Source organism: Magnolia sinica, chromosome 16 (assembly GCF_029962835.1).
Source record: "Magnolia sinica isolate HGM2019 chromosome 16, MsV1, whole genome shotgun sequence".
Lineage (NCBI taxonomy): Eukaryota > Viridiplantae > Streptophyta > Magnoliopsida > Magnoliales > Magnoliaceae > Magnolia > Magnolia sinica.
In genome coordinates this window covers 58,622,421-58,694,509 of record NC_080588.1, presented here as the reverse complement: position 1 = coordinate 58,694,509, position 72,089 = coordinate 58,622,421, and the positions used below count along the sequence as shown (strand labels likewise).

The 72,089-nt window shown below is 38.6% G+C and overlaps 1 protein-coding gene across 1 annotated transcript; it reads left to right on the top strand.

Annotated features, from left to right (window-relative positions):
* Positions 1–19,225: 19,225 nt before the first annotated feature.
* On the top strand, positions 19,226–55,534 carry LOC131228985 (uncharacterized). The gene is made up of 7 exons (XM_058224835.1): positions 19,226–19,535; positions 33,965–34,108; positions 38,258–38,356; positions 52,150–52,226; positions 52,506–52,614; positions 53,786–54,114; positions 55,178–55,534. The coding sequence occupies exons 1-7, from the start codon at positions 19,250–19,252 to the stop codon at positions 55,268–55,270; spliced, it is 1,137 nt and encodes a 378-aa protein (XP_058080818.1). The 5' UTR covers positions 19,226–19,249; the 3' UTR covers positions 55,271–55,534.
* Positions 55,535–72,089: the final 16,555 nt, after the last annotated feature.

The following is a 72,089-nucleotide window of genomic DNA, read 5'->3' as shown; positions in this document are numbered from 1 at the left end:
CAGGGACGGTCCACTATTTTTGGGCTCTACAAATAAACAAGCTTGGCTAGCGGATTCCTGACCTGGGCCCCTCTTAAATCATCTTCTCCATCTCTCTAAACAAGTCATCTTTTAGCTGATGATTCCTGACGGTCCATTAAGTGTCTTTGCACGACCTCGGACTAATCAAATCCCTTGCTGACTGCGGGCCTACATGCTCAAACGTGTCACTACAACTGTGATGTGCATCTCATGGCCTTTGATTTTTGTACACATCCAATCTTGTAACATCAGAATATACTTTCTAGAATACAAAGATCAGAAAACCCACTGGACCATTTCAAAAAGGTCCACTGAACAATGGACCATAAATAACATTTGGGTCCCAATAAATAATTAGGAGTTTGTGCAACTAGTTGTGTACGGCCCCACATAGCATACGTATCGAATTCAAACCGGCCCAAAAATCAGGCTGATCTGATCCAATCATCAGGTGGGCCACATCATAGAAAATAACTGCCCAGAAACCTGCAATTTTTTCACATGTTGGCTTGAGATTTAAGAGGCGATTTGTAGCACATGTGCCAAATTTGGCATCCTTGTAGTAGATCCTGACCGTTCCTCCCATGGGAACAATCATGAAATTTCCTGGGCCTAAAATTAGGCTGGTGTACTCATACGATGGGCCGCGTGTGTAAGGAGAAAAATGAATTGTGTTAGGAAGAAGATGAAGGATGATTCTTTCTCTGCATAAAAAATGTGGCCCACCTTATCAGTGGACTCGCTGGACCTTTTGAAGGCTGCAGTAGCTCAATTGCTTCTTACTAATTATGACTAGTGATGAGAAAAATATGGCATAGTTGTAAGGACATGCAGACTGTCCAAACTCCACACCCAAAAATTCACTGAGAATATAATATTACTCATCTAATTTTTCCCCAGTTCTTAAATCAAATCACATTGTTTTGTTTTAAGAGGAGATGAGAAAAAATTGGAAAGAAGAAGAGAAGAAAATCATGACAACAGAAGAGAAAAATACCTTTAGATTGCCAGGAAATTAATGACCCTTGAATTGTGCTGAAATGGTAAAAAGAAAAACCCCAATATACGGGAGGAAAATAAGCTAGACTATGGTTATATTACTAACATTTAGAAATTGTGGTGACTATTAAATAAATATATGGCATATATGTATGGAAATATAAATGTTTATGGTGATCTCATATCGGATAGGGAAAAGGGATGTGGAGTGTATATAAAACATTCCGCTCCCTGAAAATGCTTTCATTATATTTTAGCTCATCTAGCGAATATTCATCACTCCTATGTTTGATAGCGACTCATGTACCATGAACCTAAGAGGAATGTTCCCACATGATGTTGGATGAGCTTTGTACACAATCATTCTTTATATGCACAGAAGGAGGGCTGTGCCATAATGATTACTTGAGAAATTTTTGGACCAAGTCATTCACTGTGTGGGCCACAGTTGAACATTTATTCCGATAGTTGGCCATTAGTTTTAATGGTGACTTATAACCCTTGATCATACTATGCTATATTTAAGAAATTATTCCATATGACGTACTTCCTTTTATCTTGGGAATAACAAACAACATGAACTAAGTATCTTATCCATGCTAACAAATTCACTTCAAAGAGTTTTGACAAATGATGACTAAGACACATTTTGTTTCCATTTATGCTGTAGGTGTAACCAACACGCAATTAATGATATAGCAAGAAGAAATAGCATGCCTAATGAGTAGCTTAAGTTGGTCTTCTCTCCATGTGACTTTTTACATGTGGACCATCTTTTGGATGCTTTGGATTTTCTATAAAAGTGAGGAGTTGGTAAGATAAAATAAATGTAAGTTCATGAACTTACATGTACGTTACTTTACTGATAGGACATTGATGCCTGGTAGTGTATGGGCATTAATGTGCCGGCACGTATTGTTGGAATTGTGGGCCACCGGTGGCATTATATAGCTGATTGGATCAGGTGAAGTGGAACAGTCATATTTGTTGTGGGCCCACCACACGGTTTTTATTTTCTTTTTTACACACGCACCGCCCACACACGCCGTAGTGGGATTTCACCACCTATGGGTTTCGAACCCAAGACCTCTTGTTGAAACTCCTCAGAGTCTACCACTGAGGCAAGGATTGAATCTCAGCCCACCATCCGTTGTCAACTACTCCAAACTCCATATATATATATATATATATATATATGAGTGGTGGTATTGTGGACCGTCTCGCAGGAGACTTTCGTACGCACCAAGGCAGGCTTGCTTACACGCTAGCTGGGGTCAGGTCCCATTGTGATGCGTTCATGAAATCCATTCTGATGATTAAGTCTGTAACGAAAATTTAGCCAAAAAGTTGATAAACTATGCAGGTTCATGATTAAAGTGGGCCACACCGAGGAAAAGTGAGAGAGGATGCATATCATTGGATTTTTACAAGACCAACCAGAGAATTGGATCTTACTCAAGTTTGGTCTAATACCCTTAAATGATATGGAAAAATGGATGGACAATCTGGATCATGCATGTATCATGGTGGGCCCACATTAAAGTTTCAACACCATCCAGTATAGGTTGCCACTTGCAAGAATCACATCAACATACATGAGACGGGTGGGAAAACCAAGGTGGGAGGCCCGGAGATGGCCCAATCGTGATGTGTATGTGAAATCAACTCCGATCATATGGTGCATGAGGAAAACATAGCCATAGGGATCAAACATAAGACATTCATAATTTATGCTAGACCACATATGCACAAACAATGCAAGGGATGCCCACCATCCAAACTGTTTAACTTGGTGTAGCTCACATAAATCACTTATGGGCATAAAATTTGGTCCCCATGCATAAATTTTCATAAGGTAGATAATGTTTGGAGTGAATTCCAGATAAACATCACGGTGGACCCTACACAATGTCAACAGTAGTCGTCCCCCCTCTCCCACTGTTTCCCTTCGTGTAGCCCACATGAATCAAGTATCAACTTGATGTTGGAGTCTCACAGCTTAATTTCTCTCATAGACCTAATGGTCGGGGTGGATTTCACAAATATATCACAATGGGCCCACTCCAGTTCACCTGTCTAAGAAAGCTTACATTGGTGCGTACGAAAGTCTCCTGCATGACGGTGCGCAGAAGACCACCACTCATATATATATATATATATATATATATATATATATATATATATATATATATATATATATATAGAGAGAGAGAGAGAGAGAGAGAGAGAGAGAGAGAAAGAGAGATAGAGAGAGAGACCCACTTACGCACTTGTGCACCTTTGCACATGTGTCATGGGCGTCTAATCCGAATGGTCCATGTGATGTAGCATCCTATGAAACCTCAGGGGACCAATTTTCACCCTGATCAAAAACTCTGGTGGGCCATAGCAAAGAGAGATGCAAATCAAGGGAGGAAACTATTTTCTTTTTCCATGGCCCGCCAAGTTTTGAATCAAAGTAAAAGTTGGGCCTTAAGGGTTTCATGGGGTGCTACATCACGTGGACCATTTAGATTTGAGACTCACATCGTGTATGATGAGTTCTCAAACAGTTCGCATGAGTTCCGTGCGAACTAGGGTGCAACTAAGCATTTGGATATATATATATAGAGAGAGAGAGAGTGAGAGTCATGCTCACCTGCGCACGTACACGTGTCATGGGTGTCTAATCTGAACGGTCCATGTGATGCAGAATCCCATGAAACCCCAAGGGACAAATTTTCACCCTAATCTAAAATTCTGGTGGGCCATAGCAAAGAGAAATGCAAATCAAGGGAGGAAACTGTTTTTATTTTCATGGCCCACCAAAGTTTTGGATCAGAGTAAAACTTAGGCCCGGGGGGTTTCATAAGGTGCTGCTTCACATGGATGGTTCAGATTTTGGATCCACTTCACATATGATGGGTTCTCAAAAAAGTTCGCACCAGTTCCGTGTGAACTAGTGCGCAGGTGAGTATTTCCCTGTGTGTGTATATATATTCGCATGCTCACCAACGCACGTGTGCACTTTGTATGTACACGTGTCATGGGAGTCTAATCCGAACGGTCCATGTGATGCGGCATCCCATGAAACCGCAAGGGAGCAATTTTCACCGTGATCTAAAACTTTGGTGGGTCATAACAAAGAGAGATGCAAATCAAGGGAGGAAATTATTTTCTTTTTTCCATGGCCCACCAGGTTTTGGATCAAAGTATAAGTAGAGCCCTAAGGGTTTCATGGAGTGCTGCATCAGATGGACCGTTCAGATTTGGGACTTGCATCATGAACGATGAGTTCTCAAAAAGTTGTGTGTGTGTATACATATACATATACATGTATATGTACACACACACACACACACACACACACACACACACACACACACATACGCACATATGTATATATGTATATATGTGTATGTGTATTAGATCAATCCACTGGGTTATTTGTTTCATATTCAAAAGGCCTCACGTATTATCCACCATTCAGATTTTTTTAGCCTACTACCCAAGCCATCCCAATGAGTTCATTAGTGGTGCCCATTGGAGAGTTTGTGTGGGCCTACCTTTAAGTCTATGGGCCTTCATATGTCCTATCTAGGCCAACTTTGGTACTGTAGAACCCATTTAGATTTAGTTTATGTTCTGTATTTTTCTTTGGTGTGAATTATTCAACCATAGCAATTTGATCATGTTGGAAGCCATTCATGGCTGCTAGTTGTTCCAAACATCATACCATAACTTTAATAGATAGTTTGTTGGTTGTGAGTCATCCATCTATGGTTGATGAGATTATCATGGTTAACAGCGGTTGCCTATATTGTATTGTGAGAGGGGATCTAGTTAAAGTGCTTTTGGAGTTGGTCTGACCATTTTGCTACAGACACAATAGACCTTACAAAACCAACTCTTGTAATCAAGATATTATGATGACATGGTTGCATGCTACATGAGTTGTTAGTTTGGTTGACTACAGGCATCCTATGCTACATTTGAATGAAGTGAAATCAAGATAAATTTCGTAATTGAGGCCAACTTGGAGACACTGACTCACAAAATTAAGAAATCTAGACATATAGATAATACTACATATTTGTTCGCGTCTGTAATTTAGATTGAGATATAGACCTTTATTAACTCGTATATTAATATAAGGTAGTCCATGCTATCATATGTGTTAGGGTAGTTGGCCAGTCCATTCAAGAGCTTGGTAACATTGTAGGGAACATTCAAAAAAAACTTTCCTGAATGTGTAAGATTTACATGAGTAGCTTTTCTGGATGGAGTATGGTATTAGAAAAAGAACTCAGATATGTTCTATAGATGCTCTTTTTTATTATTAGAGTTATGATTATGGGCTGTGTATTCATATTAAGGTTCTGGCAAACTATGTAAGGCAATTTTAGATTGTAAATTGTAATAGGGTTATTTGGTTGATAGATATGATCATTCATGAATTGTTTTAAAACAACTAGAAAACCTTAAAAGGTAGATAAACTAGTACAATTGAAACTCTTTTAAGCTAAAGAGCATGTTTAGTTTTATTGTCTAAATCAAATTAAGGTGTAAGCTATTAGTCATTTAAGCCTAATTTTTTAGCCAATGGACAAAATTATGAGCATCATACGTATCCAGTTTTAAGAGTCCAAAGCCAAATCAAGTGACTAGACAGATTGCAGATAGTGTCTTTCATGGCATGGTTTACCCATCTCTTTATCCATGGAATATTGAGAATATCCATTAAAGATAATAGATTGGGTGGGATTTTAGTTTATAGGAATTAGTGAGGACATTGGCTATATGTTCCATCAAAGTGGTCATGACTAAAGATCACATTAGTACTTATATTTAAAAGCATAACGTATGCATCGTATGTTAAGGATCAATAACATGATGTTTTGTGTCCAAATAAGTGGTGTTTGACCCGATGAAGTTCGTTGGTTGATTGGAGCCAAACAGGATGGAGTGGATGGTGTTAACAGTATAAGATCAAATAGTTCATCTTCTCGCAAATGCATTGGACCATTTGGGCTTGTATTGTAGACATTTAGCCAGCTTCATATTGTGAAGGCCGTTCGGGTGTTGCAATTTCAACCCAAAGTAATGGATCATGATGATGCACTAAGTTTCACACCAAGATTTGATGATTGGCCTGTCATCTTGAATAATCTAGTCAACTGCCTCGTTGATTAGATAACGTTTAGTACAATAAAATTTCTTTAATTTACGCTTAAGGTTTAATGAAGTCTTTCCTCTACTGTGAACTATTACACATTTTGTGTTGCAATCATGAATATTGAATATATTCTCTTCTATTGAAAAGCCTTTCTACCTTTAATGGTTCTAACTTTTCGAAATGGAATGAGGTCTTAGAAATTACCCCTTGGTTGTATAGAATTAGACTTACTATTAAATGAAAACTAGTTTTAAAACCAGTCCTACATGTAATATTGCTAAATGTAATAGGTGGAAATAGGTAAATAAGCTAGGTAAAGATTATGATGTATTCCATTTCTGAATCTTTTTGTAGGGGCATACTTGAGAAAGAGAACATGAAAGAATTCATCAGGAAAAAAAAAAAATTTCACCAAATTGATAAGGCAAATACTATAACAGTTCTTACGACTTACTCAAGCCTAGAATGATGAGTTCATAAAGCCTATATCTACCCAAGAGATTGAGAATTTCATCTAGATTGCAAACTCCAATAAGTCTTTTAGACCGGATGAATTTAATGTCAATTTCTGTAAGGTTTGTTAGCATATTTTTGGGAAAGACATTTACATTGTTATGAATAATTTCTTTGAATCATCTAAACTTCTTAAACAATTTAACAATACGCTAATCGATCTAATCCTCGTATTTAAAAACTATGAACCCCTGAGTGATCTAAGACCAATCTTCCTTACCAACAAGATATATAAAATCATTTTCAGAATCTTAATAAACCAAATGAAGGTAGTCATATTCTTGATTATTGGTCACTCCCAATCTGCCTGCATCCTTGGTCATAATATTTCTAATAATATCTTACTCAATCACGACCTCATTAGGAGAATCCACCTTGAGAGAGGAGCGCCTAGAATATTCGTTAAAGTTGACCTTAAAAAGTCATTTGATTCTATCAATTGGAATTTTCTTATTGGAGTTATGGGTGCCCTAAATATTTCATATTTTTGGAGTAATTGAATTTATGCTTGCATCTCCTCTTCTTCTTTCTTGATCAATATAAATGGGAAGATGTGTGGTTTCTTTAAGAGCAATAGGAGCCCCGGGCATCTATCTCCCTTTCTCTTTGTTATTGTTATGGAAATGTTTTCTACTTTTATTAAAAAAATTGTGTTAATGGGATGATTGGAATTCCTTTCAAAACGAAGACCTTGGTTATCTTTCATCTTTTATTTACGAATGATCACATGATCTTCGTTAGCACAAACCCGTTATCAGCTTATAACCTCATGAACTTATTTATCAATTTCACTAATAATTCAAGTTTGCAAGTTAATCCTTGTAAGTACGTTTTGTTAATTTGTAGGTCCTATAAGTGCGAATATGTTATTATAGACATGCTTAAAATAGGAGAAGGTGACCTTTCCATTAGATATCTTGGTTACCATTTCTTTTCTATTAGGCTTCACATTGTGGATCATCGGCCTTTGGTGGACAGCCTTACTAGGAAGTTTAGTGGGTGGAAAGTCTTTCTTCCTTTATGTTGGGACTCATATATTGCATATTTAATCATTAAATTACATTAGTTTTCCTAGCTTTTAATTGATAATTTTATTTAATTATATATATTTTTGTCATGCAATGTGATTCTTATTATGAATATGCACTTAAAATGATGGATTTATAGCTCAAAAGAAGATAATGAATAATTAAAAATTTGGAAGTCATTAATGAAGAATTTACATGCCAATGATCCAAAAAACTAAGTGAGGAGTGAAGAGAATCGAAGATTTGAAGTGAAGAAAATAAATCCTGAAAATTGACCAGAAAAATCAAATTCTAAAACTCCAAGTGTAAACAAGAAAGTCCTGAAATAATTTCAAAAATAAATTTCGATGGCATCAAAGTTATTTCGTTGGTATCGTCAATTTAGAAATTTCACACTCAACTCGTTGGGCAGTTATGGACAATTTTTTATGATATCAAAGACAATTTGATGCCATCGAAGGTGCAATCGAAGATGGCAAAGTGCGTAAATTTGAGGCGATTTTCAAAGTTGGTCGGACAACACTTATGTATATGGGTTTCTCATAGGGTTCTAGGTACAAATTAAGGTTAGGGGAGTGGAACAAAAGGTGGAGCAGCCTCCTAGGGTTCTTTTCTTCTCTCTAATTATTTTTTATATGTTTTTATTAAGAGTTTTTAGCTTAATCATGTATAGCATGAGCTAAATCTCTTAGCCAAGGCTAAGGAGTGAAACTATAGTTTATTTTAATGCTTCATTTGCTTTGATTCATGTATATAATGAATTCTTATTAATTTATAGTTTGAATAAAATGAATATTTTCAGTTTTTCTATAATTTATTGTGACTCAAATTACAATAAATGTTGCGATAGCTTTGAATATCTTTTTATTCTGTTTTCAGATGTGTGTGATCTATAAAATTCATGATTCATAATAAACTATTGCATGATGGATGGTTGGGTTCCCTGAGATGATCACATGGATGCTTCATGAGAGAATTATGTCATAGAAAATTCATATTTCTAAGTTTTTAATGATATATCATCAAACTGGATAAGATATGACTCTGATTCCAATTGTATTTTGTTAAATCAAGTAAAGTAACATCCTAAAAGCTACATGTGGATCCTTGGCACCCTAGTTGTTCATTATTATTATTATTAAATTCATTCATAATTAATCCATCTTCTCAAAATTATATTTTAATTCATATTCTAGTTCTAGTTCTAATTTATTTTTAAAAATGTACAAGGTAAGTTCCTGTGGATTCGACCTCGATCTCACCGAGATATTAGTACATCGCAACCCTGCACTTAGGGTTGCCATAACACTTTCCTTTGTTAACAGGTTTAAATTAATAAAATATATTCTCTTAAGCCTCTATATTTTTTGGTCCCACACTTTCTTTTTTGCCTAAAGCTTGTTATAACATCATTGAGAGGAAAATTAAAAATTTTTTGCGGAGATTCTTTGGGATTCACTTAATATTTTAGGACTGGATTTGCAAGCCCAAAAATGAAGGAGGGCCTGGTATTATTCCTTTATAGATCTCAGCTAAAGCCTGTCTTCTAAAGCAGCTCTGAAAAATTATCTACGAGGATGATAATCTTTTGGTTAAGTGGATCTGGGCAAAATATATTGAAACAACTTTCATTTTGCACATCCAACTTCTTGCAAATGCATCTTGGGCTTGGAAGAGATTTTTATTGTTCATAACATTGCCGAAAATTATGTCAGATATATTGTGAGAAAAGTTCTCTCTACTCAATAAAAAAATGACCTATGGTTGGATGATTCCAACCGTTATGATCATTTTAATAACTAGTCTATTCAAGATCTCGAGTTTGGTGAAAACTTTACTATTAGTATCCAAATTCAGGATACCAAATGACAAATCCCTTATCCAAACTCCCCAATTGTAGCTATCATTTCCAAGAAATCAGGGTGTGACAAATTATTTATGTTGACGATATTCTTAAAGCGGCTTAAAACCAATAATATGTTACATGAATTCAATATTATTAATGATAGCGAATGTACTTTTTATAGAAATAGTGTAAAATCTATTAACCACATGTTCTTCTCTTGTAAATTCACCTATTGGATTTGGGATAAACTGCACACCAAACTTTCTATTTCATTTATCTCTTACCCTACTATTTTATAGTCTGTAAACTAACTTATAAACAGCTTGTTGGATCCTATATCTAATGCCTAAGTAGGCTTTCCGTTCTTTCCCTTATGTGACGTGTATGGAGAGAGAGAAATAACTATGTTTTTAATGCTAAGATCCTCTCTAAGGAATCCATATTTAGGAACGTAACATCCAACTTCACAAGCCAAAATTATTTTCTTTATTGGGCCGTCTTTAGTGGCTAAGATGCCATGTGCCTTATTAGCGAATTAAGATCTTTATACATTTTTTTTATACCATGTATCCCTTAGTAAATCATATCTTTCATCAGAGTAAAATTAAGCCATGTTGGACCTTGGCTTGTGAGGAGATTATTGATTCTATAGTTGGTCTCCTTTGCATCTCCTACCCTCTGCTCAATTTGAAAGATCGTTTAGGACATGGGTAGGTAAGAGCCTTAAGATAAATGTCTTTAAGAGTCGTTTCAAGGTATTTTCAAGTTTTTTTCTGCCAACCTTACAGGTGCCAGTATCTTGGTGTACAATGGAAAGAGCTTTGCTGCCTTATTGGACCCTTCTACCTCTTTATGGGAGACATATTTTTGCTTGTGCTGCCCACACCTTCATCGCTCACTCTAGTAGCCATGCCAGCATTACTCCCAATCATTTAAGGTAAACTATTTTAAAGTTGGCTGTTGCTTGCTAAACTCTTCCTATCGCCTTATCTTTAGGATTGAGTTTACTCATTTAATGTGACACTTGGCCCGTGTTATAGGCTCTTTTTGGCTATTATTGGGGAGATTGTTTTTTTTCCTTTTCTTTTTCTTTTTCTTTTTCTTGTTTCCCTTCCATTTTCTTTTTTTTTTCTTTTCTCATAGAGCTTAAGGTGTGAGCTATTTTTTTTTTCATTTTGTTAGGATTTTTCCTTTTTCCAAGAAATGAGAAAAAAGTATATTGGCTTATTAAGTCATTGTATGGATTGAAGCAAACACTTAAACAATGGCATGAAAATTTTGATTCAAATATGTTTTTCATTGGTTTTATGCATAATATAGCTGATAAGTGTATTTACTCTAAGGTATATAGTAATTGCATTATTATTATATATTTATATGTGAATGACGTGTTAATTATTAATAATATAATAAATGATGTAACTAAAACACAAAAGTTTTCCTATTTCAATGTCAAAATGAAAGATCTTAAACAAGTGGATACTATACTATGTATCAAAGTTTAAAAAACATAGTGGAGGTTATGCGTTATGTCAATCTCATTACATTGAGAAGATACTGAACAAGTTTAACCACTTAAAAATAAAAAAGATAAATACCTTATTTGATTAAAGTATCAAGCTAAAAAAAAACGATGGAAGAGTAATTGTGTAGCTTAAGTATGCTAGTGCTATAAGCAATCTTATGTATACAATACAATGCACAATACCAGATATAGCATACAATATGAGTAAACTAAGCAAGTTTACTAGTAATTCTAGTGTGAAACACTATAAAGCTACTAATAGGGCTCATGATTACCTCAAAGCAACCAGAGAACTATAACTATTCTAATCAAAGTTTTCGGTCGTGTTGGAAGGATGTACCAATGATAGTTGGATATCAAGTACAAGAGATGATAAGTCCACAACGGGGTGAGTATTCATCTTAGGAGATGCAACTATCTCTTAGGGATCTAAGAAACAAACATGCATAACATACTCAACAATAGAAATCTTAGTTTATAAATTTAGTTGTAATAGACAAAGATGATTAGTGGCTAAGGGATCTTCTTAGAAATCACATTTTGTACGAAGCCTATACCGGTTGTTTCACATTATTGTGATAATGAGGCCATTCTAGCAAGAACCTATAACGACACATATAATGGAAAGTATAAATACATAAGTTGGAGATATGACTATGTAAGGTAATGGATTCGAGATGGAATTATTGCGATTTCATATGTGAAGTGAAGCAATAACTTGATTGATCCTTTCAGTAAACCTCGAACAAGAGAAGTAGTAAGAACATCATTTAGATGTATGAAGTTGAAACTCTTCACTTAAAGTTCCACCAGTGATGGAAACCTAACTTAACATTATAAAAATCTCTAAGTTTGATTTTAATGAGTAAAAACAAGTCACTAATAAGTAAAAAGTTTTAATACTAAAAATAATAAGAAAACCTCAAAAGGCCTCATCCAAGATGAATAGTGCTGGCCATAATAGATAGAAGATTGAGTCTTAGAACTCTTAATGAAATCCAATGTAAAGCACATGTGTTTTAATAGTATTGGGAACACTGGGAGGATTTTACGTATGTGAACGTAAATGTGGTGTCGCCTCTCATGAGAGTTAGAATTTCTTCTATGATCGTTCATGAAACAAGAAAAGCACATTGTCATTAAATGTACTGAGCAAGTAACATAATGTAAATCATATAATGTACATGTGATCATATGTGCAATATCTTTGATTCTATCATTAAGAAATATTTGATTCAAGGTTGCCGCTATTAGGAATTTCGATAAAACTTTGAAATACTTATACTAAGAAAAGATTCAAATTGAAATATATATTTCTTTATGCATAAAAACTATTTATAATCTCTCACAATTTTTTCTACTATTTAATTTAATCAAGTGAGGGATTGTTTAAAATATCTCTCATGGTAGTTAAATTAAATAAATAAATTTGAATTTTGAAAATTAAAATTTCAAATAAAATTATCGTTTTCCTTTTAAATAAAAATGAAAATGGAATTTGTCTTTGTCCCACATCTTTTAGAGATGTGATTTCTTTGTTTTTTATAGACCTTCTCAAGATTATGTTGTTTTGAAGAGAGAGAGAGAGAGAGAGAGAGAGAGAGAGAGAGAGAGAGAGAGAGCGCTTGGGGTTGCATGTTCTGCACTAAAACGTGCTTGCATTGGCATGGGCGATGTCGTAGGCAGTATAGCTGTAGAGGCGCTAGTGGTGCATATTATACTTCGCACGTGCAAATTGTGTCACAAGTGGTCACTCCCTCGCGACCTTAAGCAAACCATCACGAGATGGTGCAAGCATGGTACGAAGTCTGAGAAGACCAACTTATATAAGTTTATATAAACGGTCTGATATGTTTGTTGTAGGGAACGACTAGAAACTTATGATGGTTAAAGCCAACTGTCAAAAAACAACCAGCCATTCAGTGATTCAAATGATCATATTTTTAATCCAACGGTCATATTAAAAATCTAACGGTTTGAAACGTTTTAGCAATGTTCTGATCTTTAATAGCCTCAGGTGCAATAGTCTATTTTCTCAATTTATATAAACTGAACCCCTTCAGGTCCTGAGCATAAAAATCCAATCAATCTCCTCTTCAATAATATGAAAATCTTTTTCTTTTTCTTTTAACAAGTTAGTAAAACACTAAATACTCGAATTCACTTAGTTTTGAGTGTGATTTCTCACTCTGTTTGTTAAAGACAGTAACTACGTTAGCCAAGTTCTTAAAGTAGTTCTTTCATGATTATTGCATGTGGGATGAAACAAGGCTTGTTGTATTCTCAAAGCAATTCGTTATCTATACTTCAATGATTTCTAATATGAAAGGAAAGGGGTGAATTACACTTCAAGGTCATCATATCTAATATGCGCTTCAACCTCATTCAAAATAATTTTTCTAATTTATTTTTTTGGGATTTAAATTCTTTATTTTAGATTTTTTATTTTATTATTATTATTTTTAAACATATGATAGAGCCACATTCCTACAATATACAAGCACCGAAAGTATGATATTGGCCTGGAGTAATACTAGAAAAATATAAAATAAGAGCAGTCAACGGCAGGAAAATATAAAATAAGAGCAGTCAACGGTTGAAATTCACTGAATGGTGGATATAGTCGTCGACAGCCCATGTTTACCACGTGCACAATGAGAAAGAAACTTCATACATCGAATAATCACTCATACTAGCACTTCTCCTGCAGTTTCCCGGTATGGTAGAGCCACCTCCCTGCAGTACAAGAGCACTAGAAAGAGGACGATCCTAACCATCTTGGCCCAAAGTGACTCTAAAAAATAGAAAATAGGAGTAGTTAACGGTTGAAATTCACTGCCTGTAGGTGAAGAAAAGTGATGGATGTAATTGTCTCATGGGTATGATCCTTAAAACACAGCCATCGATTATGAGTCCCACCAGATGAACAGTCCCGATTGATCCATCACCTTGAGATGTGCACTGCAGAGAAATGGCCATGCCACACAACATTCCTGTTCTCCCGGCTCTACGGTGTCATCTCCACGTGCCAACCTCCAGTACAGTGGATCCGTCTTATATGTGTATTTTGCCTTCATCCAGCTCCATGTGACCTTAATGACAAATAAACATGACGGTGGGCCCAATGAAAGTTTCAACAGTGGCTTCTTGTGGTGTAGTTCATTTGAGTGGTAGATCTACCTAATGTTTGGGCTTGCCACCTAAAACGATATAGCAAAAGAGATGGACGGTGTAGAAAAGCTCATACATCACGGTGAGCTCCTCAAAAGTCAAACCCGACCGGTTCCAAGCTCGAGATTAACGAGTGGTGTGCACGCCTCACCCAGTGTCCGTTCGTCAGGCATCCAGGTAACGCCTGCGGGCGTGGATTAGGTACTGACCAGGTAAGTGGCCAAATGGCTACTGAAGTGACGTCACCAAGTTATGTGGACCTCATCATAATGCATGTGTTATATCCATACCGTCCATCCATTTGGAGAGAAGAAAAATAATGAGAAAAAGCTCATGTATTTGATAAGGTCAAGTGGACCGCACCATAGAAAACATTGGGGACAGTGACATCCACCGTTCAAAATTCATAGGGGCAACAGAAGTTTCTAATCAAGCTCATATTTTTGTTTTCACTTCACCTACCTCTACGTTAACTTGTGAATAAATTGGATCTAAAAAATACATCAAGGTTGGCCCTATAAATGTTTCAACGGTAGGCGTAATTGATCGCATGGTTTTATGCGGTGGGTCCACTTCAACTTTAGATAAATCTTATTCTTTTTATCATGCCATGTAACGATCTCTGCAAATGGTTGGACGGAATGAATACAACACACGTATCATAGTGGGTCTACATAGCTAGATGACGTCACTTCAGTAGCAATTTGGCTACTGACCTTGTCAGTATCTAATCCGCGACTGCGTACATGCACCGTAATCGGGACGTCCCAATCAAGTACAGGACGCGGATTACGTAATGCTCCCGTCCCCAGCTCCGAACTGCCTCCGAACGGGCGGTTCTGTGGGCGGGCCACCGTGTACATCCAGGCCGTTTATACCTTTTCTCATATTATTTTAAGGGATAACACAAAAATGAGGCAGATCTAACGCTCAACTAGACCAAACCAAATAATAAGCTTGGTTGCATTAAAATGCGCACAGCATTAAATGTCAGTTGCATGCGATTAGTCATATGTGGTGTGGTCCATTTGATCGTTGGATCTGCCTCATTTTTGTTGGGCTGCCTTAAAATAATATGAGAAAAGACATAGAGGGTTTGGATGTGAACTGCCCGTTCGTGGCTAGGGACGGGCGGGGGTAGTATACAATCCGCGTCCTCAAGTACGCCATCTGGACGCGAGCGGATGGAAACGGATTGGCTACTCCCCCGCCACGAGCTCCGTGGCTGGTGATCGGTGCTCTGTGCCCCACCATGATGTATGTGTTTCATCCATTCCGTTAATCCATTTTTACAGATCATTTTATGGGTTGACCCCAAAAATTAGAGGGAAATAAATCTCAGGTGGTCCACACCACATGAAAACAATAGAGATTGGATATCCACCATTAAAATCCTCCTAAGGCCCACTATAGTGTTTATTTGACATCCAAGCGGTTGATTAGGTCATAAAGGCCCAGATGAAGAGAAAAATCAAAGATAAGCTTGATCCAAAACTTTTATGGCCCCCAAAATGTTTTTAATGGTCGACCCTCATTCAACACTGTTTCCTGTAATGTGGTCCACTTGAGATTTGCATATGCCCCATTTTTAGTCTAATACTGTAAAATGATCTGTAAAAAATAGATGAACAGCTTAGATGAAACACATAGATCATGGTAAGAGCCACATGACACCAACCATCAGCCAATGGCTGGTGTCAGGGGAAGTGGCCAATCCGTCTCCGGAGCGGACTAGGTGTCACCCACGTAACACTGGACGCGGATTCCCTGTTAAAGGCATTTGCAGGAAGTTCATGAGCTAGATGCTGTGTGGGCCTAGAGATACTTATGAGAAATCAAATCTGTCCATCCATTTTGAGTGCTCATTTTAGAAAATGTGAAAACTCAAGTGGGTCACATGAGAGGGAAAATGGGGAAAGAAATTTCTACCGTTGAAACCTTTTAGGGCTCTACCTTGATGTTTATACGCCATCCAAGCCTTTTATAATGTCATTGCCTTGAGATGAAATGAAAATACTAAAACGTTTCTTGACACAAAAATTTTATGCCCTAAGAATGTTTCAATGATTCACACTGAATCCCCACCATTTCCTCTCGTGTGACCCACTCAAGTCTTGGATACACATCATTTCTTGTTGCCTGTCCTAAAATGAGCTCTCAAAGAGGATGAATGGGGTGGATTTCTCACAAACATCTCCGTGACCCCCACCCATCATCTTGCGCAGGAACACGTCAATTGGTGGGGCCACTTTGATGAATCTGTTGTATATCCACATGGTCCATCCGTTTTTCAGCCCATTTTTAAGCCCCCTTTTGATAGTCGAAGTGGCTCATCTGTTCTTCCAGCTTATTATAGGACGTGGTCTAAAAATGAAGCACATCTAAATCTCACCTATACCTTACTTCATGAAATAATGATGATTGAATGCCTACCATTGATACTTTTTATGCTGACCATAATGTTTATTTGTAATCCAGCCTCTTATTAAGGTTAACCATTTGAATGAAGGAAAGAATCTTAAACTTTTATAGCCTATAAAAAGTTTTTAATAATCGTTAACCACATATTTCCAGTGTTACGGTACACTAGAGATTTGGATCTGATTAAGTTCTGGTATAACGTTCTAAAAGGAGGGAAAAATAGATGGACGGCGTGGATATACAACACATTCATCAAGGTGGGCCCCACAGGGTAAGGATAACACCCACGCCGAGTAACACCTAATCCGCTCCCATCTTGGACGGGGCATAACCTCAAAATCACTTCAATCAGGTGATCATGACCATGAGCCAGGCGGTTAAAGATGACAAAGTCCAATGGTTTAAATTCACCCACCAAATCCGACGGTTAAGATCGTCCATCGGATTATTTTCCGTACTATCCCACTAGGGACCACGGTCCGTACAGCAGGACAAACCATCGTGTGTGCCACCTGTATTGTCAGACACGCTGTCAGTCAAACCTCCACCTTAAAAGGATGCGCCAGATATCTGATACTCCAGCAGAGGACGAGAGCCACGTGTCTGCACTAATCAACTGCACGTGTCATACGTGTAACTCAAATCAAGCGGGGCTAGAAAATAGGACCCACTGCAGGTGGATAATGAAACCTGAATGATCATAACCGTCGGCTACTACCATTTCTTTGTCTGAGTTCCACTGCCTACTTTCAATTAGATGTCCATCAATCGGCCAAGTGTGATATCGGTTCCCTCTAATTTTCTTTTCGACCATCCATCTAAAGTGGTCCCTACTACTTGAACGGTTAGAGTTGAAAGTTAATCCATTTTATCGTATCGCAGTGCACGCATATGAACCAAACTACTCCTCCAGAGTATCAAATATTTTACATTCTTCGAGTTTTGTACAACACTTGTTGTACAGGGACCGTGCAATAGAAAGCTCTGTGGGGCCCACTATGATGTCTGTCTGTCATCCACTCTGTCCATCAGTTGATCCAGATCATGTCAGTTTGTAAGGGCAAAAATCAGCCAGAGCTAAAACTCCATTAGGCCCTACCACAGGAAAAAGCGAGGATGGTACACTCACCGTTAAACCCTTCGCTTGCAATGAGGTTTTATCCCATCCAAACTGTTCATAGGATTAATTTCACCAGGATTAAGGAAAAAGACAAATATCATCCTGATCCAAAGGTTCCATGAGTCCCACTTAAGTTTCAATGTTGAGCGTCCCCATCTACACTGTTTCCTGTGGTATGACCCACTTGAGTTTTGGATCCTCCTTATTTTTTCTCTTGTATCTTAATTTAATCTGTAACAACTGATGGACGGAGTGGATTTCACAAAAAAACATCATTGTGGGCCCAAGCAGAGCTTTTTGTTACACGGGCCTTCTACCACAAATGTTACAGGGAACTCTCGTCCAAGCAGGGCGCGGCTTCGGTGGATCCCCGGATCCACCGAAGTGGGTGGATCCCTGACGGTGGAGCCCACATTAATGAATTTTATTTAAATCCACGCCGTCCATCCGTTTTGAAATATTATTTTAGGGAAACTGATTGGCTACTCTCCCTGCCACCAGCCCAGTGGCTAGTGGTCGGTGATCTGTGGGCCCACCATGATGTACAGGTCATCATGGTACATATCATTTTATTGCTTTATCCAAAAATCAGAGGGATATAAATCTCAGGTGGACCACACCACAGGAAAACAACAGTGATTGGATATCTACCATTAAAATCCCCCTAACGCACACTGTACTGTTTATTTGACATCCAATCTGTTTATTAGGTTATTCAAAACTATATGAAGGAAAAAAACAAAGATCAGTTTGATCTAAAACTTTTATACCTCAAAAAGTTTTTAATGGTCGATACTCATTCAGCACTGTTTCCTGTAATGTGATCTACTTGAGACTGAGATATATCTCATTTTGGTTTTATACTTTGAAATGTTCTAGAAAAATAAATGGACAGCATGAATGAAACACATACATCATGGTGGGGCATAGAGTACCGAACACCAGCCATTGGCTGGTGGCAAGGGGAGTAGTCAATCCGTTTCCTTATTTTAGGTAATTAACAGAAACAAACTAGAACCAATCTCGTCTTAACCACAACACAGGAAACATTGTTGATTGATCATTAAACACTTATTGTGGGCCACAATACTTTTCGATAAAGCTTATATGTGTGTAGTACCTTCATCGAGGTCTTTTTGACCTTATCAACAGGTTGGAAGGAAAGTAAACATTTTTATAGGCACTAAAAAGCTTTAATGGTGGATATTCAATTAACACTGTTTCCTATGCTATGGTACACATAAGATTTGGATCTGCTTCATTTTTAGCATCATGCCATAAAATAATAATTTAAAACGTATGGACGGCTTGGATGTAAGTAAAATACATAACGGAGTGCTCCACAGCCATGGATGCACCCACATCGGTGTATACGGGGATCCACTGAAGACTCACCGGCATGTTGTTCAATTTTGAGATATTCAAGGAAAGGTTATTATAATTTCCAAAGATGGAAGCCTTTTCCTCGCGCGCGATTCTCCTCCTTTTCTCGAGCGCGTTCGCGTCGGCCCAAAGCGGGAAACTTCGAAGCGTCTCTAATACCCCGTTTGGCCGCCATCGTGTTGCATTTGGAAACGTCGGCTCAGCTCAATCCCCACTTAAAAGGCATCCAAACGCCACCACAACAAAAGCAATAGTGAAAGGAGTCTGGCGTGCGCATTGCGCCATGGAAGAGGTTAAGTCCACGTCAGCTTGGGTCGCAGCTCGTTCTTCTCATGTCTTCGTCGAATCCTCAGGTACTCCTCTCCTTCTTCCTCTCAATGCTCGGCCCTAATAGCTGGCATTTTCTTTTTGTTTGGGTCCGCACGCCATATCCATTGAGAAATCCCAGCCGTCTGATTTTCAGGATTTTCTTGCCATTGTTTTTGTTTTTGTTTTTGTTTTTTTTTTTTCGTGTGTTTTAACCGTCGATTTTGTAGGTCACCTATTTATTGGATGACTGGGATTGTCTGATGAGGGAGATTCTTGCGGAGTGATCCATCCATCGTGGGTTCCGTTAGATGAACGGTCTGGATTGGCTTAGCGAGATGTCGCGTGGAATGCTAACCCGCTTGAAATGTGAGCTGTTTGGGCTGCGTGATGTGTATGCCCTCTCAAGCAAAGAGGAATCGATCCAGACCGTTCATTTCGTGAACTGCACGGTGGATGATAGGCAATGCTGCAAGAAACACCCCTTTTGGACAATCATAGCGGTCTGATGGTCGGCTGCAAACTGATGGGTGAAACTGAAAATCTGTGGACAGTGCGTATGTAATGGGAATGATTAAGTGGATTGGATGGCTGAGATTGTTTGATGGAGTTTTTGGGTCCATCAACCATCCATGGTGGGACCCACCTGCACGGGATGTTTGATTTCTGTCCAGAACTGGACAGAAATCGTCACTCATTGGTTTCAAGTATTGTATAATTACTCTTTTCTTTTACCTCTTTCAGTTAACAGATGAGATTCAAGTTCAAGAAGTTTCTTATGGTTTTTGGTCATTAATTTGGATCATTCGTTGTTCTAACATTAGAGAAAAACAAGGAAAAAAAGGGAAAAAAAAATTGTTTTAGTGGTTTTAGATAGTTTAAGAAATGAGAAAAAGAAGTTATTTAGAGCCCATTTGGTAGACGCTTGAAAATGGGTTCATCTCATTTTAGTTAAACATAAATCTCTAATACATAATTTCAGTTAACTAAAATCGAATTATTTATTGGAGATCATGATCTCTAATACATGATTATGATTAATAAAATGAGATGAACTCATTTTCAGGTGTCTACCAAAAAGGCAGTAAATAACTCCTTTTTCTCATTATGTATTGGAGATCATGATTTCTAATACATGATTATGATTAATAAAATGAGATGAACCCATTTTTCAGGCATCTACCAGAAAGGTACTAAATGACTTCTTTTTCTCATTATGTATTGGAGATCATGATTTCTAATACATAATTATGGTTAACTTTAATGAGATGAACCCATTTTTAGGTGTCTACCAAACAGGTCCATAGTATGTCTGGAAACAATGGAAATTGATTTGATATGTATACCGCTTGCTAATCACCTTCAGTAAAGGCTTGTATGATATGCAAGTGAGAGATACAATGGAAAATATTTTCATTGCAAAATTTCAATGTGATATATTTTATTGGAGACTTGGAGTTACTATCTACACTCCACCTTTTCTTGATATGCACAACCATTCTGTTTTGGGAAATGAAATAGTACACTTATGTTATGTGCCCTTTTAAAATGGAAAATAGGTGTATGCAAATCAATCAGGGTGGGTTTAAGATGTGGATTCCCATTTTAAATTGAGTTTGTGATATCATGCGTCGGGTATTTTAGTAACATAAAGATGTTAATACTCAAGTTGTCATTTCATTTCACAGAGGGACAGTGAAGTGGTAGAAAGTTAGAATTTGATTCTATTGGTAGCTGAGGGCATTTAATGTGGTTAGAATTTTGTAATATAGGACAAGGTAATTTTAGGAAAAAATGGGGCTATTAGAGGGAAGAAAAATGAGTTCAACTTGGTCTATGTATCCGTATTCCAAATCTGCACATTAAGGACTGAGTTTTGATATTATAATGGCAATGTTTTATTAGGTAAAGTACAACGCAATAATCTGTCTTAAGACTTACTGCAGAGATTGGTGTTGATGTCCATCTATTGATTAATTTTACTAGATTTCTCATATCTCTTCTAGTTTGGCATTTCATGAATTGTATTGATATTGATCGTCTCTTTGTGAGACATAAATCTTTCTATCATATGTGGAGCCCGAAGACTAGTTAGTTGAAATTAAGGACATCCTAACCAAGCTGGGAATGTTTGACATCTTTGTAGCTTGGGCCTTGGGGTAATTATTAGTATCTATTCGTACTCCCATTATGAATCGTACCATGTTAGTACCACATGAGTGGATATATAGGAATCCAAATTTGCTGAATCACTCGTGTTATGAACTTATACACCCTAGGTCTCCTCATCTTGTCATCTGGCTTATGTTTTTCATGTAGCATTCACGCTGAATGACTTTGTGAAATTATGTCGATACTTCCACATATTATAGGTAAGGTAGGAGACATCTCTATTTTTTTCCCAGGGGATTATTAGAACTACAACTGCTTAACTTTCAATTCGCCTCTTACACATTGATCAATCGAAAAGAGATTCAGCAGCTAAAAGAAAGATTGGTCCGTTGGGGTCCCTCCTTTCTTCAAACGGAACGAATAGAGATAGAATAAGATTGATTACCGCAATGCCTTTTTGCATATTCCTCAATGTCCCGGCTATGTGTGTGTGTGTGAATTAGGCAAAACAGAGATAGAATCAGATTGATTAGCTCCAGCCAAAATCATTTTGGACAATTATTCCCATTGACCAAATTTTCCTTGGACTGGTCAACAGGTGAATTAGGCAAGTCATGTTTTTTCTAATTAAGTTATTATTATTATTATTATAAAAAATCTCTTAGTATTTAAACAATACCAAATTACTAATATAATTTATGATTCATGTTTAGAATTTACATGTGAGCTGATTTGAGCTTTAGAAGAATAACTGATGCATGTGCCGAGTGCTGATGCATGCAGATCTGGGATGGTTATGAAGCACACCCCTCTCAAAAGTGTCCTACCTTAAAACTAATTTAGTCCATGATCGTTCTTTGTTCCTCGGCCAATTGTTGAGAAACCCGTAACAAATTGCTAGTGCGACGTTGATGTTGTATCCTCACCGAGTCAATTCACCCCTAACAAATGGTTGAGTCTATGGTTGTTCATCATTTTTGATTGCCCAAGCTAGAATTATTAGCATCTACAGAGTTGTGGACCCCTGTTGAAAAAGAAAGATGATGTTAGAAATGAAAATGAGAGGAACTTTACTAAAATAAGCATTTTAATCATCTTATAATAATATACCATAACATTTTATTGTAATAGTTTAACGTAATACTAATATTATGCATGTTAGGTAATTTTCATGTGTCCTTTCTAACAGACAACACAATGCAACATGATTCAGTCAATTCACCAAGTCATGAAGAAACCTGTAACAAATTGCTAGTGCGATGTTGATGTTGTATCTTCCCCGAGTCTATGCCTTTTCTTTTCTTTTCTTCCTCTTCTTCATCTTCTTTTTGTGACTTGGTTAAGCATCAAAACTGGGTTGTCACAGCCAAACCTGCTTTCACTGTGAGAGAGTTTCCACCAACGAGTGGCTTGATTTGAATAAATATTGCCTAGTCATACACTGCTATATTTTGTACCAATGAGATATTTTTTGGAGCTTATACATAGCTTTGGACACAATGCCCTGGTAGTGTTACCTTTCGAAAAAAGTTTTGGACACAACGGTTCATGAATGATGTATGAACTGGTGAAGACATGAAAGAAACAGGTGAATGACAGTTGGTGTATGAATGATATATAAACTGGTGAAGACAGGAACGAAACTGGTGAAAGACAGTGAAGAAATGGAAAATTAATGAAAAAATGACATATAAAGAATGCACATATACTTAGGAAATGAGCCAAGCATCTTTGTAGAAATGTTTCTGGAGCATTCATTTTTCATCTTCCTAAAAAAGTATCCCTTCCTTAAAGTGCCATTCCCTCTCCTGTTTTGGGACTTGCCACTGCTCTTACTTCTAGGTGTTCACGCCTCTTGACAACTTGAGAATGGTAATTCAGCATTCCCACACCCAAATCTGATCCTGCTCCCCTCCCACTCCCACTCATGGTCACAAGTGTTAAATTTCTTGCCTAGGATGTTATATTAGTTCTAAGTTTGTTTCTAGGTAAACTCCATTTGAATTGAATCAAGTATTGAAATTGGCGTATTGGGTGGAGATCATAAGGTGTGGGTGGCCCGTGCCTAAGAATGCTGAAAGGTGGAGGCCACCCGCAACTGATCATTACAGGCTAAACTTCAGCGGTTGTTTGTTGGGAAATTCGGGGCTGGAGGTGGTGCAACCCGGTTATCGAGTCAATGAGATCTTGACACCTGAATAACAAAGAAATGAACACATATACACTCATAAGTAATATTTGAGTAGGGAGGGAGAAATAACTTTATTGATATTCAAACTTCTTCTCTACAATGTGGAATATCTCCCTCCTAACCCCCCTGCCTAAAGACCATCCTTATGAATCCTTAGGGGCCATGTGGATGGGAGTAAATGGAGGTAAATGGGGGGAATTGGGAGTAGAGTTAAATGGCATTTAAGATGTGTTTGGATGGGAGTAAATGCATGGAAATGGGAGTAAATGAGCCTGTAAATGAAATCCTCTCTTTGAGAGATGATTTGGAAGTAAATGGGGTGAAATGCCTTTTTGAGCTCAGTGTTTGAATTGTCGACGAGAAATCGATAATATCGGCGATATTATCGGTGTCGCTGAACCGGCGATACCGAAACCCCAAGTTTTCGTTTCTCTTCCAAATATCGACGAAATATCGGCGATATTTTCGATTTTATCAAAAAAATAGCTATCGTTCTCCTTATTATTGAAAAAAAATTGAAATAAATACAAAAAATATATACAAAAAAGATCTCTTACCTTCTTTTTCTCCCGATCTACCCGCGGAAGTGGATTTCGGCTAGATTTAGTGGCAAATCGCTGTTGATAGCTCTGAATTATCCGAGATAAGAAAACCCTTTTAAAAAACCCTTTTCTTTTCTTCAAAGAAAGAGATTTGAAAGCGAACTTGATTTCACCGAGATTTACGGAGATTTCGGTTCGGATTTGAAAAAGAAAAAGATGTGGATTCCCATTTTAAATTGAGTTTGTGATATCATGCGTCGGGTATTTTAGTAACATAAAGATGTTAATACTCAAGTTGTCATTTCATTTCACAGAGGGAGAGTGAAGTGGTAGAAAGTTAGAATTTGATTCTATTGGTGGCTGAGGGCATTTAATATGGTTAGAATTTTGTAATATAGAACAAGGTAATTTTAGGAAAAAATGGGGCTATTAGAGGGAAGAAAAATGAGTTCAACTTGGTCTATGTATCCATATTCCAAATCTGCACATTAAGGACTGAGTTTTGATATTATAATGGCAATGTTTTATGAGGTAAAGTACAACTCAATAATCTGTCTTAAGACTTACTGCAGAGATTGGTGTTGATGTCCATATATTGATTAATTTTACTAGATTTCTCATATCTCTTCTAGTTTGGCATTTCATGAATTGTATTGATATTGATCGTCTCTTTGTGAGACATAAATCTTTCTATCATATGTATGTGGAGCCCGAAGACTAGTTAGTTGAAATTAAGGACATCCTAACCAAGCTGGGAATGTTTGACATCTTTGTAGCTTGGGCCTTGGGGTAATTATTAGTATCTATTCGTACTCCCATTATGAATCGTACCATGTTAGTACCACATGAGTGGATATATAGGAATCCAAATTTGCTGAATCACTCGTGTTATGATCTTATACACCCTAGGTCTCCTCATCTTGTCATCTGGCTTATGTTTTTCATGTAGCATTCACGCTGAATGACTTTGTGAAATAATGTCGATACTTCCACATATTATAGGTAAGGTAGGAGACATCTCTATTTTTTTCCCAGGGGAGTATTAGAACTACAACTGCTTAACTTTCAATTCGCCTCTTACACATTGATCAATCGAAAAGAGATTCAGCAGCTAAAAGAAAGATCGGTCCTTTGGGGTCCCTCCTTTCTTCAAACGGAACGAATAGAGATAGAATAAGATTGATTACCGCAATGCCTTTTTGCATATTCCTCAATGTCCTGGCTATGTGTGTGTGTGTGAATTAGGCAAAACAGAGATAGAATCAGATTGATTAGCTCCAGCCAAAATCATTTTGGACAATTATTCCCATTGACCAAATTTTCCTTGGACTGGTCAACAGGTGAATTAGGCAAGTCATGTTTTTTCTAATAAAGTTATTATTATTATTATTATAAAAAATCTCTTAGTATTTAAACAATACCAAATTACTAATATAATTTATGATTCATGTTTAGAATTTACATGTGAGCTGATTTGAGCTTTAGAAGAATAACTGATGCATGTGCCGAGTGCTGATGCATGCAAGATCTGGGATGGTTACGAAGCACACCCCTCTCAAAAGTGTCCTACCTAAAAACTAATTTAGTCCATGATCGTTCTTTGTTCCTCGGCCAATTGTTGAGAAACCCGTAACAAATTGCTAGTGCGACGTTGATGTTGTATCCTCACCGAGTCAATTCACCCGTAACAATTTGTTGAGTCTATGGTTGTTCATCATTTTTGATTGCCCAAGCCAGAATTATTAGCATCTACAGAGTTGTGGACCCCTGTTGAAAAAGAAAGATGATGTTAGAAATGAAAATGAGAGGAACTTTACTAAAATAAGCATTTTAATCATCTTATAATAATATACCATAACATTTTATTGTAATAGTTTAACATAATACTAACATTATGCATGTTAGGTAATTTTCATGTGTCCTTTCTAACAGACAACACAATGCAACATGATTCAGTCAATTCACCAAGTCATGAAGAAACCTGTAACAAATTGCTAGTGCGACATTGATGTTGTATCCTCACAGAGTCTATGCCTTTTCTTTTCTTTTCTTCTCTTCTTCATCTTCTTTTTGTGACTTGGTTAAGCATCAAAACTGGGTTGACACAGCCAACCCTGCTTTCACTGTGAGAGAGTTTCCACCAACGAGTGGCTTGATTTGAATAAATATTGCCTAGTCATACACTGCTATATTTTGTACCAATGAGATATTTTTTGGAGCTTATACATAGCTTTGGACACAATTCCCTGGTAGTGTTACCTTTCAAAAAAAGTTTTGGACACAACGGTTCATGAATGATGTATGAACTGGTGAAGACATGAAAGAAACAGGTGAATGACAGTTGGTGTATGAATGATATATAAACTGGTGAAGACACGAACGAAACTGGTGAAAGACAGTCAAGAAATGGAAAATTGATGAAAAAATGACATATAAAGAACGCACATATACTTAGGAAATGAGCCAAGCATCTTCGTAGAAATGTTTCTGGAGCATTCATTTTTCATCTTCCTAAAAAAGTATCCCTTCCTTAAAGTGCCATTCCCTCTCCTGTTTTGGGACTTGCCACTGCTCTTACTTCTAGGTGTTCATGCCTCTTGACAACTTGAGAATGGTAATTCACCATTCCCACACCCAAATCTGATCCTGCTCCCCTCCCACTCCCACTCGTGGTCACAAGTGTTAAATTTCTTGCCTAGGATGTTATATTAGTTCTAAGTTTGTTTCTAGGTAAACTCCATTTGAATTGAATCAAGTATTGAAATTGGCGTATTGGGTGGAGATCATAAGGTGTGGGTGGCCCGTGCCTAAGAATGCTGAAAGGTGGAGGCCACCCGCAACTGATCATTACAGGCTAAACATCAGCAGTTGTTTGTTGGGAAATTCGGGGCTGGAGGTGGTGCAACCCGGTTATCGAGTCAATGAGATCTTGACACCTGAATAACAAAGAAATGAACACATATACACTCATAAGTAATATTTGAGTAGGGAGGGAGAAATAACTTTATTGATATTCATACTTCTTCTCTACAATGTGGAATATCTCCCTCCTAACCCCCCTGCCTAAAGACCATCCTTATGAATCCTTAGGGGCCATGTGGATGGGAGTAAATGGAGGTAAATGGGGGGAATTGGGAGTAGAGGTAAATGGCATTTAAGATGTGTTTGGATGGGAGTAAATGCATTGAAATGGGAGTAAATGAGCCTGTAAATGAAATCCTCTCTTTGAGAGATGATTTGGAAGTAAATGGGGTGAAATGCCTTTTTGAGCTCAGTGTTTGAATTGTCGACGAGAAATCGATAATATCGGCGATATTATCGGTGTCGCTGAACCGGCGATACCGAAACCCCAAGTTTTCGTTTCTCTTCCAAATATCGACGAAATATCGGCGATATTTTCGATTTTATCGAAAAAATAGCTATCGTTCTCCTTATTATTGAAAAAAAATTGAAATAAATACAAAAAATATATACAAAAAAGATCTCTTACCTTCTTTTTCTCCCGATCTACCCGCAGAAGTGGATTTCGGCTAGATTTAGTGGCAAATCGCTGTTGATAGCTCTGAATTATCCGAGATAAGAAAACCCTTTTAAAAAACCCTTTTGTTTTCTTCAAAGAAAGAGATTTGAAAGCGAACTTGATTTCACCGAGATTTACGGAGATTTCGGTTCGGATTTGAAAAAGAAAAAGATAAATTTCTGGAAAGTTTTTTACGGAAGATGAAATTGATTGCGATTTTCCGGAGAAGAGGAGAGAATTTCGTAAAAAGGAAATTTCTCTCGCGTTCGGGAGGGGATTAGCTACTGACGGGTTGAGTATACTCACAGGTGACGTCGGCAAGTTCCGTGGGCCCCACCGTGATGTATGTTTTGCATCCACACCTTCCATCCATTTGGAGAGATCATTTTAGGGCATTATCCAAAGAACGAGTTAAATCCAAAGATCCAGTGGACCCCAGCACAGAAAACAGTGGGACAGTGACACCCACCGTTAAAAACTTCTAAAGGCCACAAAAGTTTTAGATCAAGCTGATATTTGTGTTTTCCCTTATTTAATGTCTTTTTTAACTTTTAAACAGGTTGGATTTCAAATAAACATTATGATGGGCCTTAGGATAGTTTCAACGGTGGGAATCACTCTCCCCGTTGTTTTCTTTGGTGGGGTCCACAACAGATTTTTATTTGATTCATTCTTTGGTTCATACCCTAAAATGATATCTAAAAATGGATGGACGGTGTGGATATAACATATACATCATAGTGGGGCCACATAACTTGGTGACGTCACGTCAGTAGCCAACTGGCTACTCAACTTGATAGTACCCATCTAATCCGCGTCCTCTCACACCCGCTGTATAGCTGTTGTATACGTAGGTTTGATCACAGGGTATTTGTTATATCAAAACCGTCCATCAAGTTGGCGAGCTCTCTTAAGGCTTGAGACGAAAAATAAAACAGATCTAACTATCAAGTGGACCACACTGCAAAAAGCGGTGGGAGATTGAACGTCTACCATTGAAACCCTTTTTGGGGTCACAAAAGTTTTAGATCAATATGAAATTTGTTTTTATTCTTCATTCAGGTCTTTGTGCCCTTATGAACAGATTGGATGGAAAATAAACGTTATGGTGGGCCCTACGTATTTTTTAACGGTGAAAATCATTACCTCTGCTACTATTTGTGGTGTGGTCCAAATGATCTTTGGACATGATTCATTTTTTGGATAATGCTCTTAAATGATCTCTAAAAATAGATGAACGATGTAGATATAATAAATACATCACTGTGGGGCCCATGTAACTTTGATCTCCTTTGAACCGTTCGTACAACTTGGAGCTCGAGCAGCGTCAGTGCACGTCTTCGCACTACACGAACCTGCAGCAGCTATATAGCTGGTGTGTGGTACACCAGCCAATCTGCTTCCAATTTTAAGGGAATGGAATGTGCTTCCAATTTAATGGTGGGATTTAATAGCGGTTGTTCCCTTTGATGTGGTCCACTTGAGATTTGGAACTACCTCATTTTTTGGACCATGTACTAAAATGATATGCTGAAATAGATTAATGGAGTTGATTTCTCGCATATATCATGGTGGGCCCGCGGAACACTCTCCAATAGCCACCTCGTTATTCACAGCATCATAAAACACATGGGATACGGTGGGTACCACAAAGTCCTTACACCACCTAGAGGACTTGATTTGGCTAGTGACGTTGCCACTGTCAAGATGGCTAATGGTTGGTGCTATGTGGGCCTAATCATGATGTATTTATTTGATCCATGCTGTCCATCTATTTTTTCAGATCATTTTAGATCTTGATCCAAAACATCAGGCATGTATAACTCTCAAGTGGACCACACCACAAGAAATAGTAGCAATTGAATGTCCACCATTAAAAACCTCCCAGGGTTCAATGTAATGTTTATTTGACATCCAACTTGTTAATTAGGTTATACAAACTAGTTTGATACAAAATTTGTGGCCCTTGAGAAGTTTTTAATGGTGTGCATTCAATCAACACTGTCCTGTGATGTGGTTCACTTAAGATTTGGATCTATCTATTTTTTGGGCTTATACCATAAAATGATCTGGAAAATTGAATGGATGCGTCAATATGTCAAACAAGTGCCATATCCAAGCCATCAATCACCAAGTACACCAATATATAGATTCCATGTCCCAAAAAAGGTGTACTTTTTTAGTTCATTAACTTTTACATGTCCTAATTATTATATGTTAACTGCATTTGTATTATATGAACTCATTTTGATTACAATTGGAGCGATTTCTTATGGCAGCATATGCTTTTTGGGTCCCATTAAATGAAAACTTATTATTTAATGTATTTTTTTTGTAATTTTTTTATTCCTAAATATGCAAATATGTGTATTTAGGCATGCCCTGAAGTTTTACTAAAAAATTCCATCATTTTCCCCATTATTCGTTATTTTTTTTTTCGCATTTCCGGTTATCGGCGATAACGATAATATATCTTTATCTCTACTTAGCGAAACTTGTAGCGATACCGACAACTCGAACACTGTTTGAGCTCCCTTGGAGAGTTGCTTGAGTAAACAAAAAGGTGCTGCTATGCACATGTCTACCATACACGTGTCACATTGATGATACTCCGAAACAATCCAATTATCGGCCACGTCACTAAAATCACACTAATAGAATTATCCAAACTGCCCAAAGGTTGGCCATTTAAATGGATGTTTAAAAATTATTGACAAGCTGCTTGTTTGTCATCCTTACGTCTGTGGCCCACCCGAGGCTCAAAATTTCCTCATTTTTTGTGTTAGTATATATTTTAAGGGGCTTATTACAGTCATTCTATTAAATATCACATATGTACACTTATTTGGGATATTAAAGCTTATTTGGGACATCACATATGTTCTTGTGAATATATTGAAAAATTCTAATGCATTCTAATTCCTCCCATTTACTTCCATCCAAACAAAATATTTGGATTTCAAATGCATTTCATTTACTCCCATCCAAACACAATTGAAAAAGCCATTTTCTCATAATTCATTTGCCTCTAATTCCATTTCCCATTTACCTCCATTTACAAGCTCCCAAACGAGCCCTTAATAAAAAGCCTACAATTATAAGATTGATTTCAAATCAATCTATACTTTATTTAAGATAATGCAATCTATAATTTATTTAAGATAATGAAAATCCCAACAACAAAGATTTAGCCTAAAATAGCAAAAACAAATATACTAAATACTCGCAAAATCTCCTAGCATCCAAAAAAAAATAAAAAATAAAAAATAAAAAATCTTTTGCAAATGTAATCTCTAAAGTATAAGTGGTGCAGAAGATATTTTTGTTGTAACTATTGCCCCTCATCAATCAACCAAGGCATTGATAACGTAGTTCGTTGGATAACTAATAACTCACCCTTATCATGATACACATCTGCTACATCTTTGCCAACATGCGCTCCAATGTCATATGCATGTTCCTCATATTCTGTGTCATCTTCGACTTTCATTTGCATGCAGTCAGGAATGTCTTCAATATATTCTCCTTTCTCGGCTAAATTCATTTTAGTTGGGTGTTGATGTTCAGGACAATGAAAAGAACAATGTCTGGGTTGCCCACGCTTAAAGCATGTGAAAGGAATACTGTTTTGCCTGTGTTGGGTACACTAGCCCCTCATCCATAACGACCTTCCCCTGGGTTGGTGTTTGGCTTCATTATTGGATGTCGGTGCATCATTTCCCCAACCTATTAGAGGCCCTGTAATCTCTTTCATGAGAAGTTAGTATGCCACCCCATTGTTGATGATGGTCCTGTGGGGCATCAAATCGTCTACCTAGTACCCAATAATTATCTCCTTGGCTTTTAATGCAAGTGTGTATGCATCGAACATCATAATTACCTCTTTGAAAGCCTATTCATTTCTTATGTCCGGGTTAAGACCATTAGGATATCTTGAAATCTTTTGGTGTTCATACTCATGAAACCTTACCCGCAATGTCAATGTATGAAACTCAGTCTATTTATTTACCAATTTGTTCCCTTGATGTATATTGTGACATCTTTGATAGAGGTCACGGGTATAAGTTGTGTATATGTATTTTCTTTTTTAAACTTTTTTTTTTTTTCCATCATTTCCAAAAAAATTATTCTCCTTACCTTGATGGATTTGTTAGGTGTGTAGATTGTTGTACCATGCTAATACGTGAGTGGAAAACTTCATTGTTACTAACTTAACTTTCCAATTGTCCGTGATTTCCTTATATTTGAACACCTTTCTACCTTGTTTAGCCAATCTATGAAGTCGTTAACATGGAAATGACCATAGCATTTCAGATTTCTACCTTAATTACAGACTCTTTGTTCGTTAAAAAAAATTTATGGGCCCTTTGTCACGTTCTAAAAATCAAGGTCTTCACAAGCTGCGGTCCCTCATTGTTAGTAAAGTCCTTGGTGGGTACCTTCCTGTATGTGTCCACGTGCTCCAACTTCAATATCTAGATTCCCTCCACACGGGAGCTCTTTTACTTGATTGTGAGTGTGTGGATTAGTTAGGTTACTTGCACGAATTCGTCCTGTGTGACCCCCTTTGTCACGTTCTAAAAATCAAGGTCTTCACAAGCTGCGGTCCCTCATTGTTAGTTAAGTCCTTGGTGGGTACCTTCCTGTATGTGTCCACGTGCTCCAACTTCAATATCTAGATTCCCTCCACACGGGAGCTCTTTTACTTGATTGTGAGTGTGTGGATTAGTTAGGTTACTTGCATGAATTCGTCCCATGTGACCCCCTTACAAACCATTAGGAGATGATGTAGAGTCGAAACCCCCCCCACAAAAAAAAAAAAAAAAAACCTATGATATATCCCTAAGTCTTGAAGTATCCACTCATATCTTCCACAAATGACAAATGCAATCTTTGACATTTATGCCTCAAAAATTGCAACAAACAGCCCAAAATCAATACATGCTGGACCCTACGTGGGGCCGTGGGCATAGTTCAACGAGTAGGCGGTTGTATGAAAAAACAAAAGAGGGGAGTTTTCATCATTGAGTTCTAAGGGCTGACGGGTTTCGGGGATTCCTCTTTTGTAGAGGCCACGACTCTTCTTCATGGGCTGAGAATCGTGTTTAGGCACAATCTAAGGTTGCTATTCATATAAGGTGATCAAGAAATGTTATTGTGTAGATCAAGGAGGGTCACTTCCCGTGGAGACTTGCCTACATCCTTAAAGAGGCTCCGGGATTTTAGTTTCAAGTCGGGGGACTCTTTTGCGCATATCCACCATTCTGCCAATGACAGAGCAGACAATTTAGTGAAAGAGGGGGTTGACCACAGGTCTTTTTGGATTTCAAATGGAGACCAGTCTCTGGGGGTGTTTCTTTTTCTTTTTCCTTCTCGTTTCCAGTGTCTGGAGGAGGCCCGATCTCCTTTGTTGTATTTTGCTATAGTTTTTCTTTCCTTCTCTTTTCATAAAATTCTCTAATCATAAAAAAGGTGTATTGGGTATACTATCGTCTATGATCAACAACTGATAAGTATAGGACAATACACCCAATTTTCAGTAAAAAAATTTCCTAGACAACCCCATGGAATGCGTTAAAATATGTCACTAAGCATTTCTAAATTTGCCTCTCCATCAAATCTGGGCTTATATTCTGTAGGGTATTGGTTTGTACTCGGCAACGAAACCAATATGAATTGGGCGATACGCATCGTTTTCAGGTGATACTTAAAATATTGGTTTGAATAGAGAACTTCAGCTTCCAATAACCCTTTTTGTGTAATTTCTAAAACATGCTGAATTTCGTTCATTTGGTGCACTTTATTTTCTGGATATATACTTATATTTGTGATGTTCATTCTTTGTTCTAATGGAATCTTTGGATACCATTTGACTGATAATTATTACTACCATCATAGTTCAAGAATCAGTTGATTCATTGTGACGCTGCCGAGTCAACTGGCGGTCATATCTGACCTGCATGACTTTTCTGATCTTATGCATTGTTGGAGTGGACCAATACACACACATAATGGCTAAGTCACTAGTGCATCCTATAAGTACACCAATACCTATAAATAACTTCTTTTCTCCCATCAAGTTGCTTATCTACCATTGTACACATTTTGCAGGACTTGAGAAAGTAGTGGATGAAATTCAAGCTTCAATACCAAAAGTGGAATGGGATTTTGAAGGAATTCACTTTTTTGATAATGGGCCACTCACGGTTCAGTACCTGTTTGTTTTGGATGCATTAAACTTCTGCTTTTGGCCAGGTATGCTTTGTCTAACCTGGCTTCTTCTGCAATTATGTGCTCTCCATATCTACATAGGAAGGTAAAATCGGTATTTTTTATATTGCTTCTGTTTAGGGTATTTTTGCTTTCTAGCATCCTAGTACTGGTTTAATTTAATCAATATTTTCTGCAAAGCAATTTTTTAAAATATGTTGTAATTGTATTTGACCCATTCTAAACTTGCATATTTGTTAAAACAGTCTTTAGTTGTCCATGGGTATTTGTTTTGGATTCTACTTTGTAAGCTATATTAATGTCTCTCTTCATTTGAAAGAAATAGTTAGTTCGTTCAATATGATATTACAGGCTACGCAACTGATGGGCTCTATTATTGATCCTTGACTAATATTTATAAATTTATGATAAGGAGAAACATTTCCTTGCTGTTGTTAACCAAATAAGTACTGTCATATTTCTTTTTCACTTTTTATTGATTACAAGAATCTAATTCAACAATTCAAAAAAAAAAAAAAGAAAAAAAAGGAAAAGAAGGGAATTTTATCCTAAAGAAAAGAAAATGCAGAGTTGTAAAAGGTGAAGGAAAATGTTTGTATGCCCTTCTTATTATCTATTGCTAATGGGTTATGTCATATGCGTAATATCACAAGGCATAATATCTGATTTGATTTGGATTAGCAAACCCTCGTATGATTTAACTGAGGATATGGTCCTTGATAGAGTGGAATGGTGGAACAACATTTGTGTAGCCGACCCCAATTGGTTGGGATTAGGCTTATATGATTATGATTTGGATTAGCAAACCAAATTTGTTTAACCACCATGAAAGGCTCAAATGGAAACTATTTAGCAGTTTCTTAGTTGCATGGAAGGTGTCCAAGGGAAGGTGAGGATTGTAGCTCTTGTGAATCCAATCACCTCCAGCAGAAATACTGTAGAGTAGAGGAATAGTAGTCGCTATTAATTGATTTCAGCAGGATTTGCTCAAAGCCAGTTAGAACCCAGAAATTTACACATTTAACTCTTAGAAAGGGTCTACGAACTACAGATTCCAAGAAAGTGCTCAGTTACATGAAGGAAGGTGTTAAGCAAGGTATTTGAAAATGTTTATGTAACGGCCATAACGGTGGTAACTGTTATAGAAAAATTGACCTGTAATGGGGCTGAACTAGTTTAAAAAAAAACTGTAACGATCGTTGTGACCTGTATTGTTATGGAATTCCTTGGTGTTAAGGGGTGGCAATGGGCTGGGCAGCCCAGCCCTGTAGGGCTGAGGCTTATGCCCCTAAATTTGGCTTTAGGGTTGGGCCCGGTCTTGAAGTCTAGGCCTGGTGTCTGCGCCAGGTAGGCTCAGGCGAATGACTGGGCTTGGCCTGTTGGCCCGATCTAATCATCAAATGGGCCACCATTGTACAAAAAGGATGGACAGTTTAAGGTACTTGTAAGCAGTTTCCATTCTTTGTACATGTGTATTTTAAGGCACTCTTAGATCTGAGGTCATGTTTTAACAATCAAAACCATCTATGTGGTGGGAGTTGTCATGGATGGAGGGGATAATGCCAAAAAATTGTAAGATTGGAATTTTTTGAACCCTTGACCATTTCACTCTTTTCCTTATAGGGCCCAGCCCAGCCCAGCCCTGTAGGGCTAGGAACTGGGCCTAGGCCTTTGTAGTGCCTGATTAGGGCCAGCCAGGGCCAGGGTGGAGGGTGCCCATTGCCACCCCTAGTTGAGTGCTTTTCCCTACCTGCAAAAGCAGTCTGTATTCTGTCAAAGGAAGTGAAATTCTGTAAGACAGAATTTCTGGACACTTTGTCAAATATCTAGAAAAGAAAAAAGTGCAATTAAAATGAAAAGGATGGAAGGCTTATGTAGGGATTCGTCCTTGAGCTCCATCAATCTCAAGTATGAGGAAGGGCACTGTTTGTGTCTCCTCGAGCTTGAGTTTGCAAGAGGAAAAGAAAATATTTTGTGACAAAGGAGGTTTGCTTACTAAGGTTACTGGAGCTTTGTCTCAAACTTCAAAGGTGGCTGAGGCGTACTCCTTAGCTCAAGTCCAAAACCTCCTGTTTATCCTTCATTCCTCTCTGGTTTGTTGCTGAATTGTCTTTGTTGCATGAAATTTTGTTGCTGCTGCTGGGTGAATCTAAGGGGTTTGCTAAAGGGCAGTGAATCCATGGATGTTTGACAAGTGGCATGAAGAGGAGCTGTTGATCGGTACGTTACTTGGTAATTTGAAGAGAATTGGAGGGGATAGAGATGGAGGGAAAGGGCCTAGGAGCTTCTAAAAAAACTTTGAATTTGAATGAAGGGGATTGTGTCACTTGTTTAGATATCATAGAATGAGGTTTTTGGATGCTAGTTTCCTAGGCATAGTTAGTCAGAGGGGTGAACTTGGAGAATTGGAGGGAAATGGTGTTAAAAGGTTTGAATGCTCATGGGCAATCTCATGAAATCTGTTTGCTGGAAATTCATGCAAACCCTCTTCATGACTGTTTTAATCATAAATTCATGCTCACACCTCGGATCAAGACAATCTAGGGCTTGTTGGAAAGCTCATCTGATAGGCTTAAAAAATGGTCCTTAGGATCATGAGAATCAGGTACAGGAGGTTAGAGTAATGGAAGCCCAAAAATGGCATTTTGCGGTAAATGCTGCCTGGGTGGGGAAATAGTAATTTCTGCCAAACAACGAGCAACATTTTTTTTAATAGTTCCGTCTCCAGCAGAAATAAAAGTCAATTTTGCCCCTCAAAGAGCTCTTTAAAAAATCGATTATCTTTTATGCGGAAATGAGATTCCTGCCATCTAGAGATGACCACAAAAAAAAATACATGTGTGGGACCAAGGTAGGCTGGGGCGCACACACATATTTAACTTAACAAAGAATAGTCTGATACACCATCGAATATGTGTCAAAAATATAAAAAATGATAGATTTTGGTGTTTTAAAATTTTCCTATTTTCCCAATAAAATTTCAAGTTCTTTTGTTCCAAAAATGAAATCGATTGATAGTCTGATACACTTCGTATGGTATCATTTTTGTGTCCAACTAATATGCACATCGATGGCATTATTCAAAACCTTGGATAACCAGGATATTTTTCTCGCTCTAGTCTTGAAGTTGAGAATTGGCGTATGATGGGCTCAGTTACTGTAGTCGATGGCTTGGAGAGGTTAATAAAAGAACTAGAGTATGGACAAAATGCTTAGACGAACACATTGAGGCAACGTGCTTCATGAAAGACCTGAACATGTTGAGGTGTACTTTCAATTCCTTTGAGAGGAAATGGAGGAAAGTCAAAGCCTCTTTGATGGGAGGGTGAACAAGCAACCCATGAAACTTTTCTTATCATGAATTCTCTCATATCTTGTTCCCTTCAATAGGGAAATATGGTATAACCTGAAACAACAAAACCACAGAGTTATGTGGTAGAATGCTCTAATTGAATTTACAATACTGTAAATCGCCTTTTTATGTGCTTTTCTCTATTTATCTTATTTCGTTTGCTGACTCTGTTTATGAGTTAGATGGTGATGAAACTTTTAGTAATCAAGGTTGCTCCTAAGAACCCGCCATCCTTTGTTTTCTGTTTCTCTCTTTTGTTGTCCTGATGTACCTGATTGTTTCCATCCGTATCTTCCATACATCGCTTATCTTTTGTTGTGTTTGTTCCAAATGTTAATGTGATAGTTTTCACTTGGCTTTTTGTTTACCTTTAGTTTGATGCTGTTATGAGTTTTCTTTGCTAAACTTGAGCCGCCTTTGGATGTGGCAATATTCGACTTTAATCAAAGAGAAATGGCAAATTTTGTTGATGTTTCCTAGCATTTATAATGAGGAAGTAGCCCTCAAATAGCAATTGCATTCCTTTAAACTCTCAGAAAATAACGTAATTGCTATTTTGGAGCCCATACCATTAATATGATTGTTGAAGAAGGAAATTACAATTTCGTTATTTCCACTCTACTATAATAATTACATTCAAATCTACGGTGCATCCATAGCTGCTTATGCTTTCTATTGATGCAGGGGAAAAAACTTTTCCTTGATAATGATGAACCTTTAAACTTGGATTGAATTTTATGCTTAGATATCAATCATAGGATCCGTCTTATTTTATGTTATTTTATAACTATTTCTGATTCTCTATTGTCTACGATACACAGACAAGGACCTCAAGTACGACAATTTAGCTTCAGGGCTGAAGGCGGCTTTGGAAAATGACAAATCTGCCTTTGATGCCGATCGTCTACAAAGCTACACTGGTATTTGGTTTCCATACCCAACCTTGCATTTGTACTCACACATTACTCTTACATATTTTTAGGGTTCATAGGGTGGTTAATTGTACATTTAGCAGTTTTTATATTCTACAGCAATTTTGTCAGAGTAATTATCGTATTGCATATTATAATAGTGTTTGAATTGTATCAAATCACAAATCATAGGATTTTTCTGTTTTTCTTTTTTTTTTTTTTTAAAAAAAAGAAGAAAGAAGAAAAACTATAAATAAATCAGAAAAAAAATTAAAATTCATCAACCATCCATGTCCATCAATATGCACAAAAAAATTAATACATATCACAATAGCGTTAAGGATTCTTGTCTTTCCATTATTTTCTAATTTGTCAAGAAATTTACCTTAAGGGCTTGTTTCGTTAGGGGTAAATACCCGTAAATGGTGGTAAAAGCATAATGATGAAACCTAACGGGTGTTTGGAAGAGAGGCGGCTTACTGAATCAATTCACCTCGAAAACTAGGATCACATGCCAGTGAATTCCCTCTATTTCGGAAGTGGATTGCGTACTGACCCTGCTGATGCTCTATGGGCCCTGCCATGATGTATGTGTTTTATCCATGTCATACATCCATCTTGCCAGATTGTTTTAGGGCATGAGCCAAAAAATGAGGTAGATTCAAATCTCAGGTAGACCACACCACAGGAAATAGTGGTGATTGAATGCCCAACATTAAAAACTTCCTAGGCCCCACTATAATGCTTATTTGCCATCCAACCCGCTGATTAGGTCATAGAGACCAAGGTGAAGGGAAAACACAAATATCAGCTTGATCCAAAACTTGTGGCCCCCAAGAAGTTTTTAACGGTGGGTGTTCAATCACCACTGTTTCCTGTGGTGTGGTCCACCTGAGATTTAGATCTACATTTTTTGGCTCATGCCCTAAAATGAGCTGGAAAAATGGATGGATAACATGGATAAAACACATACATCATGGTGGGGCTCACAGAGCTTTTACAACATCATTTTTTCCCCTCCTTGGTATAAGAGCCGGGACCCTTTCAAACACCATAGCTGTCAACATCTTACTTGTGGCGGCTGGCAGGAATTACCCAAGTAATCATTACCTCATTACATCTAGTAATTTCAACAAATCAAATAGGCCATTTTCATAAATTGAGGAAATGCTATTTTCATAAAAATAGCATCTCCATTGTTTGTTTTTGTAAATTTCTTGGAAACATCGTTTCCATTTTCTTGGAAAATTAAGAAACATAACTTCCATGAAATTGAGGAAAACGAGACAACCGCTCTCTACGAAGTGTCCCACATGGTTGCCACATGTGCCACTGGCTATCATCAAATGCCCCAAATGTGCAACCACACATCTCACATTTGCTGATGTGCCACACTTGCCACATGTTCTACCATCCATCATTAGATGCCCAACATATGCAACTGACTATTATCAAATGCCTCACATGTGCAACCATCCATCTCACATGTGCCAATTGCCACACTTGCCACATGTTGCAATGTGCAACATGTGCTACCATCATCTTCAAGTGACCCACATGTGTCTATGTGCCAAACATGTTTTTTTTTTTTTTGCCAATGTGCCAATGTAAGCGCTCCATGTGTACCAAATGCGCTCATTTTTGACATCAATCATCTTAAGCACCCAATATGCACAAATGTGCTACAAGTGCCACTATTACTGTAACGCGCCCCACATGTGCCAACTTCCTTCTTCAAGCACCCACATGTGACACGTGCCAATGTGACACATGTAAAATGTGCCATCGTCCATCTTCAAGCAATCCACATGTCCAATGCATGGATTCAAATATCGGTATTGTATGAATTTGTACTGGCATGAGACGATACGCGATATGGGTCTGTATCAGCCTGATACGAAAAATTGAACTTGTATTGGCGCTGATACGACCCATGTTGGTCAAATTGATATGGTTCAAAACCCCACAATCTGCCCTCCTTTTTGAAATTTCCCCATTTATCTCTACTCACCTTCTCTCTCTCTCTCTCTCTCTCTCTCTCTCTCCTTTTTTTTTTTTTTAACCTTAGAGATTGTTTGAAGCCCATTTTTGATCAGATCTACACTACATTTGAAGATCAAAACATCAATTTTGGAATTAAATCTAAGGATTGAAGCACTTGTATCTGATTTGGGGAAAATAAAAATGGTAAAATACTTTTTTATTTTTTATTTAGTTTATTAGTGCTGAAATTGAGTAAAAAATATAATCAACCCAATCGATCAAAACATGGTTGATTTCTTCCGATTTGGAGATTTTTTGAATGTTTGTTATTTTTTACTATTTACATTGAAAATTTCAGTTCTTTTTTATTATTTTTATTTCTTTTAACCAAATTTGTAATGATGCGTGAATAGACTTTTAATACTATAGATCTACACATTTCTTGATTTGAGGATTTTTATTATTTATGCTTTTTCCTATTTACATTGGAATTTTTTGATTTTTTAAAAAAAACTTTCTTTTTTCAATCGAATGCTTAATGATGCATGAATAGCATTTTAATACTATAGATTTACACATTTCTTCTTGATTTGGGGATTCTTTGAATTTTTTTTCCTATTTACGTTTGAATTTTATGGAAATTTCAGATTTTTAAAAGCTTTTTTCAATCAGATGCTATGATGATGCATAAATAGCCTTTTAATACTATAGATGTACGCATTTCTTCTCAATTTAGGGAAATTTTGAATATTTTTACTTTTTTCTATTTACGCTTGCATTTTATGAAATTTTTAGTTTTTTCATTACTTTTTTCAATCAAATGCTATAATAATGCATGAATAGCCTTTTAATACCATATATCTACACATTTCATACATGCATTAATTAAATACAAATTTCAATTTATTTTTGTATATTTGGGCATTTTCTGAAAAAAAAAATGTTCAAACATAATTTTTTGGAAAATGAATCTATTGATCGATCTAGGTAAATGCTTTTTGTTTTGAACATAGATCTATCATTTACTGCTGGATTTAAATTATTTTCTAATTTCGGGCCATTTTTGGCCATTTTTAAAACAATTTTCATTTTTATTCTCTTTATTTTGGTGTTTTAGCATTATATTATATCAATTTATGACAAATATCAACAATTTATACTCCAAAAAACCAACATTACAACTTATTAGTCAACCCAACATATAGCATTCTTACCAAAGAATGATCTAAAACACCATTGAATACATGGTCAAAGCACAAAAAAGTGATAAATTCTTGGATGTTTCATTTCTTAAAATTTATTATTATAATTTTTAAAATTTTCTATTTTTCTAATTTTTTGCTAAAAGAAAATTCTGTGTGACATGGGCTCGATATGCGACGCCGTAACGTATCATTTTTTGGCTAGGTGGATATGCCTATTGATACCGATATTCAGAGCTATGGTCCATTGTGCCACCTGTGGCAATGCAACACGTACAAATGCAACATGTGGCAATGAGTCACATGTGATACTGTAGAATGTGTCACAATTTATCTTCAATGCCACACGTGTTAAGCAAAATTTTCATAAAAAATTTCCTTTTCCCAAACAACATATTTGGAAGTGGAAGAAAATTTTCAAGAATATCTTGTTGAAAATGCTAATAAAATGCAATACACAATGGAGGAAACAAGAAATTTTAAGAAGAAATGACTGATTTGTGGGTTCAAGTCTTGACTTAAATAGTTAATATATGAAGGCTTATTTGCTGCCCTTTTCTGAATATTCTAACAAGTGCAATCCTAACTCTCTGTGTGTGCGTGTGTGTGCGAGAGAGAGAGAGAGAGAGAGAGGGAGGGAGAGAGAGAGATCCTTGTGGAAATCATTCGTTGAGGGAGAGGAGAACTGGGGGGGGAATGAGTTTTCCCAAAGGAGAGACGTTGGTCCACCTTGGCAAATAAGGAATCCCCTGCCGAGATCTTGAGGAAGAGAAGCTATTCTATCTCACAACCAAGAGGAAGATCGGGAGCGGTGATTTCAGTGCTGTAGGATTAAGGAAAAGGGTGACTCAAGGAGGAGTCTAGAGAAGGGGCCACTTCAAAAAAATGGCCTTTTGGTGCACGAGGTGAGAGCTTTTCTTGTCGAAGATCCCATGTGGAGAGCTTCTCCAAAAGGTTGTGGTCCCTTTAGTCGATGCAGAAGCCCTTGCTATGGCTGGCATTTTAGTGCGCGAAGTGAGAGCTTTTCCCGTTTGAGATCACATACAGAGAGCTTCTTCGAAAGGCCGTGGTCTCTCCAGTTGATGCAGAAGCCTTGGCTACGACTCCCACACCTCGGCCCCTGGGAAGTTACCCTGGAGTCATCGGTCGGGCCCTGGCAGTCGATCCTACTCTGAAGTCTAGAGTCAGTGATGGATGGACAATGTCTCTAGGCGGCGACCCTTGACTAATGAGAAGAAAGACTTGTTGTCCTAGTTTCTGGACTATCCCACCTTCGTTTGTAACTTCGTGGAGGACTGGAATGATTATCAATTCTCTAGAGTCTTTGGGAAGATAGGGGTGGTAAAGGAGGTGGTTATCTCGAAGAAGAAAGGTTCTCCATACAGTCACGGCTTTGCCTTTGTTTGTATGGAGATTGCAGAGGAGGCCACTCAAACCATTACAATCCTCCATCAGTCTGGCTTCGACAGTAGGAAGCTTTTCGTCCAAATGGCTCGGTACGGCTTGGACTTCGTCTTCAAAGGTCCGAGTGTGAAGGTCACGGTGATCAAGGGCTCTAGACCTTCACTTCGCATGGCGGTAGCCCCCCCAAGATATCGGGTGGGGGCATGGCGATCTCGGGCCACTCGTTCAGAGATGTAGTGGTAGGGACCTTTATTGGCTTCCCTACTGCCATGGATTTTAGTACTCAAGATGAGCCCAAGGAGTTGGATGATCTTCGGATCCGAAAAGTCTACTCCGCTTCTGGCCTTGAGATCAAAGTTGACCACTCGACGATGGATGAAACGGTTACTATATTCTAATGGAGTCTAGTTGTTAAGTCTTGAAAAAGGAACCTCTCTTGCCGACATTAAGGTTTGGTTGGAAGCTCGCTGTAATCTAAGGGATGGTGATTTCAACCTCTAATCACTGGGAGAGGAGTTGCTCCTCAACCTCAGGCCGGAAGAGAACAATGGTTGCATCTTATTGGCGGAAGCCTTGTTCAATGATGGCCCGATGACTACGAGTGCACACGGGTTGGTTCGGTCCGGTTTTGGGGTGAAACCGGAACTGAACCGTTCCTAATGGTTCTACAAATATTGGAACTGGAACCGGACCGTTAGCACCCTAGAACCGAACCGGAACCGGACCGTGAAGAACGGTTCAGTCCCGGATCGGATCCACGGTCTGGGCTTTTAAAAATCCAGCTCAGTTAGTTGATTTTTTATTTTTTATTTTTAAAACAAAAAAGAATATGAAATAGAAGAAAAAGAATAATTTTTTGGGCCACATTAGTACTCTAAGTCATACGATCGGTTGTCTAATAATATTTACTTTGTATCCTCTTCTATAAGTATGCGCTGATTTTCATATAAAATGATCAACATGGCGTTGCCAAGATTTTTTACGGATATGATTTTTTATGTATATGAAATGTTGGCACAAAAACATGAATGCATCATAACTCATGATACACAATTGCTGTATAGCCTGTATCTGATCATTTCTCGCATCGCAGATTCCGGCCAACAGGATCATTCATAAAACACCCTTCTACTTCAGACAGATACTCTGTGGATTATAACCATCTAAGTACGGACACACTGCTTCCATGGATGCTGCCCATAATTCCACAAATCTAGCTGTTCAAATACGGGGCCCACGTATATTGGTCATAACCCTAAAATCACCGTAGCTATCAACAAGATGACCGAGAAAAACCCTATAAAGAAAAAAGGAAAGAATCAAAACCTAGAAAGAAAATAGTGTACTGAAAGAGAGAGAGAGTGTCCCGATGATTGGGACGGCGAGAGAGAGGGATTTCCGGTGATTGGGAGTTGGGACGGGCGGACGGCGAGAGAGAGAGAGAGAGAGAGCTCAGACGCGCCGCACGACCTTCGGGCTAGGGGGGTGCCGGTGTCTGGGACTAGGACGGAGAGAGAGAGAGAGAGAGAGAGAGAGAGAGAGAGAGAGAGAGTGCTGCGAGAGAGGGGCAGAGGGCAGGGAGTGCGGCGCGAGAGAGGGCAGGGCGTGGACTTAGGCAACTTAGGGTTTTTTTTTTTTTTTTTTTGGTTTTAAATACATCGGATCGACGGTTCAGATCCACGGTTCCTGTATTGGATCGGTTCTACGGTTCGGATCAACGGTTCGGTACAGTTCTACAGGACCCTAAACTGGAACCGATCCGTAATCAACGGTTTTCAAAATTTGGGAACCGGAACCGGACCGTTAGCACCCTGGAACCGGACCAAACCGGACCGATCCAATGGTTCCGGTCTAGTTACACGGTTCCAACGGTTAAATGTGTACCCCTACCGATGACCTCCTTGTGCAAATGGGTGTAGATATCCATTTTCGATTCAATGGATTCTTGGTTTCAGTTCAAGGTCATTCCCTTGGGGTGTGTTTGGAAGGTGGAATTTGGAAGTAATGTATTGCATTAATGCAATCATTACATTACCCAGCTGTTTGGGAGAGCTTTAATCATTCCATATATTTGAGCTTCAAGTCCCACAGAGTCGGATTTGGTTGTATAGAATATAGCATGAAAGTCTGTACAGTGTTGATGTGGCAAAGTTTTTTGGGCTCCACCACGATGTATGTGTTATATGCACACCGTCCATCAGTTTTGGCCAATCCAAAGCTCAAGTGGACCACACCACAAAAAGCAGTGGGGACAATGATGCCCACCATCAAAACCTTCCTAGGGTTCACTGTAATGTTTATTTGCCATCCAACCTGTATATAAGGTTACAAAGACATGGATGAAGAGAAAATACAAATATCAGCTTGATCCAAAACTTTTGTGGCCTCTAAGAAGTTTTCAATGGTGGGCATTCAATCCCCATTGTTTTATGTTGTGTGACCCACTTGCGCTTTGGGTCTGCCTCAATTTTGGGCTTACGCCCTAAAATGACTTGGAAAAACCAATGGACAGTGTGGATATAACACATACCTCATTCCACTACAATACACATTTCTACCCTTGAATTGCATTTGACGTAATACCGTGCTTAATGCAAAGGAAGTTTTTCGATTCCAAATGCTATATTTAGTGCTCAATATTCCAAGGTATTACTAGCCAACATGCATTGCAGGAGGTAATCATTATGATAATGCGATGCAATGCACTACATCGTTCCAAACATGCCCTGAGCTTTGGAGCTAGGAGTTTTTGCTGGTTCTTAGCTCATGCATAAGAGAGGTTTTGTCTTTCAACTCTACGATGGAAAGCGAGTGAGAGCTCTGAGTTGCTCACCTCCTCATCAGGAAGAAGGGGCTTTTCTCTACCCCTTTTAGGATTTCGGTCTCGGTGGGGATGAATTGTCTCGAGATTGAGGTGTGCGTGGACCTCCATTAGTCGACTCGTGATCCATATGCATACACCATTGTTCTTGCTTTGATCCGAGTCGCTTTCAATTCACCACCTGGCCTATCCTCTAACCCCTCGACGGAAAGTGTGGATGGCCAACAGACACATGGCGCGATCTTAGGCCATTTTCGTACTAATGAGGCTTGTCCCTGTCATCTGGTGATGTGTGGTCTAGGCACGCTCCCTCTCGAGCCTGCTACAGTTGGCTCCTATGAGTTTTCTAGGCTTATGACGTTATCCATTTTGCTTTAGACAGCTAGAGCTGCCCCTTTGAGATACGTGGTTGGCAGCAACAGGCCCTTGAGATTGATGGTGGTGGTTCTTTGGCGATGCATGGCCCTCTGATGTCATTTTCTGAGCATGTTGATGTAGGCCTCCTTAATTGTGATGAAAAAGGTGTCAACTAGGTTAAATCCGAGGTGATGCGTGGTCTGACCCTATCGTCGCTCGAACCTTTTGAAGCCCCTTTTGTCGAACCTTTTGAAGCCCCTTTCATCGATGACTGACTTTGACAATGATGATAGTGGTGGCTCGAGCTACGTCAGTGGAGGGTTCTGTGTTAACTTGTGGCTTGTCTCCACCACCCAAGGAGACAGTCAGCACCTTCTACCATCATTTCGTACCCTCTGCCTTTGATAGTGCTGTCAGTGATGGTTCTATCAGTGACCTGACTCCACCCCACCTCAAACCAGCTGACGCTGTTAGCTTTAATTTCTTTGACTACTCGGGCTCCCTCATTATGACACTTGGCTTGCTTAATAATATTTGAGGCGGGGGACAAACAAAACACTTCTCTTTACTCGCGGCCCCCTTGAATCAATCTCTACAGCTTTTACCTCTCTCCACCGATCTCTAATTCGGTTACCCCCTTCAAGTCCCCTTTCTTCCAAGAATTCGATCTCCCTTGCCTTGCCTTACTCTGCTCTCCTCCACCTCTTGTGATCTCCACCCTTTGACTTCGGGCCAGAACCTCTCCCTCAATGCTCCATCTCTAACTTTGAGCAATGAACACCCCCCCCCACCCCCCCTCAATGTGGCCTCTTCCATTTTAGACTGCTCCACCTCTCCTCCTCAGATTGCTAGATTCCCTTCCTAGGCTTGCAATATTCTCATTTTCTCACAATGCAAGGACCCTCAAGGATTACACAAGCTTTTATCTAGTTCTGAAAGTTGGTTGGTGTATCCTTTGGTGAACAAGATGATGATTACATAACCTTTTCCAGTTTGTCGAGGCAAGAGGTGCTATGATTGCTTATGAGCCCAAAAAATCTCAGAAATCCCCCGAAGGTTGGAGAGAGTTTGTCAACGTCGAATTCCTGATCAACTATGATGCAGGTTCCAGCTCCAGTAGTGTGAAGAAGGCAAATAGGTTGTGAAGGTTTCCTAATGAAGCCTATTTCCTAGAATATCTGTGGCCTTGGTTGAGGGCAAAAGAGAGCCCATGTTAAGGATATTTTGTTAGTTCAAGGCGCAACTTATTACTCTTTAGGAAACTAAGCTCCAATATGTTTATTGGTCTCTGATAGACTCTATCTAGGGTGTCCCCTCCGAGGACTGGGTGACGCTCGATGGGGAGGGGTTTGCCAGTGGTATTTTGGTGGCCTGGGACACCAGGGCTAAAGTCAAAGTGGACATTTGGAATGGGGCTTTCTTTGTTTCTGTGGTTCTGAAAAGCCTTTCCTCTAGTTTCAATGTGTCTTCTCGGCAGCCTATGGCTCTGGTAAAACGTCTTTGAGGCACCTCCTCTGGGAAAACCTCGATGCTATTAGAGTCAAATGGTCACTTCCATGGTGCCCAACAGAAACAAACTTGTGGACCTTCCTCTCCTAAATGTGAAATATATGTGGTCAAATGGTCAAGATCCCCCTATCCTCTCCCGCTTCGACGTATTCCCTATCTCCCCTTGCTAGCTAGGATCCTTTCTCAACAGTCTCGCAACAAGTCTTGCCCCGACCTATCTTCGATCATTGCCCGATTTTGTTAGACTTTGTTAAGGAGGGCTAATGTCCTAAGCCATTCAGATTTGAGCTATTGTGGCTCGAAATAGATGTTTTTTCCTCTATGGTCAATAATTGGTGCTCCTCCGTTACAGGTCTCTTAGGGTTTGTCCTTAGCCATAGGCTTAAGCTACTAAAAAATAAACTGGTGTTTTGGAGAAAGGAGACTTTTGGGAGTATCAACACAAAGTCAATGAAATCCACTCAGCTATCCAATCCTTGGATGCTCAGGAAGGAGGAGGCTTGCTTTCTGAAGAAGATAAAGTCTCGAGATCCGTTCTAAATGTTGACTACTCAAGTAAGGTCAAGCAAGAAGAGAAAGTGGAGGCAACGATCTCATGCTCTTTGGCTCAAGGAAGGTGACAAGAACACTTCTTGCCTGATGCGCCTGATGCAACAAGATAAGTAGCGTCTCCATAAACGTTAATAGAGTGGAGGACATGCATCAGGTCTGTGATCATATTGTTTCCTTTTATAGCAATTTATTATCCTCATTCCTCTGAAGGCTGGGCTCGACCTAAGTTAGATAACTTAGCCTTCTCTCAGATCTCTACTGAGGAAGCTGAGGCCCTTGAATCCCCTTTCTCTAATGAGGAAATCAAGGTTTCAATGTTTTTCGTTGGCAGAGAAAAAGCCCCTGGCCTTGATGGGTTTCCTCTAGCCTTCTTCCAAGTTTTCTGGAATGTGATCAAATTGGATTTAATTGGTTTCTTCTCAAAATTCTTCTCTAAAGGCTAGTTACCTTGGAAACGAGCGCCTCCTTCATTGCTATCATTCCTAAAATCAATAGTGCAGTCCATCTCAAGGATTTCTGACCCATTAGCCTATTGGGGGGCCCCTATAAAATTCTAGATAAGGTCCTTGCCTCCAAGCTTCGTCTTGTTCTTTCGGGTGTTGTTTTTTAAGCTTAGGGAGCTTTAATGGCTAATTAACAAATACTTGACTCTGCCCTCATTGCCCATGAATGTATCAACTCCCGCCACTGGGAAGGTAGGAGTGGAGAAGTCTATAAGCTTAACATTGAGAAAACCATTGATCATGTCAATTGGGACTACCTGGACTATATGCTGGGTTGGCTTGTCTTTGGGTCGAAATGGCGTAGATGGATATGGGTTTGCATTTATGTTACTAAATTCTTTGTTTTAGTTAATGAATCTCCCAAAGGTTTCTTGCAATCTTCCATAGGTTTGTGGCAGGGTGAATCTCTTTTCCCCGTCCTTTTTGTTATTGTTGCTGAAGGCCTCAACAGAATGTTGGGTAAAGGTGTGTTTGCTGGCCCCTTTAGTGGATTCAAGGTGGTGAATTCTGGTTCCTTTGTTACTCACATTTAGTTCATCGATGATACTCTCCTCTTTTGTGATGATGAAGAGGTGTTTGTTGAAAACCTTTAGAAAATTATTTGCTGTTTTGAGGCTATCTCTGGTCTTAAGGTAAATCTTTCCAAAAGTGAGATGCTCGGTATTAATCTCTCGTCCCCTGCTCTTTCTTGTTTGGTGACTGTTTTCGGTTGTAGGCCACCAAGCATCTGTGGGATGTGGTTATTGAACAAGTTGCACGGAAGCCATCTTGCTGAAAATGTTGTTCCTTGTCCCTAGGGGGACTCTTGACTCTTACTAAAGCCGCCCTCTCCAACCTTCCCGCTCTCTCTCTATCATTTGTTGTCCAAGGTCTGTATTGGTCAAGCTTGGCATGCTCAAAAGAAACCTTTTTGTGGAATGGGAATTCTGATGGCTGTATATTTCACCTTCTCAGCTGGTCTGAGGTATGCAAGCCTATCTTGGATGTGGTGCAGTATTCGGGATCTGGTCATGATGAACTTTACCCTTTTTTGTAAATGGATAGGGTGATTTGGCTTGGAGGTTGGCAGCTGGTGGAGAGAGATCATTTCCAACGAGTATGGGGCATGTGATGGAGGGTGGCTTTCCAAATCCTCCTCTCTTTATAGAGCCTCTGGAGGGCCCCAAATGTAAGAAAGCTTTTCCTTCTCTCTGATGATGGGTCCCTCATCTGTTTATAGATGGATCACTGGGCCTGGCCTGTTTCACCTTAGATAGGTCTATTTCTATAGCTAATTGTTACACTAACATTGGGTTTGGGATCTAGGATCTAGGCTCCTCCTTGTGGGAGAAACCTATCAGATTCTGAGACAGATGACTTTCTCAGAATTCTAGAGCTTTTGACTGTCGTTCGCCCCTCCCGGAGAGTTGAAGACTCACTCTTGTGGCCCCTGAATAACTCAGGCATGTTCTTGGTTAGATTGCTATTCATTTTTCTCAGTGGACACCCCTCTGGCAATCGATGTTGTTTTCATTCCTTCGCTTGGTCCTATGGAGCTCCCTCCCAAAAGTTACTGTGTTTGTTTGACTTCTTGTTGGGGGGAGAACCATCATTGTTGACAACCTGCAGAAAAGAGGGTTCCTCCTCAACATCTGCCTGCTCTGTATGGAAAATGTGGAATTGATAAACCACCTATCCATTCATCGTCCCTTTGCCTATGGGGTGTGGTCATGCATTTTGGCTCCTTTCCACACCTCCTAGGTCATGCCTTTCGCCATTGAGGATCTTCTCTTTGCCTAGCATGGGAGAGGTGTTGAAAAGGACTACAAAGCTATTTTGACGTCTGGTCATCATGGCTATCCTTTGGTCCATTTGGAAAGAGAGGAACAATCACTGCTTTCAGAACTCCTCGTCTATCTCTCGAGTGGCCGTCTTCATTAAAAGGGAGGTTGCAGAGTGGTTTTCTGTCACTCGATTTCTAACCCTTGTATTCTATCATCCCTCTTCGGGTTGTAGTAGGCCTGGTGTATTTCTTTTATCGTTGGCTTGTATTTTGTTTTTGTTTTCTTTGGTTGCAGCAGACCTTGTTTGTTCTCTTTTCACCTTTGGTGTTCTTTTAATAAGTTTTGTTAATTGTTAAATTTTTTTGTTAATCTTTTTTAAAAAAGTGTCAAAGAAGGGAGATGGCAAACTGTCTTCATGATACAATAAACTTATGGATCTGAAATTCAACACGAAGATTTGCCACTCTTACGTTTTGAACAGATCTCCTAGTGTTGTCACTGATATGCCTCAATGAAATAGGGTAGAGATGAGAGTACTGGGCCATGGTTGGCTTGATCTGTGAATGTTGTTTTTGTATAGATCTTGTAGGGACATGGTGTCTTTCCTGAAGAGACTCATGTGCCTATTAAGGACATCCATACACCCGTTCACATACAATAGCTATTTTGTCGTGAATGGAGATGACCTTTCTTTTGGCATTTATTTGTTTCTTTTGGACAGAGAGTTACATAATGGTTAAAAAAAAAAAAAGAATTGCCACATGTGCGACATATGTTATGGATGCCATGTTTACAACTATGTGGCTTGCACACCCAACCAAAACTATGGCTAGAACCTTAGATACCAGTGGGTCAAGCCCTTTGCTAGACCATAGTTCACTTCCTAATTGCACCATGGCTTAGATGGGTCCCAACCAAATGTAAAAAAAATTAGGCTCCTTGGGTTCCTTGCAACGATGCGCAGATGTGAAGTGTAAAGTGCGCTAATAAAGCGCCAAAAAGTGCCCAATCAACCTTACAGCCCATGCTGTGCGCGCATGTGTTGAACGCAAGTCTTACCATTAATCCATGTGAGTATTTTTTAGAAAGCTTCCATATATAATATATTTACTTTCTAAAAATAAAATAATTTATTTTTCTTGGAAAACACAACAGAAATACAATAAAGGAAAGCGGCCTTTCCTTTCTCACAATTTTTAGAAATGTTGTTTCTCAAGAAATGCCCTTTCCTCTGTTTTTCCACAAACCCAAACGGTCCTTGTTGACCCACAACAAAGATATTTTGATTTCTTTATTTTGGGGTTTTGAATATCAAAATCCTTAAATCCTCTCTCCCTCCCTCCCTCCCCAAAAATGAGGTTTTTTAATAGGGAGGGGCTTTAACATGTTTTAAAAGGAAAAGAGTATTAAATTTTTTTTTTTTTTAAAAAAAAAAAGAAGAAAAAGAGAAAAATGTATTAAAAAAAATGAAAAGAAGGTTTTTTTTTAAAAAAAAAATTTTTTAAAAATTTTAAAATGTTATTTTGAGCCCTGTTTACAAAGTCTGCAATTATCCTACTATTTGATATATTCATATGATTATTGCAGATTTGCTATTTGGGACTCTTATGTCATATGATTCGAATTGTAAATTGTAGGATTTTGGCAACAATGTTCCATAGAGCTTTCATAAAAGATGGAGATATAATTGTTTTTAAGTTATTGTCAGGTCCTCAACTGCGCAAGATGTTGAACTGGTCTCGCCCGCTTCCCTTGGAGGATGAACGCATCCGCCTTCTGCATGAGGTACACTTTCTCTAGTGACTAGGTGGATGTCCAAAACCTTGGAAACTCTACTCTATACTGCTTGAGTTTTTGTTCCATTTTTAATGCATCGTTGCAGTTTGATTGCCTGCTGTCCTCCATACCCTGTTCATTCTCTCACCCTGCTTTGTTTGCTGTTATTTGGTTTTCCTGAGATATTAGCCAGATCAGTCTTTTCTACATGCTTACTTCTTTGTAAATGTTTTGAATGCCATTTCACTATTCATTGTGGTACCATGCCCTTTACTTCAATGAAGTCAGGTTGGATTGGAACTTGAGAGAAACTTTGAGGGAAAAGCAACGAATCTTGTGGAGGCTTGTGGAAAATCTGCTGTTTCTCTTGTTGCCCTGATTACGCGTCATTTCCCTGGTATGTCATTTCTCCAGATCCTGTGATGCCTTAAATAAGTTAAAAGTTTGGAACCGGAATCACATAGTCACTTGGATTGGTGATAACATGTTACATGAATCATCATTCATTATCATTCATGATCATACCCTTGTCCTGGCTATTCCCTTCGTAAGTGAACAATCTTCTCTCCTGTGCCATCTCTGGTTTTTGTAGCACACGGCCACAGACCACCTTAATTGATTCTCCAATTTATCCCGTTTGGGTCCGGTCTAGGCTGCTTGGGATGACCTTATTCTTAATTCTGTTCTTTCTAGTTGCCACACATCCTTCTCAACATTCTCGTCTCTGCAACGCTCATCCTCTCCTTATATTGCCTCCCCACTGCCCAAAATGCTGCCCATATTGCATATCTGACTGAGTCGTTTTCTTATATAATTTTCCCTTTACGCTTGTCTGTTACTACTAGAATGTACGTTTGGTTAGATAAACAAAATTTAAGTAATATTCAGATACAAATATGTTACAACCATACAAACAATATACCAGGATATGAGAAGAATGATAATTCTTTCCCCAATATCCATGGTGGGTGGTGCGGGCACGTGCACATGCGTGCGTGTGTGGGTGGGTGCGTGTGCATGTGTGTGTGGATCTGAGCAGTCCATCAGGATGTGGTACATGTGTGCAAGATCTGAGGAGTCTGTCAGGATGCTTATGCACTAAATAGAAGGCTTTAAATCTAAGTCTGCATCCTTGAGTCCTCAGTTTGTACAAGTGGAGCACACTGTTCTGCAGTCCAGGCCACTGATATAACAGATCACAGTGTTGTTTGACCATGCTCCAAAATTTTCCTAGAAATCCTTTGTTTGGCTCTTTTCCCATTGAATGTGGACATCGCTGCACCTTTTATCTTAACCATCTACTGTGTATTTTCAGGCCCCCAAGGGTTAGGATTGGCCCACGAGTGAGGATTTCGAAGCATGGTTCATGACATTGGGGTCCATTAGATCAATGGGTTGGATCACCAAACCACCAGCCTCACTTGTATAAATTGAGGATATGAGGATACTATGGATTATTATTCGTAATGCTTTGAGAAATGCAGTCACAGAACAAGCATCTCTTTAACACATCTTCCTTTCAACATTGAAATTCAGTTATCTAACTTCAAATACTTTCAATGTTGCAGGCTTTCGAGATCACACACTGTACAAAGGTCACCAAGTTTTCCTATACAAAAGGGCGCAGATATTTGCAGCTGATGTATGGGGCGCCTTCAAGGGACAAGGATATGGCAGTTTCAATGACATCAGTTCGATTACTATTTTTGCGGACTACATTGTCCCTGCAGTCCTTCGGCAGCTTGGTGTGTTGAGATACAGTTCAGCCTTAGCTAGCGTTATTGATGCTAATGATGAAATATGTTCAGGTAGTGAGGAGGAAGTTGAGATACGAGCTTGCACTATTTATGCTGTGGAGAAAATGAAGGATTTGATCAAGAAAAAGTCCGGAAAGCAGGTACTTCTATCTTTACCAATTCCATCCCTCCCCCCCCAAAGCAGCAGCTTACCAATTTCTAGTTCAAAGCTGGCTTCCATGTTCCCTGGGGGTAGGGCACTGATATGTTTATTATAAATGTGAAGGCAACTTGTGTGAGTGGGATTTTGAATCCCCCCAGCTCACATGTGAGAGAGATTAGGCTGTTCATTCGGTGGGCTCCACTGTGCATGTGTCGTGGCCTGAGAATCAAGCCAGTCCGATTGTTTGTTGGCCCCACGTGTCCGTAGAAATGGACAGTTAAAAGGAATTGACTAATTGTCCACAGTGGACATGCGTGTATGACCCACCTGAATGCTGGAATAGCCTTACTTTCGGACAATCAGCACATACATGCTGGGCCACCTAGCGAATGGCCTGCATCTCGCGGGTACATGCCATGCGGATATGAGACTCAAGATCCTACTCATGTAAGTAGAGCGTTGGCAGGGCTCCAGATTATACATCTATGTAGATAGTCTACTCAGTAAGTCTCTCTGAGTCCAGGGCGAGTCTCACCCAGTACAGAGTTTCCCAGAGACTAAGGTTGAAATCTCACCGAGTCGAGTTGACGCAGCCGAGTTTCAAGCTGAGTCAGCGAATTATAGAGCTATGGTTTCAACCACAGTCAAGCTCAACAGTATCAGTACCTAGGCATGATACATTTATATTTGGCTTGCACCATCACCATAAGTCTTTTGATGGTTCTCTTAGTTTCATTTCACAAGTAGGGTTTTGCTAAGCCCACAGGCACATGTCTGCACACCCCTCCCCCTGTGGCCATGATGCCAGCCTGCATTTGTGGGAGACCTGACTCAATACACCAGGTGGGGCCCGTCATATAGATGACCTTGCCCAAAAGTCCGTGTGAGTCTTCTAATAAGGAGGGTCAAACGTGTATGCAATCAGATGTGTGGCCCTTACCTGTTACAAAGTGGGGATGACTGACAAATTGTTGCATGTAGACGGGTGTGCAATCAGATCAAAGCTCCTAAAATGTTGAGTACTTACAGGCTACAGCTAATGCTGAAGTTTTCCTGTTCAGGTGCTGAGTGTAGAGTTGGATCTCTGGCTCTGGTCTGTTGGTGTTCAATGCCCATCTTTGCCGCACCATCGGACACTCTCTACATACTATTGAAAAGATCCGATGCTCTTTTGACCTGGTCATGACTTCTTTGGTCTAAGAGAGGAAATCCATTACATGGAATCGCAATGTAAGACTCTTCCTACAACAGTAATTAGAAGTTCGAGATGCCGCCTGTCGTCTTTTGAGCCGTTGTAGAAAGGTTTGTGTTTCCATCCCTCAAATTTTGGTAGAAGGGGTATTTATTTACTAATTTTGATATTGAATATTTATTCGATAACTTAGAAATTAAAGGAATATCATGCAACTTGCACATGACGAGACATGCATTAGGCAAAGCAGGCAATACTCGGTATGTGCATTTGAGCAATGACTTCAATGCATTATGTGCACATATTTCCCACCATTTAAAAACGGTTGGGGTAATCTGGTGAGAATTTCAAAATCTGAGTTTTCTAGAGCTGATTTTCAAAGGGGAGTTACATGATTTACTCAGGCAGTTGGTTGATACGCATGCAGTCAGTAATTGTACAAATGGGATGTGTTAACTCAAATTAAACTGATTGAATTGTACAACCCACTGTCGCTAAGTCAATGTCCCAAAAATTAGATTGGTTGAACAACCATAAACTCGGATTTGCGAACGTTCGTTAAAAGAGGACTGGATATTTTTTATTTGTTAATATAAACCAATCTGATAACTGGATAATCAAATAACCACAATTTTTTGTTAAATAGGCTAGGCTGGCCTGCTTCTGGCTGGACTTCAACTGGAATACTAGGTCTGAGGGTTGGACCTCAGCCTAAAACTTTAACCCATTTGATAACCGGTCCAGGTTTAGTCTGTATTGAGGAGCTTGTCAGCCCACCCTGTTTAGGATTTTGAGAGCATTTTTGTCTAAATACCATGGAAAATAGGCACACTTACGGAACAGGCCAGATGTTGGACAAACGTGGGTGGTTGGGATTGGGCTTTGGCTTTGGTCTGTTTGTTTTGGCCCGTTAGGTGTGTATATGAGGAAAATGGATGATTTGATGATGGATGGATTGCGCTTCTCCAATTAGATCATGAATCAAATCAATCTGGAAATTAGAGTAGCAACTAGCACGATTTCTTATGCTTATGTTTGTTGAGTAAGAATTGCACGAATTTTAGAAAATGGCTCCAAACTAGCTTACAAGGAGAGGTGTTAGGCACCTGTTCTTGCCCGCGAATTCACGGTCTCTCTATTCGGTGATTAGAAGAATTCGGTTCTTAACAATCAATTCGTTTGTTCATTCAAAAAAATCATGTACAATTGATCAAATAAAAGCAAATACAAATCAAGAGAAATGCTCATCAAAGTGCTAAAAATCAGGGATTCATCTCCTTCTATCCTTGATCTTTAGCTATGCATGATTGCTTTGGTATAGTTATTGGAGCCAATTTTCAAGCCTCTCTATTCTGAGCAAGGACTTTCAAGCCTACCTTAAGGAGTTAAACAAAGAGATAGAAAACAAGGACACCAATGCAATTAGGAGGATTTATAAATGCAATGCATGGCATAAGTATAATTTGAACCGATTCCATGGATTTTAAAAAGGATACATGAAAATATGTGGATTAATATGGATTATTAAATGAAAGGATAGGATTGTCATTTGTATGAAAAAAGTGAGGAAGATTTCCATGCCAAATTACAAATTTTGTGGGGATAAAACTGTAATTGCACTTGCCTAATTTAATTACAATGCCAATATAATTAAAACATGGTTAAGGCCCAATTAGCATATCAAATTATCTGAATTTTGGAGGGAATTGAATTTCTGATGAATTTGCTAAATTAGAGGCATTTTCAAAAAATTTCAGCAAATTCTGCAGGAAACACATTTAGGCTTCCATTTTGTGTGGACCAACATTAATCCACCACACATTAAATTGGAATGATTTTAATACCATATCATTGGAAAGCTCATCCAACATACTACCATGTGCATCATATATCAAATAACTTAATTATCAGAAAGGAAAGAAAATGCACCTAAAAATCAGTTTTCATCACAAACTCATCAACAAAACAATCTTCATTTGTGGGCCCTATATTTCAGGGAAAAACCATCAATTTTCATTGATTTGATATAAAGTCTTCCCACAATACTATACATTAGAGGAAAATTTTACCAAAATCAATCCTCCTTTGATTTTAGAAAAATTACACAAAATCACAAGCACAAAAGAATCATCTAATTTTGAGTGGTTAAACTTCTACCACTAAACAAAATCTTTGTGGGCCTTAGCCTTAGGTAAGGCTTACATCTCATACGCACCGTTCATCGCAATATTTAATGATCCAAGCATGACTCAAACCATAACCTTGCCATCAGTAATTATTGTGAATTTATTCAACACTTGAAATCTCCAATTAAATCTGAACAGTTGATCATGGAACTCAATCTATCTCTATATTTGATGAGTGGGCCATCACCCTTTTTCGGTAAGACAGGTTCACATGCTCCCCACCAATGGGTAGCCACATATGTGCGCATATGAGCATGCGCCGACAGATCTTTTTGTTTCAAATCACCCATCTTGTTTGAAGTACAGTGATTTCTGAATGAAGAAAAATACAAAAGAGGCACAACTTCTGTCAATCCAATAGCTCAGCATCAAGTCGACTGTCCATCTGCTCTAGATTTGATTCTTACAGTTAGTGCTGTCCTAACAAGCTAAACTCTGATTAGGGCCCCACAAAAACTCATGCCTGGCCCACTTTTAGCCTTTCTAACTATGGAATATCTTAGTAGATATAAAGAAACTGCGATCTTTTTTATCTAAATAAGCTTCACATGATGCGGATTGAGTGGTGAGTAGCACCTTAGCGGTGAAATGATGGGGGTGAGATTTGAATGGTGGGGTCGTAAGCTCTCAGCGATGGGACAAGTACTTTTAAAAAGGCCCGGGCCCATATCTGACAACATACAACACACCAATCAAATTTTGCCATGTCCTCATTTCACATTCATCTTCATCTAACCCTTATACTAACTAATAATAATTAATTATACAAATTCAAGTATGCCATGTTGGGAGGAGATCGCTCCTCGGCCACACACATAGCAATATCAATCAAAAGAAAAAGAAAAAAAAATAATGCAATTCAGAGCATAGAAATTTATATAGTTCCATTTCTGTATGTCCATACAAGTTCACACTGCTATGATCAATGATAAAAAATGAAGAAACAATTCTTAATACAATGATGGTTTGCTCTCTCTCACGACAGAATATATATTACCCCTAATCAACTAGAGTTTATATAAAAACTCCATGCGAAATTACAAAATTACCCTCTGGGTTGAAGGCTACCCTCCTGAAACCCAAACAAGGGGGCACCACCCCTTTCAATCCCTAGCGAGCTCAGTAGAGTTGGGCATAATCTAATCAATCCGATAGATCTGACCCTATCTGACCCGATTCGATCCGAATTGAAGGCCAGGATCGGGTCGGATCGAGTAGGCCCACTCAGATCCGATCGTACATCGGATCGAGTTCGGATGAGTAGCCAAACCGGACCAATCCAATCTGGACCTATTAGATCAGATCTGTCCATGTCTTTTAACAGATAATTTTAGGGCTTTATCCCAAAAATAGAGTGTATCCAATCCTCTAGTGGAGCACACCACCGAAACGGTGTGAATTGAACATCAATTGTTGAAAATTTATTGGGGCCAAAGAAGTTTTAGATTATGCTGATACTTGTTTTTTTCCTTTCATTCATGTCTTTATGATCTTATGAACATGACGTTGGATGACAAATAAACATCAATGAGGCCTTACAAAGTTTTCAACGTTGGAAATGAATACTTTTATTTTTCCTGTGGTATGGTCCACTTGAGCTTCGGATATGCATCAATTTTGAGTTCAACCCCTAAACTGATCTAAAAAAACGAATGGACAGTGTGGATGAACCACGTGCATTCACGATGGGCCCAAACAGAGTTTGGTCCATACGATAAAAAGTTCGTTAAGGTAATCTGATTCCGTGTGCTACAAGCTTACACGCCAGGCGCCAGCTATATACAGCTGGTGTAGTTACGTGTCGTGGGCAGATGCGCCTCGAGCTGCGAGTTGTACTAAGGGCTCATATGAGATCAAAGTTACATGGGCCCCACCATAACGTTATTTTCCATCTCAACCGTTAATGAGGTTAAAAATACATGGATGAACAGGAAAAACAAATTCCATATTGATATGAAACTTCTTTAATACTGGCCAGCTCGATCGACTGGACTCGAAAAAGCTCGATTTGACGTGATTCGAAATTGAGTTCGACCCAAGTCAAGCTGATTTTTTGAGCTCCAAAATGAGTTCGAGCTGGCCCCAGCTCAACTTGACTTGGATCGAACCCAGCTCGAATCGAACTCGGATCGAACCGGTGAATCAGTTACTTTGATATTGATGTTACTCACCAAGTGTTTGATGAAATGACTCAAAGAAGTGTGGCCGGTGGCAAGGAAGGTATGTATATGCAACAACACCTTTTTTTTTCTTGATTTTTATGTTGCTTAGAAGGTGTTTGATAAAATACTTGTAAAACCATTGCTGCTATCTTAAATACTGTGAGATTTTAAAGGTGCAGTCAAGGTATTTGTGAAAATGCTACAATGGTGAACTCGGCTCGATCTTGGCTTGAATTGGCCCGAGCTGCTAAACCGAGCTGAGTTGGCTAGTCAGGCTCGAGGACCGAGCCGAGTCGAGCCGAGTCGAGCTAAGGCCAACTTGACTCAGTTCGACTCGATGTACACCCCTATATCCATGTGTGTCGATGGTGTTGATGGGCACAAGTGGCTCATCTAGTTTCAAGTGCCGATGCGTCAAATGTGATAATGCATATCTTATGCTACATGTGGCACTTATAATTTCAAGAACATTACATTTACCATGTGTGTCATAATTCAGCTTCAGGCATCCACTCACACGTGTGCCACATGTGATATGGTCCATCTCCAAGCATCTTATATATGCCACATATACTAATTTAGCATATTAATTTTAATTTTGCCAAACAAAAATTTTAAAAACATATCATTTTTAATTAAAAAAAATCTTATTGAAAAACAAGCACAAAAACGTTCTCCCCTTCACACAATTTCTTATAAATAAGATTTATTAAGGACCCGTTTTGATACCACCCTGTAAATTACATTTTTTTTTTTACATTATTATTATTATTATTATTTTGGGTTAGCTTGTTAGCACACACCCACACTCCATGTTAACCACGCCCACTACAATAGATAAGTAAAAATGATAAGTAACTAATTTGAGATAAGTAAGTTTGGTTTAAGATCGATTATAAGTAATTTTTTTACTTAAAATTATTTAATCACCTCAGTGTAACAAGTATAAACCAAGATAAGCTACTTAATGCATGAGTAACTTAAGTAACTTAAACATCCACACATCCTAAAAGAGACCTGCTTATATTTAAAACATGTCATCCATGCTATTTATGATCGGATAGACGTCTTGTCCAAGCACAGATTGCGTATGTTTTGTCTATGCCTTTTGCCAGCTCATTTAGTGGCATGATCCAAAATATGTGGCAAATACAAATTTCAGTAGACCACACCACACGAAACAGTGGTGATTGAATATTCACCATTAAAAGCTTTTTGGGGCCAAGTAAGTTTTAGATTAAATTGATATGTAAGCCAATCAATACGTTGCATGGCAAATAAAAACTATAGTGGCCCCTAGTAAGGTTTTTGGGTGATCAATCACCAATGTTTTCCTATGGTGTGGTGCACCTGAGATTTAGATATGCCTCAGTTTTTTAATTTTTTAATTTTTGTCTCATGACCCTGAATAATCCAAAATGTATGAACAGCACATTACATCATGGTGGGGCTAACAGAGTATTGTGTGAACTAACCCTAATAATAATAATAATATTAATAATAAAAACTGACAGTACATCTCAATGCGTTCTGGTGGAGTCCGTTTTGGCAGTGAACCCAGCATAAGCAACCTAGCTGATGTCAAAGCTCCGTGGACCCCACCATGATGTATGTGTTTTATCTTCTCAGTCCATTCATTTCCCAGCTCATTTTAGGAAATCAACTTAAAAATGAGGCAGATCCAAATCTCAGGTGGACCCATGTCCACCGTTAAAAACTTCCTAGGTCCCACTGAAATGGTTATTTTCCATCTAACCTGTTGGTAAGGTCTTCCAAACGTGGACGAAGGGAAAATACAAATATCATCTTGATACAAAACTTCCCTGGCCTCAAAAACATTCAACGGTGAGCTTTCAATCCCCACTGTTTCCTGTGGTATGGTCCACCTTATATTTGGATCTGCCTCATTGAGATCGTAAAATGAATGGATTTTCCTGGATAAAACACATACATCATGATTGGGCCCACATAGCATTGACACCAGCTAGCGGGCTGGTGTTGGTGTACACTAGCCAAACCCAGTCCCGCGTTCCACTGGTTGAATGATGCCGCCCTCTCTCTATCTCGTATCGGCGTACGATAGCGATATGTTCCCTGCGCCAGGGACGAAGCAGTACAACCGGTACAACCAAAATGTGATAGACACATCCTCTAAATTACACGTGGCAGTTTTATGAATCAATCAGGACCGTATATCTGGTGGGATCCATCGTTGATGGTTCAATTTCTTAGAATTAAAAGTATCTAAGACACTTACCAATCACTTTTACTCGCTTTCTCCCCCTGATTTTGGGTCGTTAAATTTCATTTCATTTCCATCGTGGACTGTAAAGTCAATGATCAGATGGATCGGACCGTCTAATATCTGTGAATTTTCATTTATTTTCCATCCACAAAGGGACAACTAAATGTACGGTCCAACATCATAGTTATCCCTGCCACGTGTACATGAGTCACCATATTCCTGTATCTACTTTATCGTGTCCGTATTTGCAACTTGCAAAAAGATCACCGATTAGTACGTTCGGGCGGATAACTATGCCACGTAAGACAGCGACAACCACTCGGCGACTCTCCCCCTGCTCGAGGAATGCTACTCGCAAAAGCCATCAGACCCGTGCCGATTCTCACACGTGTGAAATTTTCCTACCGTTCATCAAATATTTCCGGAGAAACTGTTCCCTGGTCCAAAGATCAACCAACATGTGGGACGTGTGTGAATGGATGTGGACCGTAGATTATCCTTTCCTAACCCTAAATTTATAAGTCTGGCGCCTGATTGACTGATGGCCCTGATATTCGGAAGAGGGCAGATTCCATGTGGTGTCCAAATGATTGACGGGATGGATCTCATCCACGTGTGTGAAGTTGGACGCGTGTGGATGTTCGGTGGTAGGGAGTAGCATTTCTCTCCCGAAAACTCCAGGCACACTACCAATTTTTCCTCCAGCTGGGAATGAAATAGACGCGGGAATTATTCTTCTTTTTTACGAGAAAAAAGTAGATACTCTGACGGAGAATGATCATCAATACACGGGCGTTCTTTCCTTTAATATATGAACATGTGTAGGAAAATCGAAACCTTTCAAATCGTGAGATTCACATTAGATTGGATGCATCCCAAAAATAAGATTAATTACACGATCTTAAGATTCAATTAGTGGACATTATTTAGTAGTTGAGTCGAGACTATTGGTGGATCCAAAGGACAGAAGCAGTCAGCTAAAAGCATCCATTCAGCGGGGGAGCTGATAAGGTACGGCCCTGAATGCAGGGCCCACCTTAACGTATCTATTGTATATCCACGCCGTCCATCCGTTTTTTTAGATCATTTTAGGGTATGGGCCTGAAAACGAAGTAGATCCAAATATCATGTGGACCACAACACAAGAAACAGTGGTGATTGAACATTAAAAACAATTTTTAGGACACAAAAGTTTTGGATAAAGAGGATATTTGTTTTTTCCATTAATGCAGGTCTGTTTGACCTTATCGACAGGTTGGATGGCAAACAAACGTTACGGTGGGTCCCAGGAAGTTTTTAATGGTGTGAGTTCAATCCCCACTGTTTACTATGATATGGTCCACCTAAGATCTGGATCTACTTCATTTTTTGGGTTCTTGCCTTAAAATGAGCTGATAAAACGTATGGACGGCGTGGAAATACAATACATACATCAAGGTGGGCCCCACAGTCAGGACTGTACCGTGTTGGGTGAGGCCGGGGCTGCACCTAATTGGCTCCCTTTTGTGGGACTTTTGGTTCACGGCCAAACGGTCAGGATTAAAAGTAACCGCATGCTGCGTTGCATGGATTGTCATCTGCTGAAGTTGCCAGAGACTCATTTCACGCCTGATTTGTGATTATCTGTAGGATCCCGATTAGTAGTTTGTGGGACCCACCTGATGTATGGCTCCTGTGAGACATTAATCTGATGGCTTCACAGCAGGACCGTATACCAAAATCTCCTAATCTTACAAACCTAACCCTTCTCAGTGTACGTATCGAATGGATCAATCCAAATTATTTGATTCATTGTTTTAATGTATTTGTTTTATTTTTTCAACAAAAATAGGTGGTACCATCCAACTCACCCTCTAAAGAAAAACCATTGAGGCCAAACATTGGACGGCTAAGATTGCCGCTTTTGGAGATTTAAGGGTCCACGAAGCTAAATTTCACAAGATGGTTAGTCCAATTTGAGTTGTATTATCATAATTTTGTCTCCTTTGGAGCTGGGTTTTTTTTTTTTTTAAATTTTTTACACACGCACACACACACCCCACACGCTCACCATAGTGGAATTTCACCACCTATGGGTACTCAAACCCTTGACCAGGAGTTGAAACTCCTGAGAGTCTACCACCCGAGCAAGAGTAAGGACCCACCTTTGGAGCTGTTTGAATACACCAATAACTGATCAAGTTAAAAAATAAATAAATAATTTTTTTAACCATATATAATTAAACAATGACTTGTGTGTGTGGGAAACAGTATCATGAGGTTGACCTCACAGGAAGTTCCCATGAAGTTGAGCTATGTGGCCCCACCATGATATCTGGCAAACATCTGCCCCATCACTTAGATGCACCATTCCATGGTGGGCCGTGGGCTTAAAAATCAAGTCAATCTATGACTTGGGTGATGTAACAGTTGAGAGGGATTATCCTCCCATTAAAATATTCATGATCATTTATTCGAACCACTAAGATTTGGTTCACAAACCCAGACCATTCATTATGTGTCTCACTTGGATGAGTTTTAGGCATGTCTTCACATGGTTTTAGATGGTATTGCCCACCTAAGTTTCATATACGGCTGATTTTTTAAAGATATCCCATAACCTAAAGGTGACCCATCAAATGCATAATGTTGATGTTCCGCACGCATCACGTTGGAGTCCACACAGTTCCCATGAGGTCAACCTAATGCCATCCCACACACACAGGCATGCTCACCTGCACCTACGCACGTGTGCACCTTTGCACACGTGTCATGGGTGTCTAATCCGAACAGTCCATGTGATGCGGAATCCCATGAAACCCCAAGGGACAAATTTTCACTCTGATCTAAAATTCTGGTGGGCCATAGCAAAGAGAAATGCAAATCAAGGGTAGAAACTATTTTCATTTTTCATGACCCACCAAAGTTTTGGATCAAAGTAAAAATTGGTCTCGGGGGGTTTCATGAGGTGTTGCTTCATGTGAACCGTTCAGATTTTGGAGTCACATCACACATGATGAATTTTAAAAAAAGTTCACACGAGTTCAGTGCGAACTGGTGTGTAATTGAGCATTCGGATATATATATATATATATATATATATATATATATATATATATATATATATATATATATATATATATATATAGAGAGAGAGAGAGAGAGAAATCTAGCTAACTTGACGTATGAGACACGTGGCAAAAAACCATCAAAACAAACTACTTAAACTATCGAAGCGCTTATAACAAGGGAACTTGAGTTGAGTAAGAAAACTCAATGACCGATCCGAATCAGTCAATGAAACAGTGGAGTGTGTACTACCAATGGGGTGTTTACTAACAAGCTAACTCAAAACAAAGGGTTCATTGACAAACCTTGACCTCAGATGCTGATCTCGACCGCGGATGCCGACCTCAAATACCGACCTTGAGCTCGGGATGAAAACATCTAGAGAGAATCTCGCGCTATATACAAGTAGGACTACCCAGCGAGATCTTATCCGAAGATCACACCAATCGAGAAATAATCAGACAAATACCTGAGAATAGATTCTAACCCCAATATGGGCCCCCTCCAGCATACCTTACAGATCTCATCAGATATGCAAGTTGCCTAGCAAACTTATAAATGCATCACCCTGCTTAAAGAAGAGGTACACACAACAATCCCGACTTTAACCACACCTACTCTTGGTTTATCTACTAACTTACGCATCGGAGGGTTCCTGGCCACAATCGGTATTCATAATCCCAAGTATAGGGTCGCGATGTAGTAATAACTCGGTAAGACCAAGGTCGAATATATAGGAACTAAGCTTGTACGTATTCTGAAAATAACTAGAACTAGAAAAAGATTTAAATTGAAATTTGAATAATCGAGAGTAATGGTAAATAATGTCAATAAAAACTTATGAATTTAAAGCTGGAAACTAGGGTGCCAAGGATCCATTTGTAGCTATCAAGATGCTACCTTATTTGATTTAAGGTATACAATTAGAATTGGAGTCCTATCTTATCCAATTGGAAGATAAAGCAATTTAAATCAAATCTGAACTTTTCATTGACTTAATTCTCAATAGAGGAGAATTGTGATGATTGGAAAGGATTCCATCACACTACCATGCCTAGGAGATGATGGTGAACAAGGGGATTTACCAATCTCACCATCTCAAAACAAGAAAAGAAAATATCACAACATTTATTGAAATTTGAGTCACAATAAATTATAAAAAACTGAAAATAGTCTATTAATATCAAACTAGAAATCAATGAAGTTCGATAAGAATAACAATCAAATCAAAATAAACATCCAAACATGCTACAAGCTTCACCTCTTAGCCCTAGCTAAGAGATTTAGACAACCATAGACATGACTAAAACCAAATCTCTTAAACAAAACATGAAAAATAAACTAGGGAAAAAGAAAAACTCTTTGGCTGTTACTCCATCCTTGTGTATGTTCCTTGAGACCTTTCCAAACCCTAAAAGATGCTTTGGAGCATCCTAGAGAGTCCTATTTATAGTTATGGAACTCCAACTTTCGCATCGAGTTGGAAAAATCTAGAAACCGCCTCAAATTTACGCACTCTGCGTAGTTTTCCAAAACAGACTCAGAGTTTAAACCACTTCAAATTTATGCACTCTGTGCAGTTTTTCAAAATAACTCTGAGTTTTAGAATATGCTTTTTCAGGACAATTTTAGGAATATGTTTGTTTTCAGGACAATTTTAAGATTCTTTTTCTTCACTTCAATTCTTTGATTCTCTTCATTCTTCACTTAGTTTTCTTTTATCTTTGGCATGTGAATTTTTTATTAATGATTTTCAAATCTCTAAATCTTCATTTAGTAATATTTTAAGCATAAATCTTCCTTTTGGCATCAATTTCACCTTAAGCTCTCGAAATCATATCGCGCATGAAAACATGCATAATTAAATCGATTAAGCATTATCATGTTTATAAAACCAAGGTATAAATAGAGGGAAATATGCATTAAAGTGCAGGTACCCAATGGGCCATAGGAGATAGTACGGGATCAACCAGATTTAAGTGACAATAGTTTGACATCGTCTGTGGGAATGACAACAAAGTCATTAAAAAGTCTTCCTACACTAACGAGTCTAATCGCTTTTCTACTTCTCCCCCTTTGATGGCTAAAGGAAAAAAAGGGCCTTGGCCGCTATAGTCGAGTCGATACCAGAAGAACATCCTGAAAACCATTAGGCTTCATAGTCAAGCTCCCTGCCTGACCCCCCCTTCCCCGACAAATGCATGAAAATCTAGGAACAAGAGAAGTCGGCTTGCCTATTTGGAAAACCAAGTAAAGGCTCTGACTGGTAACATCGATTGCATCATGCGAATCTTAGAAAGGCAACACCCTTTCCCCGACGACCATGACATAGAACTGGGCACGACTTCCGAACAATATCGTCCTCCGCTTGCCCCTCCTAACTCATATGTAGCAAAATATTGGCCAACGCAAAGTATGTGTGTCCCTTGCAAACCTTGGAATGACTGAGTTTTTTGAGTCTGATCTACGACATACCATAGAAAGGAGAAGGCAAGTCCGAGGAAGAGTCCCTGAAGTCACAACTGATCTATACCGTGGTTCATTTTTAAAAAAATGTAATTGTTTTATTTTTTCAACCCTTACGAATCTAAATCACTACATTTTTCCTTTTATACTCGTTCTTATGCAGTGGCTATTAATAACCTAACCAAAATTCAATTAGTGATCAACAGATACACTACCTTCGTTAATCGTTCTGATCTAGGTGGACATCTTTCTTCATTTTCTATATATCTATTTCACACTCTTTATCTCTTTTAATATTTTATTGTCTGTGTAGAACTTGTAAAACTAAGAGAACTTACTGGTTGTGGTTGCTGAAAAAATAAGCTATTCTTCTAACAATCTCAATCTTTAACAAATTGAAGAAACCACCACCTCCGTTGCTGCAGGTGAGTCTGCAAATCCTATGGTGGTACTCAATGGCTCTAATTTTGAAGCAACTGCGAGCAATGCACCTCGACATAGTGAGGATACTCTTGGATGTACGGAAATTGCCTAATCGCTAGAATTTTTTTCGTGTTTCTTTTCATTTTGAGTCTCCGTCGACCACTTTTGACCAAGAAAATGATGAGCCAATTGTATTAACACTACAGAATCCCCAATAAGACATTTATTCTCATTCTACTCTAGCATTGGTCAGCCGCTTTGTACTATCCTTGGGTCCTACCGAACAACCTACTCCCATCACAGCTGCCAAATACCTATTGATTGTGGACGAGGAAGAAGATGAACTAACTCAGCCAACCAATCTCCTAAGAATAACTACTTTTTGTTGAGAGACAGTCAGTGATGTTCCTGCGATGAACTCAATTATTTTTACCATGTCCAGAGTCACCACTCCTTCGAAGCCACCATATGCTTATGCACCTATGCAAACAAAGATGATAACGACACCTCCTCCAGTTCCCAAGAAAGTGTCCCTCGTTGAAGTCGTACTCTCTTCTCTCGGCCAAGCTCTCAACAATGATATTACCATGACCGGGTCTCCTTTGCCTTTTCTAAAACTTTAGCAATACACGGATGAATTATGAGCTCTTGTACGCTCATGAGTCGTAGAGGTTATTTCTATAGTGTTAGTTGAAAGACTTGTATTTTTTTTCCATCATTACTAAGTATTTTCTCGCTTTGATGAAACAATCTCGATCAAGGTACCTGCACGTCGCGAATTCCTAAACTTTGTGCAAGAGTATTAAGAAATCAATGTCATGGTCGAGAATATTCAAACTGAGCATTCGGTCACAAACCTCAAACTAACAAAGGTTAGTGTTGCTAGGAAAAAAATTTCTACTGCGTATACTAAATTGAAAGAATTTGAAGTGGAAAGGATTATCTTATCGCTCAAATTGCAGCATTAGAGGAGCAGTTAGTGGATTTAAGAAAACGTCATGAGGAGATAGAAAAGGTTTGTGAGGAGCAGGAGGATGAGATTAATACTCTGGTCAACTTCATCTAAGACAAAACATCATCAGTCGGTCGGGTCAGATGTGTAGCCTTGAAGACTCAAGCAACTTTTGCCTAACAAATATCTAGGTAGGTAAGGATAATAAAGATGATTGCTTTTTTTTTTTTTTCTACTTCTATTGATTTTTGATTCTCGATCTATATAACAATTTTTTAATTTATAAAATCAGCTAGAGTATCATTTTTGTCTCTCCATACCTCTCGGCCATTATTTGCTTAGCTTTTTTTTCTTTCTTTCTTTCTTTTTCTTTTTCTCATGCTAGATGGAGTAACTATCATAATGACATAGCATTGAAACGAGGGGTTAAGAAATGATATTTTCTAGCATCGTTAACTTCAAGTAGGTTAAATATCCACGACCTTATCAACGGATCCTCCATATTATTAAGTTCTCATACATCATCTATCACATTCTGCTGACTTCACGCCATGAGCGTCTCATGACTTTCTGATAGTTTTCATGGTTGTTTTGTCAACACAAGTTGCATGCATTTTTTCTCTTTACTTATTTTTTTTTTCCTTTTTGCGAATTGTACTGCTTTTACATTCCAATTAATGAAATCAACGATCTTGCCTTATTTTTACTTTTGTCCAATCTTTATTGCTCAATTGAGATACTTGATACGCTATTACTGTTGAAAGAAAACTTTATTTTTTTCCTAAGGCAAAAAGATCGCATTATGAACCATCTCCTTCTAAAATTTCCTAATCGCTCTAACAATTAGTGGTTGAACAATTAGGCCAATCTTCACTGATCTGGTCCTAAAACGGCTAATTCTTAGCGTGTTTAATCGATTTAAGTCAAACACGACTCTTGTACACCTGACATTAAATCTAATTACACACGTTTGACAGAATTCGAGTCATTTGTAGCATGTGTAGCCAGAATTGAACAACAACACATTAAAAATGTTTAATCTTCAAATTAGGGATCAGTATGGCAAGGCCCCCTTGATGAATGGCTTGGATGTTTGATACAATTGCTAAGTTAGTGAATGGCCCATGTGTATGCCACCACAAGTGTGTGAGCTACTATGACAAATGTAGTTGAGATTTTCATATTTTTGTGAAAAAAAAACTAAAAATCTCATTATGCAAGTATCTTAAGATTTTCAAAGTATCAATGATTTTAATTTTTTGCAGTTTTGACATGATATTAATATTGTAATCAATAAAATTGAACTAATCCAATATTTAAATCTTAAAATTATTTATTAATTTATTTTATTTAAACTATATTTTTAACCATATTTTCCTGGTAATATCATAAGAAAAAAACTTCAAAATTTTGAAAACATACTAAAAAATTCCCAAGTGCGAGATTTGTCATACATACATGCACATTGTACATGATTTTATTCTAATAGCAATGGCAACAAGTCTCTTTCTCGGCAATTTCTTAACCAAACAATTTCCTAAAAGTTTTCAAAATTTATATTTTTCTCACAATTCTGATTATTAGAAAAATCTTGCAAAAAATAAAAGAATTAAATTTATTTAGTATAAATCAATAAATGATTTAAGAATTTAGAAAATGGGGATTTTTAATGCAAAAGTCCTTAGAAATCTACGTTTTACCAAATAATTCTAGAGAATTAGAAATTACAAGGGGTTGATTTTTTAGGGACGAAATTATAAAAGTGCTCTTGCGTAATTATTTCTTTAAGCAGTGAAAATTCGAGGCTTATAGGGCCCATGTGGTATGTGTGTAACATCTAATCCATCCAATGTATTGTAACGCCCCATATTTCGGGGGCTGAGTAAATACTCGACTCCCGATATCCTAAGTGCCACTTATGCTTTGCGGAAGCAGGATTCTACAGTTCGTTTCACTTGGCATTTGAGCAATTCATAGAATTAAAATAGACTATACAATCTACTTTGGAATAAACGTAAATTTTAACACAAGTAAATCAGCTAACAAGTAAAATATGTCTATCCAGAGTACAGGTCTACAACTGAGTAAAATTTAAAGTTTCAAAAATACAAAATGTGTCGACTGTAAAATCTCTTCAACGTCCTACATGTGTCTTACATTGGCCCACGTAACAATTGGAAGTACGAGGACTCCTCCGAGTTGTGTGCGCCTTCTCCAATGCATCGGATTCCATAGTACCTACATATATAACAATGTCTGGTTGGTGTTTTAAAACACTATCCCAGAGTGGGAGTGAGTGATCAACTTAGTGGTTCTATTAACTCTAAGTTACACATGTTATCAACTCCAGTAGCACAGGTAATGATAAAGCAACTTAAACATCCAGTTCCTAATTACTCTTATTAATGCATGTGCATGTTGTCATGAGATGATGCATGCCCTCACAATCCAACACTCTCATAAGCGACTCTTACGCCTCATTTACAAATACTAACACCCCCTCATCATGCAACCACAATGCCTAATTCGTCACAGCCTAAACTAATACGATGTGATGAATGCTCATGTTAGCCAAGTAACCAATTAAGTCCATTCATCTAGCAAAATTGGGGAAGCTTAAACACCTCCATTTAATCAATGGCCTTATCTAGATAGCTAAGCCCAAGGCGGTCGTAGTGACTCCGTGCCTGCGATCCTTGATCCGTATTAGGGTTTACCACCCAGACGACAACTCTCCAATCAATGTGAGGCTAATACTACCCGATTGATCACTTAAGGCCCGTATGAAACAGCCTAGACGCACAGGGTTAGGCCGCCCATCAACGGGTGGAGGGCGCCCACAAATGATGTAAGGGTTGTCACCCAAATGCAATTGTGGAGCGGTCGCGACATCATTACAGTTTGAAGTACTTGACTCATAGCCTCATTGGTTCCTCATTGATCACTATGGAAAGGCTCGTCACCCCAGTGTCGGCCGACAGCACGGACACGATGTCTCATACCACCATGCCCAACTCTTAAGACTCAGAGATCGTATCACTAATGGTTATCAGTAGGCATCTTATGGGTATGGAGTGCTCTAAATCCAGGAAGACGTGATCGTACATGGTGGACACACATGGTTGGTAAGCTATTAGGGTATTTCAGTTGACTCGGACAAATCTTGATGTAACAGGCATTGGGTGGAAGAATCCCCTATAGTCCAACTACTGTCAGTTGTCCGCGTTTAGCTCGGGTCAATCGGACTAGTCTGGGGTGGCCAACTCAATTATGGCTGCCCTCATGAATTTATGGTTTGC

What these genes read in the sequence shown, in the direction of transcription:
- LOC131228985 (XM_058224835.1), top strand. Translation starts at nt 19,250, where the DNA reads ATGGAAGCCTTTTCCTCGCGCGCGATTCTCCTCCTTTTCTCGAGCGCG. An exon ending in TGTCTTCGTCGAATCCTCAG is followed by an intron (nt 19,536 to 33,964) that starts GTACTCCTCTCC and finishes CACATTTTGCAG; the next exon opens with GACTTGAGAAAGTAGTGGAT. An exon ending in AAACTTCTGCTTTTGGCCAG is followed by an intron (nt 34,109 to 38,257) that starts GTATGCTTTGTC and finishes TACGATACACAG; the next exon opens with ACAAGGACCTCAAGTACGAC.